Here is a 72,089-nt window from a genome sequence, read left to right on the forward strand (position 1 = left end):
TGAGTGATATCTAGCAGACAGGGAAGCCATGTAGCAAGAATTATTTTACTCAAGGAAGTAGAGCAATGCTCTCAGAATACAGTGAACATCAATTCAGTTTCCTTGAGGAGTGGGAATTTTTGTATAGGACTAAGTAATGAAAAACTAATGCTTTGTTCTTTAAAAGAACAGAAAGGGGGAGAGAAGAAATGGGGAAACAAGTAAGACATCAGCAAATATTTGTAACTCAAGTGCCTACAGATATTTTAATGTATCTTCCAACTTTGCTTTCTGGAAACTCACTTCACAATAATTTTTATGGAGAAATCCCATTTCCCAAGATATCTATAAAATAATTTCACCAACCTATGTTATAATGCATATCTAAAGACTTTAGATCAATAAAGCATTGTATTATATGAATAGCTAAGTATATTTGAATGATAGTCATGTCAATTACTTATTTGCATTTAATTTTAAAGAGAATATAAATGTACTTTAAATTGTTGAGGCCTTAAATAACTATTAAATGACATTTTTCTCTTTTTCATATAGAGTGAATGCATATAAACCTAAAATTTCTTACCATTTTAGTATGAAAAGAAGAAGGAATCATATTTTAATTAGCTCTTATAAGTTTCAGACTGATATTTATAATACCCACTTACAAAATAACACAAGGGTTGCTTGCCAAGAACTAAAAGAATATCATCAACATGCTTTTCTTTCCAACATTGGTTTTTGTTTTACTGAGGATATCTTTAGGTAGTGCATAAGAATTAAATGAAGTAGGCCTGAAATAACCACCCTTATGAAAAGCATTATACTTTACTGTTATTTGTTGGCATGTAATTTGCTTTTAGTCTTCCATGCTTTGCCTTTAACCAAGGTCCTAAATGAAATAAAATCTTAAGTAAATAGATTGAAGTGAGACATGATTAAAACAACACATGTTCTTTCAGCATAAAACCCGAGTACATTATGTTACAGCAGGTATTCACTAAAATTTCTTTACAGGCAGATGCTGTCTCAGCTGCTCAACACAGAAACACACTATCTGAAATCAGAGAAAGAATTCTAGTCTTATTTCAAATTCTGTGGGGCAGTGCTTCCCACTACAGCTTCTACCAACGGTGGTGAAAAGCCCAGAGCCAAAGTCTGGCCTGCCTGAGATTTTAGAAGCACAGGAAACTACCATTACCCACTCCATCCTCAGGTGAAAAATTACTCCTAACCGCTCACAATGCTAAGATAGCAAAAACGAAATGAACCACTTCTTTGGAGTGAAACATCTTTTCTCACGTTTCCTTGAATTCTACCTGTTCAAGGGAAGGATCTTGGATACTATACACATAACAGGTGAGCTATGTGTATAACATACAAAAGTTGTGGAACAAATAGTTAGCAGTGGAGACAGCATAGATAGACAGCAAAAGATCATCAACCCTGGAGTCCTAACATCTGGCAGAGACAACTGGAGTAGTTTTATTCTGAGAGTAAACAGAAGGTAACACTATTAAATCAGGAAGCTTTTGAACATCCCGCAGAAACTGACTATCCAGCAGACACCTAGTGGGAGAAGACCTGTTGAAGTAGCCATCTGGGGTTCCCAACTGAGAGATACTGAGGCACAACAGTGCACCCCTCAGGTGAGGCTTCCAAGTAAAAGAAATGATAAGCAGATAAATGACATCATCCAATCATGGACTCACAACCCACTGCGAATAGTGAGGCTGTAAGCTAGAGGTTCTGATGGAGAGAATCTTAGACAGAGGGTCCTCCCCATCCTCCTATGAATGAGCTTCAACCTTCTTCTTCCCACTGTAGGCATTTCCACAATACAGGATAAACACCAGCAACTTAATTTGAAAATAGTTAGTTTCTATTTTCTAGGAGGTGGCATTTTTATACCCGTAGATATTTGCTTTTTTATCTTTTCTCTGGCTACAGAATTAGGAAGTCAGTCTTTCCTCTGGATCACAGTTTTGAGGGAGCTGGAGATGGGCCTCCTCATTCCCAGAGTCTTTCAACAAACTTAAACAGGACATGACAACTGACCTTCTACTGGCTACTACACGCTGACTTCTCTGCTCTCCATACTCCCACTATCCGTGACCATCCTGTCTTCTGCTCCCTCTTCAGCAAGTTCTACTGTCATTACTTTTGACAGTGAGCAGTTTCCCAGCTGAGTGCAGAGAAAACACGATTAAGGTCCTGCTTTCCCAGAGACAGCAATCACACATAAACACCCTCCCGCGGTTGCTAAGGAATACAATCAAGCCAATGACAGAACTTAAACCACAGAGCACAGCAACTGTCAGAAGATGTATACCTGCATCATCTGTCTGTGCAGCACATAGCAGAAGCGAGTGCTCTGTATTCAGCAGCAAAGCCACGGCTGTCTCTTGGAATACTGCCATATTACCATCAAGTTATGGTCCTGATGCCTTGGAGAAATTTCTTTATTGTCTCCTGCATGATTTTCATGTAGAAACACACATTAAACTAATTTATTTAAAAACCAAGAGAAAATAATATAAGCAAATGGAACTTAAAAAATTAATGAGATCATGGGCATCGGAAGCCAGCATAAAATTTTGCTTATGTTCGGCTTTGGTCCAGGCATTAATAGTACCCCTGCTGTGGTAAGTGCTTTCTCTCCTACGGCTTCTGATAAGGAATGTGGTTTAGAGCATTGTGCATGTTAGCAAGAAATCTATACATTTTGAAATTTATGAAATCCCTATCCTCACCTCATCAGTAGATCTGGAATGAAAGCAACATTTTCTGTATCTCTGAAGCAAACCATGTTTCCCAACACACCTGCTCGAGACTATTGGACAAAACAAAACAACAGCTCGGCTGGGTTGTACCTCGGAGTAACAGTCAGCCCCTTTGTCTTTCTGTACATTGGATCTGTTGTGCAGTCCATACCCATTACACAAAGCTGTTACCTTTTGTCTTCTCTAACATACTAGAATTCAGCAGGAGATGATGGTTTGCTTATTTTTCATTCTATCTTTCCAATGAATATTCTCAAAAGAACATATCTAAAATATTTACAGTTGGAGTAAGGAATCAATTACTGAACAGTGTTGTCAACTCACGCTTTTATGGTGAAAAAAATTCCATATATGTAATGTCCATCTGAAACCTACTAAATGCATACGATATTATTCTTGGACTGTGCCTAGAAACTGAATTTCAATTTCATTTTAATCTTGATTCAGTGTACCTGAGAAAATGAATTTTAAATTTTATTCCATTTTAATTAGTTTCGACAATGTAATTAGTCAGATGTAGCTGGCAGCCACCATTTTATATCAGGGAGTTTTGGGATCTGGGCTTGTAACATAACCAGGCTGTGGTTTCTCCTTTCAAGGAGATCATTGTCTAGAGACACAGTGTTGCAAGCTGAGGGTGGTGGCACACAGCTGCAACCTCCCCACCCAGAAGCAGAGGCAGGGGAATACATGTCATAGAGGCCAGCCTGGGCTACATAGTTAGTAACAATGTTCTTATCAACTGTCTCATTTAACTCACACCAAAGAATTATTTTGCTCACACACAACATTCAGAGACATAACCTGCTTTTGTGATAAGGAAAAGGATAAAAGAAGAGATTAAATCTGGGCACGTGATCAGGAACAACAACATTTAGCAATCCTCAAAAACTGTGAGTTAGAATCCATAAACCAAACACCTTGACAAGTTCCTTTGACTTTATTTCTTCTGGTTTTGGTGTTTAAAAGAAAAGGTTAAATAGCTCCATCTAGAGATACTTGTGATAGATCTTAGAGATACACAGAGAAGAAATCCTCACAGGTCCCGAGACCTGGATAAAATTTCCTGTTGAATGTTACAAACAAGCCCATAAATATATCATGCTGGCATCCATAGAAAATCTACCGGAAACCACTCTAAGTCACTCATTAGGCAGAATAGGAATTTAAAACAATAAAATCTGAGTTTAGATAGTATAATCCTAATAAATGCCACAAACCTAAAAGTCAAGAGAAATGAACTAGCAATCTTCAGAAGTTAATAATTAATGACTTTAGCATTGGGTAGAGAAATGACCAGTAATAACAGGCTCAACTTGATATTAAATCCAAGCCCCTTGTAAGACAAGGTGATCAGTATCATGTTAGACACCATACATGTGTTGGGGATGAAATGATGTGTGAATACAAACATGACTTCTGTGCCCAGGAGGTCTATCGCCGTACGGAGCACAGAAGCAATCATTAAATATTTATAATGTTTTAAAGATCACCCCGAGAAACACATATACACACACAAACCCACAGTGTGATAAAAGATATCCATAATAAATTATTATAGGTAAATAAAAGGGAAGATTTAATAAGACATCTCTAAGAAATGATACTTGAGCAAGACAATAACAGCTGAGTGAACTGAAAAGACAAGGGAATGGTGCCGTCCTCTACAGGAGAAGAGTGTACGAAAAGGGGCCCACCTTCAGGAAAGTGAAGGTAATCACAGGTGATTGGCATGGAAAGTGGAAGACAGAGATGGGTTTACTCGCTAGATGGCTTCTATGCTAGAATATTATATAAAACACAGTATATGATTTCCATCATACACTAAAACGCATTTGCGCAAGAAGATAAACAAGAGGTATATGTGTGTACTGTGGTTTCAGTTTCTATTCTGGAACAGAGACACCTGAGGCAATCTGAAAAGACGATCTATTGAACTCTAAAGAGAGACATTTGTAGTCACGTGCTACATGTTAATGAGTAAAAACTGTAAAGACTTAGTTGCCTGGAAAAGGTCACTTTTTTGACAGCAAGATTACAAAAGGTGGCTCTCAAAAAATTCAGAATGAAATTTATTTTTCTATGAAATATTGATTTCTGAGACATGTAATTCATTCCAAAAAGTTAAATTATACAAACAAGAAGCATACATAAATACCATGAACACCAAATGGTAATCAACTATGTAAAGACTTTAATATCTTATGTAATAATGAAAATCACATATTAAAACCAGACACCATTTTTTCTCTTATTTTTTTGACAAGCTGCATAGATAAGTCGCTTCCATTACATAAATCAAGTTCATTGTTGGAATACATGAAAAATAAAATATTTATATGGCACGGGAATACTGTAGTTCATTATTCTAAGAAGAAAAAATTCAGAATGTATTCTGAATCTAAGTGCAAACTCCAATAAATATCCTAAAGTTCATGCATCAAGGTTAACCTCTGTATAGTTAATTCCACCAAAGAAATCCTCCTTATTCCCCAGAGAAAGGTGAGTACACTATCCACCCATTCTACATCCCCACCACGCAGGACAATCAGATGCAATAGGTGGTAAAGTTAAAGCAGGAACTTAGTTTATTACTGTGAGCATCAGCTTATGTAGGTTAAGTGACATCGTGTGATGTGGGGGTACCTCCAGCCAATGAGAGACAGCCAAGCCCTCCCTCTGGCTGGAGGGCCATTTACCTAGAATTTGCTGTCTCGTTCTCACTCAGTTCACTCAAACTGGAGCCAGGCTTTTCTCTGTCCTATAGGCCTTGAAGAACAGGCCCTGAGATAGATAATTTTGGCCCAACAATGTAAGATTTAAATGTTTATCTGCAATTATGTAATAACTTACCACTTAACCCTCTTTCACATTTGTGTATAGTGTTGAAAGATTCTGATTTTGAAATATGCTTTCTTCCTCATTGTAACAAATACGCGTAATAATGTAAAGAAATAAAGGTGTTCTCAAGAACCATGAGATCTATCCTGAAGCTACAGGAGTGGGATTTTTTTTTTGCCTGAATTCTTTTTAAGCAAATTCATTACTGAAACATGAAAAAACTGCTGAGTTTTAAGTGTTGGTTTTTGTGTATTTCTTTTGTTGCGTATTAAGGTCTTAGAATTTTGGGTAGAATATTTAGTCTTTTAAGTACAGGATGATATCACTGCAAGAAGGAAGAATGTGACATCAATGACTTTCATGTCTATGTCCTGGACTGGTTTATTTATTTATTTTATGCCTTTTTATTTCTTTACTCCTTGTAGATACTAATATTCTTAGAAACAGACCTTTGAATCCTTTCTCAAATATCTCAAGCATAGCAGTATCTTTGTGGTTGATAACTGTGTTACTATGACACTTTTCTTTTTCATGTTTTGTGTGTGTGTGTGTGTGTTTATTCCTTGCAGTTTGTGAATACATTGATTTAATACATCTCTTCCAGTTTTATTTGGGGAACGTCTTAGTGATCAGCCTATTCTTTAGATCTCAGTCCCAGTACCACTCAGAAAGGAGAGAAGGCACTATGGAAACACTACTGCCAAACAGAATATGGTAAAGGAATATATTTAAAAATCAGTTAAAATTAACCAATAGAGTACCCTTGACTATAGAACTGAAAATGCCAAAAATGATGTAGAGTGCTTTCTGAAGTTATAAAATAGGATAAATGTAGAATTAGGAGTGCATGGTGGGGGAGCAAGGAGAAACAAAAGTAAGCATATTGCCTGCTGCTATTCACCATATCGCCTGCTGCTATTCCTCATATAGCCTGCTGCTATTCCCCACAGTTGCCGCCCATAAGCAGAAGTTAAATCCTTATTGATGAAAACACCATCCACACTGGTAGGCCCAACAGGCCCCTAAGCTGGAGCTGACCTGAATGTCTCCAACCTGAAGACTAGCTTTCACAGTATTAAAAGGCACTGTGAAAATATCTAAAGGGGAGCAACCAACAGCCTACCCAGCTATGGTGCCTGTGAACCACAAAAATAATGAACATGGCATGATAACCCTAAGGGTGCAATATTGGCACACAGAATGGGAGTAACCAATGGCTCTCTAAGTGGACTTGAGACATGCTCGGCAAGAGGAAAATCATTCCTGGTACTAGAAAGCTAGACAGCTGCACAGTGCTAGTGAGGTTATGAATATTGGAGGGAAATCTGCAACCACTAATTTACTAAGCCAGTGTCATCCTTAACAATAATATAAATGTGTCTTTAAACCCACAGGTAAGTATAGTCTTTACTCCCCATCAAGAAAACTTCTCTTTGCAAAAGGCAGATACAATTACATAAAACCACACAAAAAAATATCAAAATGCAGAGTTATGGGCCTAGACCCAGTGGATACAATTACAAAAATCTCTCATACCTAAGACTTGGGGGATATTGCAGAAGAGACCCACAGAAAAATTTTAAGATCCAGAGAATCAGGGACTTTGATGTGAGGTTGTGTCAGAGACTATATCCATAAAGTCTCACCAACATAACTTTCTAAATATGAGCTGAACAAGGACACTACCAATAGACATGCTAAACTGGGTGGGAGGAAAGCACAAGAGGCCTCAATCTTACACAAAGAACTACAGACAAGCTAAGAACATTGAGAGTGGAAGAAATGGTCCTCTCTAAGGAAGCACACACCAATGGGTTATCTAATAACAAACTGACAGCCCTGGGGACATACGTGTGAGTAACATTATAAAGACTAAGCAGATTGCGATAATGTATTTATGATCTATATCTATGTGTGTGTACATATTTATATGCACAAACATAATATACATACTAATACATATGTATATGCATTTATAAACATTAATAAAAATAAGGCATAAATTTGAAAGCAAATAAGGTGAGAGATATGGGAGGGTTTGGGGGAAAGTAAGGGAAGTGAGAAATTATGTAATTATAATCTCAAAAACAAAAGAAAAAAGAATTTGAAATTAAGTCCTTAGGTAGAAGAAAATAATCCAAATGGATAACTAAAATTATACAGTAGGATAAAAGGACACTGAAAATTGAAAAACATATATGGATAACACAAAAAAGTAAAATGAATAGTGGGAAATGGAGAGAAAACAGGAAAAGGGTTGTAAAATGTTGATTACCAAATAATGAAAAAATATGTGAAGAACAGTACATAAATTAAGAACTAGAATCAAAAATAAAAAATAAATGCTTTTAAAGGATAAGATGCACTAAAAATAAACCAAAACACTACTAAATACATTTAAAAGTAAAAGGGCTATCAAAAGAGACAACGAAAGGGTGAGAAGTTGGGTGGCTTCTCCCCAGGTCTGCTAAGACTGGGGTTACTCAGAAACACGTGCAGTGATAAACTTTCTGTCTAGGCTTTTCTGGTCATCAGGACAGTATCCATCATGCAATGCACAAATGTCAGATGTCTAAGAGAGCTGTATTTAGTAGCTTCCCTTCTTTGTACACCAGGAACACTCAGTTTTACAACCCATGGGCGGGGAATAAGTTCCTGAGGTTCCATAGTTTGACCTACTAGGGTGGTTAGTGCTCTAGCCACAGGTGTCTCACTTTAAGACAGTCTTCTCATTCATTGAGTACACAGGCACAGTTTCTGAGCTGCCATGTTACCCTGGAGGGTCACCCCATCTCTTGCCTCTCGCCTCATGGCACCTTCAGTAGACATGATTGTTTCTAAACACCAAACTTCACAAAGTTAAAAGAACACCCATTCCTCTTAGGATCAAGACCACAATCCCAACAAACCACAAACCTGATTCTAACTTCTTAAGGTTACAGGCCTCACTCAGTCTCTCCCTCCACTACCACCCGTGGGTACTTCTAACAGTTCGTTCTGGGTGTCCTGTTTTACCTATCTGGCTCAGAAATCTCTCTGCACTGTGAGAAATGCTTGTTCATTCCACATTTACCAAGTTGATGATTATTATGTCTTCTTCTGACTCAACCCCCGTTTGTATTAGCTCCATTCATTCTAACCCAATTTCCCCATTGTGATAACTGACACCTGTCAATCTATGCAGTTCCTCTCCTCTTTCTGAACATTTGGAAACATCTTATAAAATCCCTGCCCATTTGTAGTTAAGTCAGACTCATAATTTCTATGACTAATGATTTGTGTTCAAAGGGGAAAACAGGGCACTTAACAGCCAAAGCACAACTCTCTATTCTTTTTGCTTTGGTGAACACTAAAGTATCATTGTGAGTCAGGGATGTGCTTCACCATCTAAGTCCCTAGGATGACATCTAAGATACCACAGGGAGACGTTATTCTGGTAACAGCTAAACACATGGATGGCTTTCTACAGGCTGATGTCCACTGTGCTTGGTGTAGCATAGCTTTGCCAACATGACGTATGTTCTTCTTGAGCACTCAGCACTGTTGTGTTTGGAGATTATTTCTTTTTGCCTTTGTAAAAATCATTTCATTGATTCCTTGTGAATTTCGTATTATGCACCCCAATCCCACTCATCTCCCCTTCCCTCCAAATCTGTCCTCCACGCTTACAACCTTCCTCACAAAGTAAACAAAAAGATAAAAATGATTAAAAATAAAAATTAAAAAACAAACAATAACAAAAGAATCTCACCTTGGAGCCTGTGGAACATCATGGTCACAGTATGTCACCTGTCTACCCTTTTGCCCAAATAGCTTTACTTGCAAATGCTCATTGCAATGAGTCATTGGTCTGGTCCCAGGCCTATGGCTTCTGCTACACCATCAATACTGGATCTTTGCCAGGATCCTTTCAGATATCCTGCTGCTTCCTTGTATCCTGGCGATCCTTCAGTCTTGGTTCTGTAGAGTTGTCCTCTTCATGTGGTTCAGCAGTTCTAGATGGGGTAGATGTTGAGATGGGTCAACTTGGATCTCAGCCTGGGTTGTAGCTAAGTTGGTCAGGCCACTTTCTCTCGTACACCTGCACTGACAGGAGGGCCAGCTTGTCTGATTTGTCCAGGCGAGGGGCAGCACCATCACGCCCACCATCAGAGCCAGCTCACCTGCACCCGCAACACCAGGGCCACCTCTACTGTGCTGCCCAGGTGAGGTGAGGGTCCTGCTTTCCCCAGTTCCCCAGTCAGCTGTGCACAATCCTCAGACATCAACATGGCCCAGGCAGTATCCCAGACCACGTCCCCATGGCCTTTGGTGGTCACATGGCATGGACGTCAACCCCCAGACCACTGCTACGATAGGGCCACAGATCTAGACATGGTCCTCAACTATAGCATAGACCAGGGTATCTCCATGGCTTCAAGGGGTTGCTCCCATCAGACTGTTCGTTACCACTCTCATCTTCAGTTTTGTGCTATAGGCAGGAGCATCTCAGGTGTCTCCTGTTCCACCCTATTGTTCACCTGGCGTGGCATCAGCAGGCAATCCTGCGGGTGTCTTCCACCTGCCCTGGCCTGGTAGCAATATGCAGGCCTCTATTTTTTCCATTTTTTTATTAAAATATTTTTAATACAATATGTTTTGAGCATGGTTTCCCTCCCCCACTCCTCTCAGGTTCTTCCAACCCCTTTTATACCCAACTTCATGTTCTCTCTCTTCCCCTTTCTTTTCTCAAAACAAACAAGTAAGCAAAACACCCAAAAGTCAAAACAACACAAAAAAATAATAAAACAAAAAAATGAAATTAAATGAAAGAAAACCCTCACAAAACAAGCTTTGTTGCAGTAGGTGTAACCTTGTTGGAGGAAGTGTGTCACAGAGGGGGGGATGGGTTTTGAGGTTTCATATGTTCAAGATATGTCCAGTGTTTCTGATCACTTCCTGTTGCCTGCAGATTACGATGTAGAATTCTCAGCTCCTTCTCCAACACTATATCTGTCCGCACACCACCATATCCCACCATGAGGACAATGAGTTGAATCTCTGAACTGTAAGCCACATGATTACTTGTTTTCCTTTATAAGTTGCCTTGATCATGGTGTCTCTTTACAGCAATAGAAACCCTAACTAAGGCAGAACTGACTTATGGTTTTGTAAGACGTCATTGGTAGTCATTTTATTGCCATATTTCTTTAGAAAAATAATAGTAAGTATTCCCCTAAACCTATAATCTATCTAGTATCAGGTTGTTGACAAGGAAGGGTACATTGCTGAAGATAACACTTACTTATGTCACTGAACATAGAGAAATTTACTTGGGGACCCACCTAGAAGCTTTGCCCCTACTGTCTAGCATTTATAGCACTGGAAGGTACTTTGTATACTACCCAAGGTAATCAATATGACTCAGCTACGAGAGCTACATGTCTGAAAGATGTACCAGTGCAATAGTGGCACAAATGTTATGGTATTATGCTTAATGTCTGACTTTTGCACAACAAGATCAAGAACTGGACTTATTTTTCTCACCATGGAATCTCATGGTATCAGCACCAAGAACAAACAATACCTGGTACTCACTAAATGTTTGTTTAGCAAATCAATTGTGTGTGTGTGTGTGTGTGTGTGTGTGTGTGTGAGAGAGAGAGAGAGAGAGAGAGAGAGAGAGAGAGAGAGAGAGGAGAGAGGAGCGTTTGTTATTCAGACTTATTCAAATGTGCCTTTCCAATATGTATGGCCACATTAAACACTAGTGATCAATATCTGTGCACCCTGAACTACCTTAAGAGGGAGAAGATCCTGATGCCTTGATCTTCATCTTTCATGATTATGCCATTGTGCTCCTCCAAGTACTAACACTTATCCAGAAGCTTTCATATTAGCCACACTTACGTGTTGCTTTGTAATGTTATCACATATGTACATACCAGCTACTTTGCCTAGTTGAACATCTAACACACTGAGAGGTGGTGCTGCTTCTTAAGGACTTTGGGAAAATCTGATTGACAAATGTGGCTGTCATTCAGTACACTGTATTTGTGAACGGCAATATGTTTATACTTTTCCTAAGAATAGATAATGAAGTTATTTTAAAAACTTTAAAATTATTCATTTGTTTGATTAGTATCAAGCCTGAAAATTGTCTTATAATTTCCACCTAATGTAAAAAAATCATCTTGGATAAACTCAAGAAATGTAATTGCTGATATGTATGGTATGCATACATTCAACTGATCTCCAGAGGAAGAATAATTTTTTAAATATTGTATCACCAGCACTTCATGACAGATTTGTAAACTATTATAAATCTAGTGTTGGTTACATAACATATCATATCATTGTGATACTGTTTTCTAATTTTCATGGTACCTAATGAAATAATATAATTTTTAATGTTAAAGGGGGGTGGTGTTTGGAATCAGTCAGCTACATTCAGTGTAAATGCCCCAATTTTATTGGATAAATATAAAATATTTATATATTATAGCATAATCAAGAGCCAGTCTAAGATATGACATCTTCTCTGTCAGGTCTGATCAAATTGCTGGCCTTAGCCACAACACTGTCACAGAGTATCTTCACAGCCCCATTGAGCTGGTGCTTGTTGGGCTTGACATTCAGAAAGAACACAGTTCTCTTCTGTCTTCTTCATGGTAGGCTCAGGGTCTGAACCTCATGGTGGCTCACTGGGTGCATATTTCAGGGGTGTTTGGGTATTTTCACTGCCTCTGGAAGCACAGATTTTCATCCTCCAGAATGTGAGTGACACATGGATCAAGCTCTTCTTGTGTCTTCAATGCCTTTCAGCTGCACCTTTGAGCTTTCAGTCTTTGCCTTGACTCTGGCTGTAGGACAGTCTTGGTGAATAAAAACTAGAATAGGTGCTCATATGTGCATTAGCCAATTGCATTTTTCTGATGTGTCAAAACTATGTTCACATTAACTTTTTCATGAGTTTGTCTTTGTTTACTTAATTTACAATATTTATTTTTATATTCTGTTGTTTATCTCCTTTTATATGAGTGTGTTGCCATTTGTCTCCCTCTCTCCGCCATAATTTTTATTCTCTTCATGGGTACTTTTTAAAATGAAAGAAGTTTTAATATATAATGGTTTCTTAAAGCTGTGATTTACTGAAATAATCACTCAATGTCCTGAATTTCTTACAATGTTGACATTTTTATTTTCTTAAATCCTCAACATTTTGTATTTCTCATTTGTGCTCCTATTCTGAACTATTGTGTGTTGTCAGGCAGTGTGCAGAGACGACCATAAGCATTCCAACACATTAATGGTATTGTTTCACTGATCCACAATGACATCTTTGTCATATATCTAATTCCATTTTGTGCTTGAATGACTTTCTAAAAGATTTGCTTTATTGGTTCTGTATTACTCTTGTTCAATTTAATGTGATTTTTGTTTTCTTATTTGGTAGAAAGATTTGTCTGTCATGTTGATTGAAAAAATAGAAAATTTCTCCATGAATATACCTTAAATATGTGGAAATTTTAAAAATGCGACCAGAAAAAGTGTTCCACATTTTAAAAGGAGACTGCTTATTCATTTCCCAGTCACCCAGACTTGAATAATCTCACAAAACCTATATTAATTACAACACTGTTTGGCCGATAACTTAGGGGTATTCCCAGCTACCTCTTACATCTTAAATTAACCCATTTGTATTAATCTATGTATCATCATGAGGTTGTGGCCTACTGGTAAGTTTCTGGTGAACTTCTTATTCGACAGCTACATGGCATCTCTTTGACTCTGCCTACTTTCTTTACCTAGTTCTATAGGCCAAAGCAGCTTCTTAATTAACAAATGGTAATAAAACAAATCCAAAGCATAGAGGGAAATCCCACATCATCTCCCATCTTCTGTCTAAATAAAAAAGAAAAGTTTAACATTAAAATAGTAAAATTACATATAACTAAACAGGTATCAAGCAAGAATTACAGCTATAATAGTTTTTGTGAGTCTAAAGTTTCATATCTAATTTATCTTTTATCATAACTAAGGAAAACTATATCTGTCTTCAACTCTATCAAGACTCCAGGAGGATTTAATATTACCTAAGTAAACAGAAAGTACACTGTAAGCAACTTCCAAAATTCTAGAATTGAAAGAGACTTCTTGTTGCCTAGTCACTCAAAGTTCTTCTATAACATTGGGGCATCCCATGGGACTGTGGCCTATCGATAAGGTTCTGGTGTTCTTCTTCAGAGATTAAAATGTGTCTCCTTGACTCTGCCTTCTTTCCCACCTAGTTCTATTCTTCCCTGCTACAGACCAAAATAGCTTCTTCATTAACATGATATAATAATAATAAAACATATTCATAGCATACAGAAGGGAATCCCACATCACTGAATCATTCAAGATTTTTATTTATGCCCAAATATCTCAGTAAGTAAAGTACTTTCCCTGGTCTTTCTTCCTCCTTTCAAAAACTTCTCTACATCCCTAGTCATTCTATTGATAACTATCTTTCTAATCTTCAATTTACTCAGTCTCTCAAGTCATATTCAGTATAAAGCGTGGAAAATGAAGGCTATGACTGGTTCTACAGGACTACTGAGAAGATGTAAAATGTTATACTGAAATATCCTGGTTAGAAAGATAAGTAGAATAAGTGTTTAGTTTTGTTTTGTTTTGTTTGTCAAATGTGAGATGAGAAGCAGGAATGCCTAAGTATTATTATGTTCTGGCGGCCAGGAGGATTCAGAAGTCAAGAATTGTTTCTCAACTGAGTTAACTAGACTATTATCCAAGTGAAAACAATTTATTTAAATTGTACACATGCCACTATATGCTTATTAGGGTTACAGAGTTTTCAATTATGATAAAGTTAATATAAGGGAGAAAAAGACAAAGCAAACCCAAACGGGCCATAATAACTTAAAACATGTCTAGCTTTACCTTGGAAGAAAACCAGAAGAAGAGTTTGTAGTCAGTTTATTTGGTAAGGAGAGTGCAGACAATAAAATTTCGAGTATAAAAAATTGTACAGAAACAGTGAGAAAATAGACAAAAAATCTAAACAATACAGAACTACACTACTGTCAATTCTAGAATTGGGTGACTTTGGCTTAAATATGATAGATGTTTCCTTAATCTTTAGTATTTTGTATATTTTGCCTGCTATAACTGCCACAAAGCAAGAAGAACTCCAATACAAGTCAGGTATTGAGTACATTTTACTTGTGTGTGAGAGACAGTTTTTATCATCACCATCATCATCATCATCATCATCATTATCATCATCATCATCTATGTCCCGGCAATGCTTAAGCATGAATGGGTAGCCCACTCATGACAGTTCTCAATTGTTCCTATGGCAAGTAGTCCTAGATGCTTGTGTTATTGTCATACCCAAAGTTCCACAGTCTCCCTTTATGGACTCTATCTGGTGTTTTTTTGGGTCTTCCTCTTTGCCTTATCCCGTGCACTCCTCCAAGAAGTGCTATCTTTGGGTATTTGCCATCACTCATTCCCATAATATTGCCAAAGTATATCAAGCACCATTGCTGTATCCTGTAGTTTACTTCCTTCTGTAGACAGATATGTCATCATTGCACAACCTATCCCTCGGTGTGATGCCTAGAATCCTCCTGAAACATGCCATCTCAAACATAGCCACTATTCTGAGGAGCATTTCATTGTCTAGGCTTCAGAGTTGTAAGGAAAGTAGCTCAGTTGTCTCATACATTTGTAATTTTGTTGTTGTCATTTTGTTTCTTGCTGACCAAACCTTTCCAAGTACCTGGAATGCAGTCTTGCTATTTCTATTCACCTCTTGACGTCTGAAATATTTTCCTCCTTTGGCCTGCGGTTTCCTTCCAAATAGATAAAGTTGCCTGTTTGCTTGAGGTTCTGATTCTTTATGACAATGTAAAAATCCTTATGTGCCCTTCCCATATGTTGTATTTCAATCTTTTCGATGTTTATTTTCATACCAAGGTTTTCATTTACTTCCGTCACTCTATTTACGATGGCCTGCAGCTCATTTGGATTTTCAGCAAGTAGTGCTGTATCATCAGCAAAATGGAAGTTGTTGATTCACACACCACACATCTGCACACCTTTCTCCTCTACCTCCAGGGCTGTTGCTACTATTAATTCCAGTAATATATTAAAGAATATTGGTGAGAGGATGCATCCCTGCAACACTGGCAGCTAAGCACCACAAATCTCTGTGCAGGAAGGTCAAAAAAAAAAAGAGCTTAATTTTGCAGGCAAATGGATAGAGCTAGCAAACATCATTTTTTTTTTTTTTTTTTTTTTTTTTTTTTTTTTTGGTTTTTCGAGACAGGGTTTCTCTGTGGTTTTGGAGCCTGTCCTGAAACTAGCTCTGTAGACCAGGCTGGTCTCGAACTCACAGAGATCCGCCTGCCTCTGCCTCCCAAGTGCTGGGATTAAAGGCGTGCGCCACCACCGCCCGGCTCAGCAAACATCATTTTGAGTGAGGTAACACAGACCCAGAAAGACAATTGTTACATGTATTCACTCATAAGTAGTTTTTAAACATAAAGCAAAGAAAACCAGCCTAAAAATCGTAATCCCAGAGAACCTAGACAACAAATGAGGACCCTAAGAGAGACAACATAAATCTAATCTACATGGGAAGTAGAAAAAGACAAGATCTCCTGAGTAAATTGGGAGCATGGGGACCTTGGGAGAAGGCTGCAAGGGAAGGGAGGGGCAGGGAGGGGAGCAGAGAAAAATGTAGAGCTCAATAAAAATCAATAAAAAAGGAGCAAAGAAGGATAGACAGCTGCATATACAAGGTATATGCAAAGATGTCAAAGAGGCTAGTCTCTCTCTTCAAACTATGACTGACGCAAGGGTATCGTTATAGGCATTATCTAATATTCTTATGATTTTCTCTGGGTACCTTTGTTTCCCAAAGTCCTTTCCTCCAAATGCTATCAAATGCCTTCCAGAAGTCAATGTCACAGACATATAAGTCTTTTCAAAATTCTTTGTATTTTTCTGCCAGTTGCCTCAAAGTGAAGCTCTAATCTATTGTGCTCCTATTAGCTCTCAATCCAAACTTAGTCTCTGCTAGGACACCCTCTGCTCTGTCCTTGATTTTTTGCAGGATAATGAAGGAGAAGATCTTGCTGCTATGGCACAACAAACTAATGCATCTGTAATCTGAGCAGTCCAGCTTGTCCTTCTTCTTGTATATGAGAATTATGACTGAGTGCTTCCATTCCATGGGAATCACTTTGTGTTCCCATATTTTTCTTAAGAGTCTGAAAAGCGCCTCGGCCCCGGAGCCTATTGTAGATGCCTCCAGCTCCTCTACTGTGATGTCATCCACTCATGGGGCCTTTTATGCTTCCCTCTCTTGATATCTTCCTCTATCTCACTCCTGTCAATATTCAATATTTCTTCATAGTCTCTGGTGTATGAGTGACTATCGAAGTGTTTCTTATTGTAGTCTATGTTGACAGCATTAGGGGCATTGCATTGTGTCAAAATATTGTCTCTACCTTTGCTTTACTCGCCCTGGTTCTGTTCATAAATGACCTTGTCCATCTTTAATCATCCAAATCTAAGGAGCATATATGGCAATTATCCATTTGATAGCTTTTTAGACAAAATGTCAGAGTCTTGGGACACCTGCTGAAGAGAGCTGCGAACTGGGAGTGAAACCAGTCTAAGAGAAAGAATTATGTTTCAGTCAAGAGATCTGAACAGAGTTGGATGTCTGAGGAGTGTTTTTATATCGGGCATGATGATGCAGTTTGTAGTTGGCCCAGCTGGTTTTCGGTCTTGCTTTGGTTGAGTATTTTCTTGATATGCTCCTTTCCTTATGTTTTGTAATAGTAATGTATATTATGTGCCATCATATGCTGGAAACATATAACATATGTCTCAAACATTCTCCTGAAGTTATTTTTTAGGTCATTTTCTTCTGCTTCATCTATACTTGGTTGTTCAAGTCTTGCTTTTGTAGGTTCACTTGATTTCACCGGTGTCATGTTGCTCTTTGTAGTGTTGTGTGTGTTCTTACTTTGTCTACTCATCTTTTCCTCTAATTGGTGTAGTTGGGGCTAAACTTTGCTTTTCTGTATCTAGATTTTCTTTCCAAGCTCTCTCAGACTTTAAGTGGGTTTCAGTTGGTCACGTTAATGCCAGTTTGTAGTAAGGGGCTGCTTGTTTGTTTCCTGGCCACTCAGACTCCCTAAATAACCACACAGAAAACTGCATTAATTAAATCACTGCTTGGCCCATGGGCTCTAGCTTCTTATTAGTTATCTCTTGCATCTTAATTTAACCCATTTCTATTAATCTGTGCATCGCCAAGAGGCTGTGGCTTACCGGGTAAAGTTCTGGCATCTGTCTCCAGTGGGGCTACATGGCTTCTCTTGACTCTGCCTTCTTTCTTGCAGCACTTAGTTTAATTTTTGCCACCTACCCTGTTCTGCCCCGTGCAGGCCTAAGACTGTTTCTTTATTAACCAACGATATGCAAAGCATACAGAGGGGAATCCCATATCAGTACCCAAAATATGTAGAATAGTTTCTAGATGTCAGAATCCATGTACTTTAATGAACTAGAGTAGAAATACTATACAGGCCATATACATATATTTATTGTTTAGTACCAACAAGGAAGCAGAACAGCTAATGGAGTATTTGTGAAAAGCAAGAGTTAAGAGACGCAAGTATGAATTGGAATTTTATGTTTTCCACACCCCTCACTTGAGTTCTAGCCAAAATGAGTGTTCCAGTCTAAAAATGCACATAATAATAACACTTTCCTCACACGATTATTATAGGTATTAAAGAGATACTTTCAAAGTTCTTAGCACAATGTGTGAAATATACTTGAGTAAATAGGAATTGTTATCATCACCACATAATTAACTTTAAGGAGGAAGGAAAATCTATAAACAGTGTTTTCTGGAGCAGTATTCACATTGCGCATTAAATCAGAAGGAACGCACTATCACCAAGAACTATATAATGCTACATTTTACAGTAGATGCATAAGTACATGGATTTGTTAACACACTTAAAACATCAGAAAAAAAAACTTGCTTTGTCATGGACTTGGCTTTCATTATTGAATTTTATTTGGTTCATTTCCTTTCTTGAAGGAAACAGTCTTTTAGTTAGGGTTTCTAATGCTGTCAAGAGATACCAGGACCACGGCAACTTTTATAAAGGAAAACATGTAATTGGGACAGAATTAAATGTTTAGAGGTTTACTTCATCATGGCAGGAAACATGGCAGTGAACAAGGCAGACATGGTACTGGAGAAGGAGCCAGAATTCTATATCTAGATTGGCAGGCAGCAAGAAGGGAGAGAAATGCTAGGCCTGACTTGAACATTTGAAACCTCAAAATCTACCTGCAGTAACATACTTCCTCCAACAAGGCCACACCTACCACAACAAAATCACATCTCCCAATAGTGTCATTCCCTATAAACCTATTGGGGACATTTTTATACTAACCACCACCAAAAATTAAGTATGCATCCCAAATGACTAAATTTCATTAGAACACACAGAGGTTACTTTCCTTTTATTTGGTCTTTTACCAAGATATATAAATTATCTGATGTAAATGGTAGATTATGATGACTAACTGAGATACTAAATATAAGGCAGTCATCTTTGTTCTTGACCCATTAAAAGCATTAGAGACATGAAGTTATGCCCACTATCACTATCAACCACTGTATGTTAAGTTCTTCCCTACAGTGTAGAATCAGCGAGGATGCATAAAGGAGGTGTTCCTGAAACAACTTTCTTCTAAAGATAAAATTAGGCTGATGTGGGTTTCCCCTATGTATGCTGTGAATATCACTGGTTAATAAAGAATCTAATTCGACCTATGATAGGGCAGAGAAAAGTAAGGTGGGAATTCCAAGCATATTGATAGAGAAGGAAAGAAGGTGGAATCCTGGAGAAACCACGTAGATACCACAGGAGACAGACGCTGGATGCTGGATGGAACCTTGCTGGTAGATCACAACCATGTGGCAATACAGATTAATAGAAATGAGTTAATAAGAATACGCTAGAGTCAATGGTCAAACAGTGTTGCAATTCATATAATTTCAGTGTGAGTGGGATTATTTTGGGTCTGGGCAGTGGGAAACAAACAAGCAGCCTCTGACAACACTAGGCAAGGAACATCCTCATAGGAAATGCAGATACACTTGATTGTGATAACTTTATTTCCTTTGTCATTATTTAATATCATAAATAAATTAATAGCTGCCTATTTTACTGTGAACCTAATAAAATTGAAAATACAAAAAATAAACCCAAAGTAAAGTTGTTACTAGAAGATACAATGAGGGTACAGGCTAAAAGCAAATCTCAAAATTTCTTCCTCTTGCATTGAGAAGGAAGAATAACTATGAATGAACAGGGAAATTCACAAAGTACCACAGTTGGAACTGGTAATCAAGAAAAGGGCAAACTCATATTTGACTGTCAACTTGCTTCTTTTTCTGTAACTCCACTGCCCTATCAACACTCAGTAAAACCTGTATGCAACAGATTTTCATTTAATGAATAAATAATGAGAGAATGATAATAGATTCATAAAGTTATAAAAAATATGAAACAACATTAACACAGTAAGCACAATCCTAAAAGATAAAAATGTGACAAATTTGCAGATTCTTTTATGAAACATGAACCCTGAAGGACAGTCTCACCTTTAGGCAAGTTCAGCAGTCATTTCTCCATGGGTCCCCATGTCAAGTTCACACAGCATAACATCAAGCAGCCCAGACAAGAGCAGTCTCTTGCCCAAATGGCTAGCAAACTCCATAAGGAGACTCTTTGATGCCCATCTTCCTCTTGAAGTAGATTGATGCTGCCAAGATCAGCTATGTGTCATTTTATAAATGTCCTAAGTTCTCAAAACATTTTAAATGCCATATTCTGAAGGTCTCTGAAAGATATGAGGAATACCTATTTAACTGAAATGTATCTCTATATATCTGTTACAACCTCTAATTAATATATGCGGCATGTTCATAGTCATTTGGAGACATAAGTATGCAAATGATGGTGAGAATGTTGAAGGTCCTGAAGCACACATTTCTAGCAAAGATGGGGGAGAGGGATGCACTGCATTTTCCTTTCAATTCTTAAGATGTAAGACAAAGCTTTGAAAGGTTTATATAGTGCACCATTTTCACATTTTTAGGCTTTTATTTTGGGTGGAGATTTTGCTGTTTAAAATGGCTCCAAAATGTAGTTTTCAAGTGTTGTCTAATGTTCCCAATCACAAGAAAATTGTGACAAACCTTGTGAAGAAAATATGTATTACATATATGCTTTATTCACAAAGAGTTCTAGTACTTGCCTGAGAATGAAGCAATAACTTCTAATATCTATTCTGTATTAAAACAAACCTTTCACAAAGCAGGTTATACATTAATAATTTACCAAAAGTCTTGTAACCAGAGCCTCTGAGGACACTCTGAGAAATCAAGTGCTGTCTTAACTAAGTCAGTATTCACAGTGAGGTTATAAAAATGTTATTGTAAATAATGAAAATTGTACACTGTGTATGCTCTATCTCAAATTTTAATATATGCAATAAAATATGTATATATATATATATATATATATTGTTACAAACACAAATTTGAAAAACAGATCAAGTGGGCTGGGAAAGTGGATCAGTGTTTAAGAGCATGTATTGCTCTTCCAGGGGACCAATGTTAGGTTCGCAGTTGAAACTGGACACTATGTTTTTGACCACCAACCAAGCAAAAGGAGAAAGAGGGGCAAGCATGCTTCCTGTCTGTGCTTGTAGTACCTCAGACCACGCCCTAACGGGCTGGTATCTAAAAGGCTATCTCTAAAAGGCTATTGGCTGAATGAATTCCCACAATACCCAGCATCCACTTTAGGCAGTTCAAAACTGCCTGTAACTCCAGCTCCAGGGTGATCTGAAACCTGTAGTTTCTGTAGGCGCCGGCATTCCCATGCGTATATCTACACACGGATAAACACCCATATACACAACTGAAAAATAAAACAAATCTCAAGAGACAAAACCTTAAAAATGGAGAAAAGAGAAAGAGTAGGAGATAAAATACTCTATTGTAGCAAAACTCTTCATAATTTTGTTCCTTAATTTCTCATTCAAGTTGTGATTTTTTTTTTAATCTGTATGCCCCATGGTCAACGCATAATCATGGCGAAACTGTTTGTTACTGACTTCTGCCCTTATTCCAATCAAACCGATATTGTTATTCCTGTAGTGCCGCCATCATGTTGCCATCCCTTGCTCTTTGATGTCTACCACGGCTGCAATGTTGGAAACTTAATGTCCCCGTGGAACATTGCTAAAGATTGATCTATATAGAAGACGTTTAAGCCATGATGGCTCCACCATTAATGAATAAATCAGGTCATAATTATAGTGGCCTATTATTTGTGTTTTAACAAATAAAGCCTGCCTGAAGATCAGAAGGCAAAGCAGACACAAAAGTCAGTCGTGTAGGCCAGGGAGTGGTGGCACACACCTTTAATCCCAGGAGACAGGAACTCGCAGATGGATCTCTGTGAGTTCAAGGCTACACTAGGCTACACAAACAAGATTGACACAGAAACAGGTCTAGGTTGTAGTGGTTCACATCTTTAATCCCAATGTTTGGAAATCACACCCACTTTAATCCCAGCACTAGGGGAGTGAAGGCAGGCGTGATATGGCTGGATAGAAGAGAATAATATAAAGGAGAAGACACAGGAACTCAGTGGAGTGTGGAGTTTGAGGATGCGTGGAGACAGGGTCTTGCCCCTTCTTTCTGAAGATTTGGTAGAGGTAAATGGTCTCTCTAGTGCTTGACTGCTTTGTTTTTCTGATCTTTAGGTTGAACCCTAATCTCTGTCTCTGAATTTTTATTATCCATGCTATACCTAATCACCCATTGTGGTTTTACAATCATGGGACTGTTTTGTTATTGGTTTGTTTTGTTTTGCTTACTAAAAGGACACTTAATTCTAACTGGTTACCTCTCTTGCTTTCTTTTTTCTACCATGAAATAAGGTCTTCACCTTATGAAGCTTTTATGACCTTGAAGATCACAGCCCCCAATATTAAAATGAACTAACCTTTGCTCTTTGTGAACTCCATTATAACTACACAATTCTTTTTTTTTTACTTTTTTTTTTTTTACTATTACTTTGCTTGAATTTCCTAAGGACAAACACATTTATTTACCTATTAGACTCACTTTGGTCCACTTTTATTTCAATAAAGAAAGCTTGCAACAGAAAAAGTCTGGATGAAGCATATAAAGACTTTTCTTATTTAGATTTGGTCTCATGATTCTTAATAAAACTGAAGCAGGAGAAGCAGGTTGCTGAAGCTAGGGCAAGGGTTCAAGCAAAGAGTTAGGGAAATAATTCTGAGTGACTGCTTCATAGTTTTTAAGCAATGAGACCTTTAATAGTCTACAAATAGAGAGACAAATTATTAAGAATCATGATCACAAGTGGAACATATCTGGACACTAGTATCCTAATATCCATGCCCACTGAATACCTACCTGTATTATTATCCTCTTCTAGTAAAGAGAGATTTGAACACAGTTCTCTATTAATTATCTTTTCTTAATCATATCTTTTTATAAGTCAGGCTTATAGAATGCCCAAGGGAAGTCTTTGGCAAGGACCTGGGAAGCAAGTACATAAGCTGTCAGTGGAGGGTGGATCTATATATGCTTTGGAGTCAGATGGTATTTCAATGAATAGTCTTACGTAAAAAATTGAAAGCACTAACAAATATTCCTCTGTCTGAATTTTAATAGCATTAAGGAATCTTTTCATTTTGATTATTTATTTTTTCTATTTATTACAAAATGAATTTAAAAGCATTGTTGTTTACTATAAAGGAAATGATTATTTTTAAAACTATGAAATAAAATCCACACCTTTTTATACATTTCTTTAAGCAGGAAAGATGCAGTAATTTGTAAACACAATTTAAAGTAACTAATTCTCAAATAAAAATAACAAGGCAAACCTCAGGCACCACTGAGAATTCTACAGGTTATATTGAAATAAAAATCTCCAGCACAATTGTAGTTTAAGGCGAAAACACACTTTCATACTTCAAAAACATATCTTATCAGAGACTTATTGCTATTCGGCACACAGTCATAAGTAGAAATTTCTAGACTACTCATCTACACAAGATCATCTTAACTCAAGAAGTCGACTGCAGTAAATACCAGCAGTTTATATGGCAACTTTTTACTTTTCTCTGGCCACACAGGATCAATAAGCTGAGAGACTCAGATGCAGAAGTGTCTGATCGACTTTCAGAAAAGGTTATGTATCTGTGGTGATACTTAGCCATTTAAGGCTGAAGTACGGCTACTATGACTCAGAAATTACTTTTAAATTTTTAACTATGTTATACTAATTTGACTAATCACTACATCATTTTGTTTAGTGAATTAATAATAATAATAATAACCACCTGTGGCTGCTGACTGCCATATGCTTGTCAGCACAGATCTCAGCTGTGGGACTTAAGCTACAGCAGCACATCTTAAATTCTTCCGAATACCTTGTTATTTCCGGCATCCTGTCTTCCTTACTTTCATGTGCCGGTAGCTGTCCTCTGTCTAAAGGAGTGCAATATTGTGCTGGAGAGTTTTATGCCAACCTGACACAAGCAATATCATCTGAGAGGAGGAACCTTCGATTAACAAAATGCATCCATAAGATAGGCTATAGGCAAGCCTGTAGGACATTTTGGTAGGTAAGGATTTTATTTTTATTTCTGTTTTTTTTTTTTTGTTTGTTTGCTTGCTTGCTTGCTTGCTTGTTTTTTGAAACAGAGTCTTACTATGTAGCTCTCTTGCTATCCTAGAAGTTACTGTGTAGACCAGGCTGACCTTGAAATCACAGAGATCCAATTAACTCTGCCTCTTGGATTAAAGACATTTACCATGACATGTAGAGCATTTTATTAATTAGTGATAGATGTGGGAGAACCCAGACCATCGTGGGTGGTGTTATCCCTGAGCCAATGATAGTCATATAAGAAAGCAGACTGAGCAAGCCATGAGAAAAAACATCAAGAAGCAGCACCCCTCCATGGCCTCTGCTTCAGCTCTTGCCTTAATGTTCTGTAAACGGAGGCTGTGCTTACCTTTTCCTGCTGCCCAAGACCCAAATAATCACACAGAAACTGTAGTACTTACAACACTGTTTGGCCGATGTCTCAGGCATATTTCTAACTAGCTTTTCCATCTTAAGTTATTAATCTGTGTGTCACCATGAGGCTGTAGCCTACTGGTATGGTTTCCAGCATGTCTGCTTCAGCAGCGACATGGCGTCTCTCTCTAACTCTGCCTACTCTCTCTTTATATCTCTATTCAGATTTATGCATGCCTTTACTCTTCTAAGTCATTGGCGCAAGAAGCTTTTTCATTAACCAATGTGAATAATAAAACATATTCACATCATACAGACGGGAATTCCACACCTATGTTCCTGTTCTGTTTGAGTTTCTGTCCTGACCTCCATCGATGAGGAACATTAATGTGCACATGCAAGCTGAATGAACCCTTTCCTCCTCAATTTGTTTGTGGTCATGGTGTTTCATCACAGCACTATAACTCTGATGAAGCCAATTATTAAACACGTAACTGGAAAAAAAAACAAAGAACCAGAATATTTTTCCTATAGTGTTTTATTTCTATTTCCTGTGGTGAGAAGGCACAGACAAATTATTTGTAAATGTTATATAGATACTTCACTGGTTAAAAATTTCAATAATGTTTACAGATGGTTTAAATTTTCATCCTCCACCCAAAACGTGAGTAATGAGGAAGCCCTTAATAACCTTTTTATTAGCTTCACATCCCACAGTCCACAATATTCCCTAAGGAGCACCAACAAGATAGAAATCTTATTATAGGAAATAATTACTTATCTGGGCTCATTATCCAACAGTTATCCTTTCCCATTACATACCAATGAAATATGCATCAAGTCCAGATGAGGACCAACAAAAGCTAAGGGTGAAAATGTGGGAGCCACAAACATCAAGCATCAGTAGAGCATGGAAGCCATACAGCCTCCCATCCTGGTGTCACATCACAGGAAGCCTACAGGCTGCATAAGAATAGGTACAAGCTTGATGCAGAATGAGAATTTTTTTCCTAAGGGTTAGAATAATCATCTTAGAGTTTAGGACTTTAGACCACATAACAGACATGATAAGGCCTCAAACACCATAAGTTTAATTTGGGGGACATGGGACTTTTAAAACTTTTGCAAAGATTGAAAACAAATTGTTAAGTGTTGTTCTTAAGTTTAAACTTTGCTTGTGAAACCATCCATTTCCCACTCTTGGTTGTTTATCAGGATACTGGCCACTCAAGGGAGTAGATAGTTAAAAATATACAGTCCTAAGATCTGCCCCTCTTCTACCAAACCAGAGTCTGCGATTATGAGAACTGGAATTAATGGTGAACTAGAATGTTTACAATGTTTGTGCAAATCAAATTTTGAGAAATTTGGTTGAAAGAGACTTGGGGTATGATAAGAAAGTTTGGGAACTCACCAAGCTGCCCGTCAGTATGCAAGCAAAAGAAAATGGCTTAAAATGCTACTCAATGGGTAGATACCTAATTTTTCAAAATCATCACATATACTGAAAAAGACCATGTACCAACATTTTTAAATTATTAGAAACAATTGTAAACTCTCTATAATATCAGAGTACTGGAGTTGAGGAATCAGCTCAGTAGCACAGCCTTGACTAGCATGTCCAAGATCCTGGGTTCGATCCCCTAACACTGCAATTATAATAAAAATAAGTAACAATGATAATAATAAAATAATAAATTTTAAAATGAAGTAAAACGGGGCTACAAAACATCAGTAAGAAGCGTGTCCCTAAAGCTCATCCTGAAATGAGTTCAAGTAACTGTTGTTTATTCAACTTGATCTTGTCTTTCTGTCAGGCAGTCATCAACACTCCTTAAATAAAACAATTAGGACAGCTCATTACCAACTAAACTGGTTTGATTCTATGGCTGCTTTGGTTTGAACCCATATCAACACTCTGCTCAGATTTGAATTATAGGTCACACTAAGTTAGAAATTTTTAAGAAGCCTGAAGGAAGAGTTTGGGAGGGTTATATTTAGACAGAGAGCATAGGCTTGCCAACCCACTCATGTTTCAGATAGCTGTGAAATTGATTGATTTCTTTCTCATGGGTAGTCTCCCTTCCTAAGTGTACTGACTAACAGAAACTGAAAACAACGAGATAGCACAGCTCCTAAAGAGACCTCTTCATTCTAAACTTCAGCGATCTTTTTGGAGGTGATGGTTTATCAACAACCAAAGATAAATGTAATAGAGTGTCAACAAATCATAGCCATAAATTTCAGTGTTCACGACAAGCTGATGAGCCCACTGTATTCTGTACCAATCAAAGCATCCTCCATGACTGTGATGGCCATGATTTAAGTAAATAAAACATGTACATAGTAGCATCTGGGCCAATAAGATGGGCCACCCTGTGAAAACGTTAGCCACACACTCTTGACAAACTGAGTTTTCTCCTCAGAATCTACAAAGAGAGTGAGAAGCAGTGATCCGTATCTAAAATCCCAGCACTCTTATGTTGAGATGAGGGGCTGGGAGAGGAGACTATTAGATGCATGCAGGTCAGATAGTTTGGACTACACAGCACAGCAGTAGAAAGAAGAGAGAGCCTGCCTCATCAATGTGCAAGGAGGAAACCATCTCACAAAAGTTGCCTTCTGACTTCCATTCTTGACCCTTGAACACATACAATTCATCTCAAAAATACTTTTAAATAAATAACAATCTAGAAAAAGACATGGTGGCAGAAGCCATAACGTAACAAAGCAAATTTTCTTTTGTTCTGTGACTGACAGGGGATATGGTGTGTGTGCTGGGAAGCCCCTGTCAATAATTCATATGGTTGCCTTCTTTTAGCAGTGAGCCACTGCTCTGTTAACTATCTGTGTGGAAAAACTGTACAAATTCACCTTCAACCATGAAGATCTCTGGTCAGTCCAGAGGTAGCCACCTGTGCCTGAGTCCTTCTCTGGCCCAGGACCTTGAGAAGAACCTCTAGAAAGAAGAAATCATGAGGCTAGTAGTCACAGAGCAAGACAGTCCCTGTCCTTGACAGTCAGATGGCAGACTGAATGCCTGAAACACCAGGGCCAATGGGAACCCAGGAGCTTGTTAGGGAATAGACCAGCTTGTATTGAAAAGTAGGTAGGGGACTGGAGAGATGGCTCAGCGGTTAAGAGCATTGCCTGCTCTTCCAAAGGTCCTGAGTTCAATTCCTGGCAACCACATGGTGGCTCACATCCACCTGTAATGAGGTCTGGTGCTCTCTTCTGGCCTGCAGACATACACAGACAGAATATTGTGTACATAATAAATAAATAATTTTTTTAAAAAAAAGTAAAGTAGGTAGGGGCCAGGCAGTGGTGGTACACACCTTTAATCCCAGCACTCCAGAGACGGAGGCAGGCATATCTCTGTGAGTTCGAGGACAGCCTGATCTACAGAGCAAATTCCAGGACAACCAGAACTACACACAAAGGAACCCTGTCTTGACAAATACAAAAGAAAGGAAGGGAGGGAGGGAGGAAAGAAGGAAGGAATGTAGGAAGGAAGGAAGGAAGGAAGGAAGGAAGGAAGGAAGGAAGGAAGGAAGGAAGGAAGGAAGGGAATAAAGAAACAAAGAAAAGTGGGTGGGTATTGCTTACAAATGGAGCTCAGGTTGATGGACACAGCACCCCAGACATGCCCAGCATCCAGGTACTTCTCATGCAGTTGGTGTCTGTGGGTGGAGGTTCCTCCTCAGATGATCATTGTTCTGCAGGTGACTAAGCCCGAGACAATACTTCTCAGGGTTGTCCCTCATTGCTAGCAGGTGTGAGCTTCCACGTGGACACAGAATTATACCCAGGTCAGCAAACAGCTGTGAAAAACTGCAATGATGTAGAAATGGCAGATGAACTTGATGAACTACCATTCTCTTCTCACGCCTGTCTCTAAGCTAGTGGATTACGCACATACACCATCAGTTGTATGAGAAGAGCGCTTGTACCACTCAGGAGCCACAGTCCTGACCAGAGGAAGTGTGCATCAGCATCACTGTGTGCATGGTCTAGAAAGACCAACCATCTGCTTTAGACTCCCTTAAAGAAACTCTGCGGGGGATCGATTTTTGTTTGTTTGTTTGATTGCTTGTTTGTTGGTTTTGTGTGACCTGGATGGGACCAGTCAGTGTGCTCCTAGTTGAATGAACATACAGGACAAGACGCTTCAGAAGCCGGTCAGCTTTAGGATGCTGCTGAAGAAACACATACAAGGAGTTAGATGATTCTCTGGAGCCATTTGTCCGAGCAGGCTCTGTGGGGGAAGTACATCACCTATGCTTGAGACATCCAGTTGGAAGAGGTGGGTGTCTCAGGACTTCCTGCAGACCTGGTTTAAAATCCAGCAGCTTCTAGAGCATCAGTAATACATGGCATACTGGTGGGAAAATGTCAGGTTACTCCCCACCAGGCATTTAGTGGTTCTTAAATGTACTCATTGAATACTGCAGCAAAAAGCCAGCAGATTCTCAGTCTGTCCAAGACCCACACTATAGATAAGATCCTTGTAAGCAGTGCAGGAAAAAAAGTATGCACCCAGAGACCTATGGTGAGGCATTGCCTTATGGGCATTGGGAGCTGATGTGCTACTGCTGGTCTCAGGGTCTCAGAAGGATTTTCCTTGCTGTAAGATGGACTTTTGTGACAATCACTGATTACCTGTCTGTCTGTCACAGCTTTAATGGGGCAATCCACAAAAAATAAAGAGGAACCAAGAATGAATAGTACTGAAGTCCACGAGAAAGGCAACAAAAGGACTGGGGAACACCTAGGGGAAACTTCAGGCATGTGAACTCATCCCCACCCTTGCAGAATCTCTGCCCAGATTAGGATCCATTTCTTGAGCATATTTTAATTATTTTGTTTGGTTGGTTGTTTTGTTTTTTCAAGAAAGGGTTTCTCTGTAGCTTTGGGACCTGTCCTAGAACTAGCTCTTGCAGACCAGGCTGGCCTCGAACTCATAGAGATCTGACTAGCTCTGCCTCCCCCAGATTAAAAGGGTGCGCCACCACCACTTGGACCTACATTTTATAAATTCTTAATTAGCCTTCTGTACAAGAGATTAATCCCGGGGTTTTATATAGCAGTGCCTCACATGGAACCCAGAGTGGTGTTCCATGGCTTCAGCCATTCATCTATGAGGAACTGTGCCTGTTGTCCCTGGTCAGGGGCATTCAGAAGTCACCAGGCCATCTCCACACAAGAGATCCCGAATTCTTCCGGCACTGGTCCCATGTCTGAAGTGAGTGGAAAGGAAAATAAAACCTCTGGATGAGAACTGTGCCTGAGAAAGAAAAGGTGAGCACCTGACCTTAGACCTTGATCCTGTGAAAATGATGTTTGGGCTTAGAAATAGATTTTATACCCTGTGCTGTTCACAGTGTGTACAATGGCTGTGTTTTCAGAGGGCTGTGAAAGTGCACATTACCCTTGAGCATCTTTATTCACTTAATTAAATTAATTAAATTTAATCAGCACAATGCAGCTATGTAGGTTGTGTTGTCTCCCCAAAATTTATATAGTCTGAATAAAATATAAATGTTCTCCAAGTAAACTTTGAATGCCTCATATAAAAAAGAACTAGACATAAAGGAAATAGAAGGATGTGACATATTAAACCTCTAAAATTATGTTTCAGAAGCAACCAATCAAAATAATTCTGGAAATTGAAATAGACAATATTTTAAAGGCATTAGAAATAGAATATTAAAATCTGTCTTGTTTATTTCAGATGCCATCCTCAGATTCAGGGGACTCCCTAAAACCCAAACATGATAGATAGATAGATGATAGATAGATAGATAGATAGATAGATAGATAGATAGATAGATAGATAGATAGATACAATCCTTCTAATTTTCACCTGAACTGCTGCAAGCCGCTTGTCTAAACTATAGCAAAAGACTGCAGTAGGTGAATTACTGGCCCCAGATCTTCCATTCTTTAGTCATGCCTTTTGCTGTTATTAAACTTGAACAATCCGAATAACTTTTTAAATGGTCTAATAGAAAGCCAGAGTATTGCCCCATGTCTTAATGGGAGGCACTGCCTTATTACTTCCCTTGGGTAATGCAAACTTAGAACATGGAAGAGACTTGTGCTTGAGGTACTCCCCAGAAAATATATCTGACTCGTTTCCTTTCCCCAAAAGGATGAGAATTTGTGAAGTTTATCCAGATCAATCCAACTCAACTTGGAAGGTGCATGAGCCAAAAACTACAGATGATTGGACAAGCAGACAGGATCCCAAACAGAGACATCACTCCTCTCATTGCTGATCTAGAATCTCCCATTAGTATGGGCTAAAGGAAAGGTATAGTCATCACTACAGAAACTGTAGAGAACTACATCCACTAGAAAGCTCTCTCCCATCTTCTAAAATGTCTATGTACACCAGAAAAGTCGCTTTTAACTCATTGTATCGAATTTGTGTGTGTTTTTTTTAATCTCTATTGCAGAAATTTCTTTGGCATGGCTAACCACAACAAAAAAAGAATGTCTTTGTTTCAACATTGTGTTCAGTTAGTGGATTTTAGATGATTTTTGACAATAGGAAAAAACTCAAGCATGATAAATTAGAGATAAGACAAGTAATTCTGTTCCCAACTCCCAATGTTAAAGAAGTGTCCATCCAGGAAACCCTCATAAGCTGAGAACCAGTCTGCATGGTGCATATTTCTTTACAAATAATAACCATTAGTTTCTGTCTTACAGAATGAAAACAAAACCATTTTTATACACGGCAACATGACATCTGTGTTTTAGTTTTAGAGACTGTCACTCAAAGATTCATAAACACGTTTCAGCCTTTAAAAATAAACTTTAAGTTATATATTAATAATCAAGGACATTGTTAAATAAGATTTCATTTAAACTATATTCAAAGACAATTTGTCTTTCAACTTTTTGAAATGCCCTCCTTAGCTAATGGAATTTCAGATGTCTGTATTTCTTCCTTGAACTTAAGGTATTTAACAAAAGGCTGAGATTGATAGTAATCAAAACATTATAAGGAAATATAATTAGAAAGAAATACATATTTAATGATTAAGAATTTATAAAAGTCTATGAATAGGCAATATATTCCCTTTCATATTTGATCTTTTTCTAAATAAATTATTTATGCTTCACATACATTCCTTAGAATGCTAAACTTGTCAACACAAATATCAGACAAAATCTTCATGTTAATTGACCCAAAACCACTTAAGTGATCAGAGATTGTGTCTTTTAAATCATCCATCATGATCCAATTCATTTCCCCATCCCTTCGTATCTACCCTTTGCCCTTGAAACCAACCCCACAAAATAAAATAAAATAAAATTTAATAGAAAATAAAAAAGAAAAGAAAAAATAAACAAAACAAAAACTTTGTCATAAATCTCATTATGAAAGCTGTATATATGTTAAATATATTTATTCTTTGCAAAGAGTCATTGCTCTGGTTCAAGGCCTCTGATTTTTGCTACCCTATCAATGCTGGTCCTCACTGGAACTCCTCTTTGGTACCCTGCTGTGGTCCTGTGTATTGGAGATCCTGCAGCTTTGGTCCTGCCAATTCATGTGTTCCAACAGATCGCAGATGGGGTAAATGTTAGGATGGGACAACTCATAACCCTAGTTCTGGATGTGGGTAGTTGCACGGTTGGTCAGCCCACCAGTTGTAGTGACTTTCGAATGCTATTAAATATCACCATCCTAACCAGAAAATCCTACTTGGAATGCTTGGAATTTGATTATTTGTGTATTTATGTTTTTATTTTTCTTGCCACCTTTTTTTTCTGCTGTTGTTTACCTTCTTCAGACAAAATTAACCACTGAGCATAAATACAGCCTCCTCCCTTTTTTCTGACAATACTTTACAAGATCCCTGATTTCTGCTTAACAGAGAAATATCCTTTTCACTCCAGACACCTACAGTTCAGATTTCACTGGTATTCAGGAGGGGTCTTGCCACAAAGCCATGCTGTAGGACAGATGCCCAGGTAAAATAATCACATCCAGGTTCCATCCCTTCTGAAGCTCAGGAGACACGCAGATTAGGGTGTATAAACTATGTAAGAACCAAAAGAGTGGGTGAAGAGCTAAGAAATGCCATTCCCTGGATTCAGTACAACTATTATAATAATCAATATACATCAACTCTACTTATCTTCACTGAGCCAACACACAAGACCAACCTTATCAACAATCAGTCAAGGAACGTGGGAAGAGGCTCATGTCTATCAATAAATTGTGGGAATGGGGAATCCCTGTGTTCAGTTGTGTGCTCCTAACTGACCCCCTTATGCTCCAGTAGGTAGTTCCAAATCCATGGTTATGTAGAAAGATAGACCTGGTTAATCTTGGTGGGTTACAAAACTGTAATAGACCCATGTGTGTGAAAGAGATTTGTGGGGATTACAGGCGTGGACTAGGGTGAGTGGAAAATAGGAGGGAAGAATGGTCAGTATGCAAAGTACACATATGTCAAATTGTAAAGAATTTTAGGAATGGTTTATAATGTATAAAATGAATAAAGAGTAACCATACCCTATGACAGTTCTTTTCTGAATTCTTCCGAGGAGAGACCCAAAGTAGATATGTCTGGGCTGAAACCTTCTGCATTTGCATTCATTGCTGAGGATGGATGTTATCCTTAGCCTTATCTTACTTGCACAATTATAGTTTTGGTAATTTTCAAGCCACCTACTTTCGAATCTGGCCTCATTTAAAAGTTGCTACAAGAGGGAAAACTATCTAATAAGGAGGCCCAGCAGAGATAGTCATGGTCCATGTAAGCTCTGTAACTCCACAAAAGAGGCCCTGAAGAATTCTCTGAGCTTCCCAATTAAACACAATGGAAGCTGATGCCATTTGCTGTGAAGTGTGAAAGAAAAACAGGATTTTGATCAGAAATTCTCCAGTTCTAGCTCATCCTTGGCCAAATGCCTCCAGAACTGCATTTACATTCTTGATAGTGTTCCAGTGAAAATACAATTTATTTTATATGACTTGTTATTTCCTATAGCCCTGGCTGGCTTGCTCAGGCTAAACTTTTTAATTGAATAATTCAAGCATCTGACGGAAATTATAAGTTTGCATTGGTAACAAGCAAAAATCAGACTTCACACAAAAGCTTTAATCATGAAAGCAATTATAGGTCATGGATTCACGTTCTTAACCAGCCGCCATGGCCAAGGCAGCTAGCATATATAGATTTTTTCTCATTGGACACATAAATAAACATTAAGAATTTCATCCAGATGCTAAACAGGACTGTGAATCCTTGAAGAAAAAATTTGTTGCCTTTTTGTGCTAATCTGCTTTTACCGCTAAAATGGGCAGTGAGAGTTCTTTGCTAGCAAGCTGTGCCAAGGCAGAGAGTTGTCACTCGAGAATTCATTTGAATATTGTTAAATTTAATATGTGCAGTGGGTAATGTGTATTTATTTTTGTGTATATCATATAACACAAGTGCACATGTACATGGCGTGAGTGTGTTTGGAGAGTAGAAGTCATTTTAGGATGGTTTCCTCTATAGCTGTTCATCTTGCTATTTAAATCAAGGTCTCACTGAACTTGAAACTCATTGATTGAACTAGACTGTCTGATTTCACCGATTGGCCTGTGTCTATCCTCCCTACTACATAGTTCTTGGTTTAGGTGGATTTTTCTGCCCCACCAGCCAGTTATAACCGCAGGGAGATTTATTAATTATGAAATCTCAGCTCATATAACTTTAATTAACCCATTCCCATTAACCTATGAATTGTCATGCCACTCATGGCTTTACCTGTCATCCAGCATGCTGCCACTGAGTCTTTTGGTAATCCCACCTTACTTTTTCCCATCATCCTCTGTGTCTGGCTGTCCCACCTATACCTCCTGCCTTGCTAATGACCACTTAACTTTTTATTAAACCAACAAGAAGGCACCTTGGCAAAGACACATTTTCACCGTGTAGAAAAAAAGGTTATTCCATAACATTTCCCCCTTTGTCTAAACGAAAGGAAAGGATTTAACTCTAACACTGTAAACTATACATAATAAGAACCATTATTAGGTAAGTATTACATTCATGATATCCAGTCCATTTTTGTTTTGCAATTTCAGAGAAAATACTCCATTATTTATCCTATCTTGGTGAGTCTAACGTGTTGTACATAATTTACCATCTATCATAACTAAGGGAAACTGTATCTGGTATTTAACTCAAAGACCCAAGGAGGATAAAATATAAGTTGAGTAAACAGCAAGTGCAGAGCAAACAACCTCCGAAACTATAGAATATTTTCTTATAGCAATATACACACAATGAGCACATATACACACAATTAAAAGATAATCAAACAATTACAGAAAATGTTTGGCTTAGCCAATAAGAGAATAGTAGTGAGTTTCAATAGCAAACACGGTCTTTAAATATTTAATGTGCCCAAAGGAGGAAGAAGCAGCATTGCAGAATGCCAGATGCATAACAGGGAAAGCAAAGACAGAAGATAATATAGACTCAGTCCAGTGGAGGTTTCTTTCACTGTGGTAAGCAACGAAAGCTTTAGTGTATGAGCCAGTAGTTTAGCACAGTTTCTGTATTTTTAAATATTCAACTCTTCAATATGTGGAGTAGAAAACTGAGCAAAAAGTTGTAAGAATGAGGGCACTATGAGGAAACGGAGGAAAGAACAAAGGTCCTCTTCCTAATTAACTCAACCTTCTCTGCAAATAGAGGGAAATACATAAATTCCTAGATAGACTTTGAAATTATCCTCCCTTCAGACTCTCAACCACCCAGTGGACTCTCCTTTACTGCTGAGACATCTTGCTAAATGAAATTAAGAAGTTTTTGATAAACACAGGTCAAATAAGTCTAGTAATGTGGAGTTTTATATAGAAGAAAAAATCTGTCTAAGAACCTAGCTACCTCAAAGTCTCAGGATGTTTCTAAATGGAGTGATGGATGTAGACTATCCTTATGGACAGCTTCATGGAAGAGTAAGGGAAATCTTCCAGGTGAAAATAACTGAGTATGAAGAACCTCTGGAGTCTTAGAGTAAATAGGTAACTTGCTGAATTTGAGAACTGGGCTGAGTCTCAACGGTCATGTGAAGTCCACATGGTCTGTGCATTGCAAGGAGCCACATGGCCCTGCTTCCTTCCATTCTAAAACACTTTCCCTCAGAAAAGACATACATATATTTTGTGAGAAAAATAATTATAGACAACTGAGTCCCTACTAATATTCATCCTAGTTGAACCATGAGTTCAAAAGGGGAAGAAAGTGAATGCCCACCTTAATATTCCAGCAGACAAACTAAATCTGTAACCGTGTAGGAGATTTTGGGAATCTCAGCAGTCAAGTGCAAATGAATTTCCTTATTGGATCTAAAATAAATAACAAAAAGTAGAGTGGGGAATACGTATACAGTATTTGTACTTCCATAGTGACTGTGTTTTAAGTAGATTCTGTCTAAGCTATATAAAATGATTAGTACAAAGATTGTGCTAAACACAATTGGGCATGGGGGTAAAAATACCAAGAAATATGTTAATCTCATGACTAATGTATCTATAGAAATACATGTATGGATTTACAAGAGCAAAATAATAGAAATTAATGTTCATTAGCTTGTCATTTAGTTATTTCTTTAGTAGGATTATGAACTGCATCCTTTGTCAGTAGGAGCAGCGGAACTTGATTTCCACATGTCTTATAAACAGAACCTCATCCAATACATGCCTGATGTAAAACGTAATTTAACAGAATGCGTAGCCTCAAAGCAATACTTCTAGTTGAGTACATGGAAAGAAATGACCGTCTCTTCTCTTGGTATTTCCAACTGCCTGGCTACAACAAGATGATGTGACATGACAGCTTCTGTCTGGGGGTTGCACTCCACTTAAAGTGGAAGGGAAGATCATTTTATAAAACAGAAGGACATGAAAGTTACCTCCAGACAGTCTCTAATGGAGAGCAGCCATCTTTTCATTCCAATGTTACTTACTTGTATCATTACTCTCAGTAATTACTCTCATGTTTCATTACTATGAGAAACTTTTCACTAAGAAACATGCAACTCTAAGATCTGTAAATGATACACTGCTTGCAATGCCTTGGAATGTTTTTGCAATATTAATAGCGATTCTTTCAGAGTCGAAAAGTTTTAAAAATGGAACCACTCCTGGTCACTCTTTTGTATCTCACAGTTTAGGGGGTTTTAAAGCAAACTGCTTCTCTCACTATTGCTAATTAGTGTAACAATTTCAAATATTCAGATTTAAGTACAATTTGAAATAGTCTGTAAAATAAACAGATGAACTCTACACAAAATGAAATGTGTGGTAGAGCAGAACGACTTTAAATGGCCATAGACACGGCAGGTCATCGACGCGAGCTTTCTTATTATGAACTATCTGGGAGGAAATGGTTAGATAATATTCATAAGCACCTATGACACCCAGTGCATTCCAGAATGAAAATAGTGGGAAGGCTCTACTGTGATCAAAGCAGCCTCTAGAAAAGACTCAAAACTTCACAAAATTACTAAAGGATTAAAATGAGTGGAGCTGTATTTAGAATTATATATTGCATTGGTTTGACACTTTTAAATTGATTAAAGGCAGAAAAGAGAAAGAAAACAAATTTAAATATTCAAAACCCAATCAAATAAAATATTCTTCAACCTGTTATTTATGCTGTACATCTTTAGAAATACCATATAAGTTTTAGTTAAATTAGCGCCTTTATGGTTATGAAAAACTGTCACAAACACAAATATAATTAAACATAATAATGTACATCTTTTAAAAAATACACATTATTGACAAATGCATGAAAATGTTCAATGCACTAGCCATTGTAGAAATAAAAATCAAAGCTACAAAATGGCTACTATAAAGAAAATGTTGATGAGAATGGAGGAAATGCGGCTGGGATGGAAAGTACACCTGATTTTAAATTCTAATACGGAGTCATAGTGATGAAAACAGCATGATGCTGCCACAAATAGACACATTAATCAATGTAATAAACTCTAGAACTCAGATACTAGTCCACCCACCTACAGCCACCTGATTTTTGATAAAGTTGCCAAAAAAGATGCATTGGAATGGAGATAGCATCATAACAACTGGTGTTGGGAAAAATGGTTATCTGGACAGAGAAGAATGAAGAATTTCTTTTCCATTCCAAACTGATCAAAGACTTCAGTGTCAGACCCGAAACTCTGGAATTTCTAGACGTGCTGGGATTATGCTTCAAGACATAGCTCAAGGAGGAACGTTGTGAAAAGGATTCTGGTGGCCCAGGAAATAAGGCCAAAAATAGTTAAGTGGGACTTCATGAAATTAAAAAGCCTCTGCGCTCTTCGTTAACTAATTTCTCTTGGTCTGCGGGTAGTAGCATGTTCTCCTTTACAACTGACCTAGGCCCTCTGCATATATGTTACAGCTGTGCAGCTTGCTCTTCGTGAGAGACTCCTAACGGTGGGAGCAGGAGCTGTCTCTGACTGTGTTGCCTGCTTTGGGGACGCATTCCCCCATCTAGCCCTAAGACAAGAGGAGAAGCTAGTGTCCCTGCAACTTGATATACCATGGCCATGGGAGGCCTGTCTGTATTTGAGGAGAAACAGTGGAGGAGGGATAAAGGAGATAGACTGGGAAAAGAGTACTGAGGAAAAACTTTGATTGGGATGCAAAAACATAAACAAACAAGCAAACAAATGAACAGCAGCAGAAAGCTTCTCTTCTGCAAAGGGCACTGTTGTTAATCAGCTGGAGAATCCACAGAATGGGGGGGGATCTTTACCTGCTGTACATCTGACAGAGAATGGGTGCCTAAATTACACAAGGAACACAAACAGTAAACACCCAGAAAACACTGTCAATGTGATGTGAGAATTATCATGCTACTGCACTGTTTAGGGAATTGTTACAGTTCTTCGGCTGTGAACTGTGGATCTCAGGAGGATCAAACACCCACAAGAAGGTCCCATCACAGTGGAAATGGAAAAGATATCATGTCTGTTTGAACTCCAGAATGACAAAAAGTGATTTGATCACAAAATGTCCATTTATTCTCAGTTACGTTTTTTTTTCCTTCAAAATTTGTTATAATCAAGTTATGAAGAAAGGTGTGGTAACTAATTCAAAGTGCTTATGCAGTTTCTTGCATCCTATACATGTGTAACCAATATTACAATAATATTATAATAACAATAAAAACTACCACAAGTTGCAGCTGACCCAAGGCCCAACTGTAGACCTTGCACTGCAGTTTCATTTTGTTTGGTTGGTCCATAGAAAAGAATAGTTTTTTTTATATTTTGTGAGATATAATTTGATTGAAGGACATAATGTTTGTGCATATTTGAATGCATGATAGTAATTCAACAAGTACATGCAGAGTAAGAATTAAACCAGCATATTAAGTATCATCTTTTAAGACATTAATATTTTCATGTACTAGGAATTTCATACCCCGCTGGTCATTTTGAAAGATATTGTAGATTATTTGACCCAATAAATACTCAACTATGTTAAAGAAATACCAGAAGTAATTCCTCCACTCTAACTGTGCTTTCGTATGGCTATTCAGCTTCTTGTCTTTGCCCTTACCTTCTCTCCTTGCTAGTTTCCAGAGACAACTCTTCCATTTCATTTTCCTACCAATCCTGGTCTATTAGCTTACACAAAGGAGCAAGAACTTGTGATGATTCATCTGATTGTAATTCGTGCTGATAAAAAACATGAGATTTCATGTCTTCTGGCCAAACAGTACTCTGCTGTGCAACTGCATGACAGTTCTATACCCCGTCTAGTACTGATGGACACTTTTGCAGATTTGATCCCTTAACCGCTGTGAAAAACATTTAATGGAAGGTATCTTCGAGGTATAGCGATTTCAGTTTCTTTAGACATATACCCCATACTGGAATTGTTAAATCATGTGATAATCCTAGTTTGTGAGGGATCGCCACATTGTTCTTCATAATGGATGCACTAATTTACATCCCCACTAACAGTGTATGAGTTTCCTTGAAAGGAGTATTTTTGAACCAGTAATATATGTTGAATTTTCTGCATAATCCTCATATAAACCCTACCATGTAGTAACCATCAGTCTCTTCACCATCTAATAAGGGAAGTAATACTTTAAAGTAGATACAAATAGATTTATGTATTAACTCTTTGTGCTTGTTGCATAACAAATCACCACTGGAGGCTGGTGATCTAGGGAAAGGGGATAAACTAGTGAGTATATGAACACATTTCTACATAGAGTCTGAGAGCTTCATGATAGTGCACTTGGCACAAACTTTTATTGGATTGTTAGTATGTTATTGGATTGTTACTGTTCAGTAAAACCTTAACAACCCAATAAAAGGTTATGTGAGGATGTCAAATGCTGGAGCTTTGATTTGAGACTTGCCAATCTTGGGCACTGAAAAAATGAGTTGCTATTCTTTACAAATTACCAGTCCATGATACTCACTTATAAGAGGACAGATGGATGGGAACGATCTTTAAGTTTGAGTATGTTCATGTTGTAAAATATGTCTTGGATCTCTTGAACTTTCGGTGCCTTGCTAAAAAGACGAAAAGAGGGAAGAAGCGGAAAGGGAGAGAAAAGAGGAGAGCACCGAAATTTATTTCTGCACTACCATTTACTATTTTTTCAGGAATCCTTCAGTTTTTCGCCTACAGATTTATCCAAGGATATTTCAATAGTCCTCAGTCTCTGTTACAATTTTCATTGTTCATCCCCAAATACAGCTTGCTCTCTATAGGTTGGAAGTTGAGAAGACTTGAGATTATGTTAACTTTCAATTCACTTGTTAGGTGTGCCCTGCTGAATTGTAATAATTCTTGAATAGAGGCTAATAATGCTGGCTTTAGGATCAGTGTTTTGATTCAGTAATGTTTTGGAAAGGAAAAGCAGCTCTATTATTAGTCTATGATTTGAGAGATTCGTGACTAAGTTTCGGGCGTTTTTATTTACTTGGAAATCTTAATGTACTAAATTCAAGACAGTTCCTATAACCAGATAAGAAAAAATTTTGTAAAATTAAAAATTATTATCAAGACTCTACAATAAAATATTTTTAAAGAGGCATAAATATATTGGCTAACAACCAAACAAAACAGTACAACCAGAAAAAAACACTTAACTAATATAGCAATTATTCAGTCATTTTAACAAAAATAATCAAATATTATATGCAAGGTACCATGATGGGAAATATAGGATAGAAGGGTACATAGTGGCCTGAGAATCTAAGCAGTTTAAAGTCAAATTAGAGATATTTTCATTAATTCCTATAAGACAAGATGTGTCACTGCCTTATGAATTTTATCAAACTAACTGTTTTGAGAGCTGAGTAAAGAAGGACCATTATTGGTTATGGAAACACAAAGTACAGGAAGCATATGGCATTGGTTTTGGATGAGCCAAGATGAAATATGGAGATTTATAATAAAATCAAGGCAAAAGGTACACGCACTGCTATTTTAGGAAAATGTAATGTTACAGAAACAGAAGGTAAACTTTGAATCACAGACAGTGTGAGGGAAAAGTTGTACTCAGATGGCAAAGGTCATTCATTCATTTGTTCACCTGAGACAAATGTAATAAATTTTATGTCCTGATCATCATACTTGGTGATACAATAGAAAGGAATATCAGACATGTTCCACCATCAGACAATGGGTAGACCTAAAGAATCATGCACACACATATGCATGTATGTATATATACATGTATGTATGTATGCATGTGTGTGTGTATTATGTAGTGAACAGGAATCTAGCTCATAAGGAGGGGTGTAAGTTTGTGAGAGAAAACAACTCTTGGGAAGAGCTATTTAATCTTGATCTGAAGGATATGTGTGGCAAAGTCAGGATGTGAGGATCCAGGGCAGAGACGTCTCACTGAGAAACATTCTGTGCAAGGAACCGGAGGACAATTTAGGATCTAAAATAAGACTAAAGATTACAGAGCCTCAGTATTAATGGAGGCTGAAGCAAAGCAGCCAACACGCAGGATTTCTTTGAAGCATCATTCTTCATTAAGCTACTTGAGGCAGAATAGTTTGAATGCCAGCAGATACCTTCATCTGTCTTTTGTCAGCCTTCCCTTCCCACTTCCAGTTATTTATCTGACAGTGATCCTATTTTTGTTGCTTGCAACATTTGGAGGAACAAAAGTAGGAAACTCCTGTCATATGAATACTTGCAAACATGAAAGCAAACAAATAAAAAGCCCTTGGTTACGTCATCAATACAGCATCACATGTAATATGCACTGCAGGAGAAATAATAAGCTTAGGCATAAGCCATGATTTTGAACCTTCACTAAAATTCATTCTAAAAATATTTACTTAGCATATCTATTTTTGAATAAAGACTTTTATATTCTAGATATAAATGATAAAGATTGCAAAAATAATAAACAAATGTGGTCCCTTTTCTAGTGAAACACAGAGTACTTCTTTCTAGTGAAACACAAGTGAGGAGACTCGTTTGACCAGTCAGAATAATTATAGCTGAGCTATTATAAAAATGTATCATGAAGAAGGATTATATACAGCTAAAGAATGTCTAAAAATGCTTGATGTGTCCAAAGGATGAGGAAGGCTTTCTTGAGGAGGTCACAAATGACTAGAGGTATAAAGAATAAGGCTGATGTAACCAGCATAAAGGAGCAGCATTCTGACAGGAGAGGATGAGGAAGAGAATGAGAAGGAGGAGGAGGAGGAAGAGGAGGAGGAAGAGGAGGAGGAGGAGAAGGAGAAGGAGAAGGAGAAGGAGAAGGAGGAAGAGAGAAATCTTGATGACAGGATCAAACACAAGTGAAGGAAACAAGAGATGAGGCAGTTGTGGGTGTGTGCAGCCCAGTCAGGAAGGCTGTAGTCAAAATAAGAGGCATTCTCTCATGATCTATGGTAGGGAGTTAATGAAGTCCTCAGTGACTGTGTGCTATTAACATTATAGCCATATCAGTGACCCCGCTGCTTCAAATCCATGGTAGTGGCAAAACTGTCACCACATGAGGCATGGCTAGCTGGCAAAATGTAAATGATGACAATGAATGCAGGAAAATGTTCACTGTATCTTTCCCACAAACATTTATAGGCTAAAGATCATTCCCCTACAGAGTGCTCCTACAGAAATTAAGTAAGCCTGTGGCCTTGTTCAGCTGTATGAAATAACCCTACTTTCCTATTCAACTTATATAATATATAAAAACAATTTATATAATAAACACACTGAACATCCAAGGTGCTACATCTTCTCCATCATAGAGCCCACTCCAGACAATCCCAGCTTTCTCTGTCTGTGTGTTTGTCCTCTCTTCATTGCCTTGCTATCCCAGTGAGATCTATATATTAGATCAACCACTTTTTGAGCCATTTAGATTCCATTCTGAAGGCACTGGGGAACCAACAGAAGTTTTTAAATGGGAAAATCAAATTTCATGTTTCCGGAAACATACGTCTCCATTTATTAACATCACTAAAGATGTTGTCAGCATGCAGGTAACTAATTAGTGTTTTAGGAAATATCCAATGGTGCTTTGGAGTGACACATATGAACAAATCTGAAAACAAGGTATTCCACTTTTAACAGTCTAGGAATTAGATGTTAACTGGTAAGAAGTGCACTATGGTAATCTCAAAAAATGCAAAGAACAAAAGATACAGATTTGGGAACCATGATTTAAGTGTATCTCTGTGTGTTTATGTGTTTCTCATGCTTCTTCTTTTTCATATTATTTTTCTGGTTTTTATTGTTGTTGTTTGTCTGTTTGTTTTCTAAAGAAAGAGAATGAAACAAGAAGGCATGGAGTTGAATTGGTAGGAAAGTGGGGGAAGATCTGGAAGGACCTGGGGGTGGAAACCAAGATCAAAATATATTGTATGAAAAAATACATTTTTCAGTAAAGAAAAATAGATTCAAGAAGCAGATATTAAGTTCTCCTCTGGTAGCTTATAGTCATGTTGGACATAACATCTTATAACTAACATGCTCAAATATGATTCTGGTAACTGGGAAAGATAAATGCAAGTCCACAATGCAGGATTTGGGAGAATTATTAAGTACAGTTTAATGAAGGGAAAGCCAGGTCCAAGGACAGTGTCTCTGAGCCTGCACAAACAAGACTGGCCTTTTCATCTCTCACAACCACACTTGCCCCTGCCTGAGCCAAGGGGAACAACTAAAACTCTCAAGGGAGAGGGAACTCTTTTCAAGTTCAGTCTTTGAAAAGGAGCTTCTTTGGGCCATCAGGTCTATGGGAGGATCCAGCACTCTTAGCCCAATCTATGGTGTTTTTGTTTTAATTCTGTCTCAGTTCTGGGCCAGAAGGCACAATCCTACCATGCTAACTGGGCCCCACAGACCTTCTCTCTCATAGTCAAGGGTCTCTTCAGAGCCACAAGGCAGTTCTGTGATAATCTTGGAGTAGAATAATTAGCCTTTGACAGAGGTTCTTTGAGGAGAAGTTCAATCCTGGGCAGGACTTCACAGCAGGGTTATACAGCACACTCGTCTTTTCTTATCTTCTATTGTACATCAAACAAGAATTTGCCTAAGAAGATTACCTTGGCAGGATTTCTCTTTGTTCGGTATTTTTGAAAAGTTCTTTAGAGAAACATAAAATTATATTTGTGTGGAGAAAAATTGCTACTCCGTGGGTTCAGTAATTGCTATGCATTTCCAGTACTTTAATGCCACAGGAACCTGCCATCTAGGTGATGGGGCGTTCATTTCCACCAGTGGTGTGTGGGGGGGGGAGGGTTTCTTTGCACTCCCTCAGTAAATAATCAAATACAGAAGAAAGCAACCTTTTAGGTGTATGTGGGGATGCTTCTATTCTGAAAGCAGAAAGACATTTCAAACATCAAGAAAGGAGACAAATTATTATCAGGGATTACATCTGTAAAAGAAATGTAGCTTCCCATAGTAAAGAAACATTAAGTAAGTTCTGTATTTAAACACACTTATTTTAGTTTAATTATATTGCACTGAAATGATATATATATATAATTAAATAACAAATGTACAGCCTTTTTTATTCAGTATGCTACTTAAAATATGTTGTTAGTATATTTTATATGTAATTAAAAATGAGTTAAAGGTGGGTGTTGCTAGCCCTCCAGGCACAGTCCTGTTTGATTAAGACATTGATGTGCTTATTAGACCTCAGAATTTCTTATTTCTAGATATTTTATTATCCATTCACTGTGTTAAAAAATGGTTTAATTGCTTTGGGGATGATTTTTCTCAAATAGAAACTAAACTGTTTCCCATTTTTTTAAAAATATAAGCACATGCAAAATGAAATTCAATCTATGTAGTGCTGCAATATAAATTTGCCTCTTCTAAATACAAAAAGAAATTCAGTCTATGTAATTCTGCGATTTAAATTTACCTCCTTTAAAATATATTGATCCAAAGTAACTGACAAGTTCATGTGATAAGAATGATTGCAATATTATAGTCTCTGTGAGAGAGACAAAGCTAAAAGTAACTTCTGAAGCTCATTCACAATAGACTTGCCCTTAATAAGACTGAATTAAATCAGCTTTGCCTTCTTCGCGCAGGGAATTGCTTTTGCTTTTCTTATGCAACAATTCCAATTAGAATAACCATCCTAGGGTACCATTTATTCAACAGTTTCCCTTTCATCTCAGTCACTCAAATATTTACCCCCTGATTAAATGGCTATAACATCTTCCAGCTTTTATGATCCTAATTTAAAAAAGAAACATATCAAAACTATCCCAAAACATTAAACATTTTGAATTTTCATTCTTTTAACAAAGGTGAGATTGGAAAGAATTTACTATCCTTTTGAAAGTGCCAAGTTAAAAAAAAATATGGAAAGAAAGAACTGAAATTATGATAGAAAACTAAGCATGTTTTTTTTCTCCAAAGGAAGGAAGAAATTATATTTTTGGATGACTTCAGCTTCTCCTTTTGTCAGGTAATGATTAAAAACTTGACAGGAATAATGAGCTTTTTGTTAGGCTTCGTGGTAATTTTAATAGGATGATCAAATAAGAATTGTTATTTCAGTATTAAGAGGAAAATAATGCTGCTCCATGGCTGTTCTAATATATAGCATAGGCTCAACCAGATTGTCCCACAATTCTATATGATGCAAACAACCCACAAAAGTGCCAAATGTTGAGAAAAATTCCATCCACATCATCTCTATCCCTCTTCGCTAAGAAACTTGTATCCTCCTGAATAGTCCGATGGACCATCTGTCCTACATTTATTCAAGAATTCGTTCATTCATAAAACAGCTCCCCAAGGACCAACATTCAGTGAAGGCACAATGACATTTAGATTGCAATTTGGACCCAGAAAGTCCACAAGACAAAGCAGATTGGGAGAAAGAAAACTAACTTGTAAAAATGTGGCTCCATTAAGGAGTGCATAGCATTGTTAGAGCATGGATTCACTTACTCAATGCGAATGCATACCTTAAATAAAAGGTAATGAATTGAGTTAGACTATAGAATTCTGTTTTCTATACTCCATAAAGGATATTCTGGCTTTTCCAGAGTATATCCAATCTAAGGCTGTATGGGGGTAAGATAATGGTATCATTAAGTAAAGCCATATTCTGTCCACAGGGATTATAGCCCTCTGAACTATGAATTATTATTGTGTAAAAGCTCCATATTAACAGTACACAGTCTTCAAGGTTTTCTAACAAAACTTTAAATCTAGATTGTAAAATGTTATCAATATCATCAACACCCCATATGTCTTCTCTGCTTCAGGCTGTTGTAACAATAGGCCATGACTGATGGGCCTATAGATAATAGAAATTTACTTTTGCCATACTGAAAGCCACTCATCAGGTCAAGGTGACAGTGTGGGCATGTTCTCATGAGCATGGTTCTCATCCTTTTCTCCAAAACCCCAACTTCCTGTCCTAAATTCCTTCACAAGGGCTTCATCTTTTACTGTCACATTGAAGGTTTAGAATTCCAGCAGATAATCTGGGGGATTGGGAGATACAAACATTTAGTCTATGACTCCCCCTGCAGACAAATGAAACACCTCATGGCCATGTGAGCCTGCTGGCTACTGCGTCCCAGTCCCTAGATTTTCCATTCAGATTAAGAGGACCTAAGATTTTCAGAAGACAAGAACTCATGTGCTGCACTTCATACACTGCTTTTGTTATAAAAGATTCAACATGAAACTCACTCTTCTCCATATCTGTTCAAACTTCCTAGAGATGGTCAAGATGGCCCAGAAATGTAACTTTGCGAAATGCATAGTCTAAGAATAAAGAATTATTACTCTCTACCAAAAGTTAAACTCTATAATAAAGTAAGTTTTTATTTATTGAAAGTCATTTTTTGATCACATAAATAGGCTATGATGAGTACAGAGGGTTAAAGTAATACAAAAGCCGAGCACTTGTCTTCTTTGGGCTCTCAATAAGATTCACTGAGGCCCTTTATGGAGGCAGAAGGCCAGATCTTTGTTGTCCTACACAGCCACCAGTTTCTACTCAAACACACACTCCTTGAGAATGTACACATAGTTGTTATTCAGTTATAAATAAGAAAAATGGTCTTTACAGACTACACAGCCTAACAAGCAAAGGTGGCTTCCACAAAAAAAAAAAAAAAAAGATACTCTGAAGGACTCAACAACATGAGGGACAACCTCTCATTTTTTCATTCTAACCTGATTATTATTATCAAAATTTCATCTTTAGAGAAGCAATATAGAAAAAAGAAAATGGGCAAATTGGGATAGTATCAAGTGAAGCATAAACCTAACAATTCCATGGAGCATCAGCCTGCAGTTATTACAGTCTGCTCCCTACCCACTCACACAGATGTCTCTGGAAATAACCAGTCAACAGTGGAGGTGGGTTCTGCAGGGATCCATATGATCAGTCAGAAGTGACATTGTATTCATGGACAAAACAATTTCTGATCCAGCTATTACATTTTGGAAAGCTTCACATATATTCAATACTGGTAGTACTTTCAAATTATTTTATTTGCTTTCTCATTAATTCTCAGGATATAAATTTGAATAGCTGTGTGCAAAGAAGAGAGAGGTAGAAAATAAGGAAACACATCATGCCATTCTAAACTGTGGAACTATGATGCAATTTCATTTCTAATTACTTTAAGAAGGCAACTATGGTCATGTATGTCTTTTCACTCTAAATATGAGTTCATTTTTAACAATTTATCTCAAAATAATTAATACATCATTAATTACTAAAAGTCGGAAATGTTATCATCAGGCATAAATTAGTTTAGTAAACCGTGGTCCATCCAAAGGTATGTCCTTATCATGAGGTATATTTTATGATAGATTATAGATGTCTACTATATATTTTAAGGTTATAAATGAAGTATCATTTCGAAAAGGATTGTGTGTTCACATACCCATCATAGATACAATTAATGTTTTTCCAGGAGACATGGGTTCTAAGCCTGTTGTTGATACTGACAGCAAACAATGCTCAAGTCACTTACAAGACATGTCAGATGGGTTACATTTAACCTCTTCCTGTGGGCTCTAAATAACTAAGTATCTAACATAATGTAAATGTTAAAATGTAACTGTAAAGCGGGTGAATGAATATGATATATTATTCTTGGTATAGTAGTCAGAAAATTTATGTTTAACACACATCAAGGTTTTTCTTTATTTTTTTCAAATATTATCTATCTATGAGTGATTCAATCCATAGATGAAAAACCTATGAACAGAAAGAATCAATATGGACGTATACATGTGTGCAAAAATGTATATTTTTTAAGCCAAAAGTTGTGGGCTTAGGCAGTTCCTTCCCTCTTACAATGTATTTAATAAAGTGTTTTTCCTAAAAACATAAAAAGTAGAACTTTAAAAATAATAAAATATTTTTAATTTTTGTAGTATGGTATATGTGTGGCATATACTCATGTGTGTAGCGGGGTATGCAGAGGCTAGAGGGCATCAGAGGTTCCCACTTTAACTATCCCTATCTTAGTGTTTTTAGGGGCTCCCACTGAGCCTAGAAATAGGCTGGTGGCCTACACACCCCCGTAGTTTTTCAATTTTCGCTCCCCAAAGCACTGGGGTTATGGTGAGCACTTTGACTCTTCCAATGGGTCTGGGGTCCTCTACAGCAAGTGTTCTTTCCCTGTAGCCACAGATTTTCAGAGCACTAAGAAAGAGAAGAGAACTTGGGCTGTGTTAAAGTTCAGTTGTTTTCCTACTGAAGACTCTGGGCTTGATAAGTAGTGGAAGAAAAGGATGTCATTTCCCTCCTATTAACGCCTTTCGATGGGACCTGTGGGGTTTTCTTCCCAGGCCTTTCATACTATTTGGGGCATAGTTTATCATTTTTCCCACCTCCCTAAAGTATTTGAATGATTTTGCTTTTCAATTTTCTGGATGTTTTCTCCAATATAATTCCAACTTTAAATCTCCCCTCTTAATAAAGCTTTTAGCTTCTCTTGCAGAATTTCACATTCTTCCTGAAGGAACATAAAGAGAGGAAAGTAGCCCAAACTTTTTAAACCACCTTCTCTCCATTCCTTAAGATACCTCCCTTGGTCCAGAGGCAAAGAGAGCTGAGATACAAGACACAAAACTTCTGTTTGTTTAGCCAGCAGAATCTCTAGTTTTGTGGTTTCCTTTATTTGCAAGGTATTTTGTTTTCTTCTGAGACTGGACTGACTTAATTGGAAAGAATCAGGAAAGAGCGGTTAGATGTGCCGAATAGTCAGTGCCACCGTGCTCTCTGCTCCTCCCAATTCCTCTAAGAGACCGAACCACAAATCCTCTATCAGTATTCGGGGAAACAGCACGCTGACAGAACAATTTGGCTCATTAGCAAAGCCTGCACAGACACTTTAACTTCTTCCTCTGAGCTTCACTGAAAAATCAACATCTAGAGAATGCATCACACGCCATTTCTATTACACATACACTTTATCTGCACAGAGCATTTATGACGCTTTGTAGGTGCACATTTGTTTTCTGTGTCATTGAAAAAAGATCATTAAGAAAAGCTGTGTGTGTGGGGGTGTATGACAGAGTGGGATGTCTGCATGTCTATATGTGCATTCTTGCAAATGGAGGTAAAAAGTCACACTGAGTGTTTTTTTTTTTTTCATTCACTCCCCACCAAGGCTTTGGAGAAGGGATCCCTCACTGAACCTGGAACTCACCAACTCAGCAGCACTAATTGGCCAGTGAGATCCAGGGATTCTCTCTGTTCATCTTCAGATGGCAACTGAACTGCTTTATCAAATCCTCCAAATATAGCATGCACTTTATGCTTTAAGAACATAATAACCGTAACCTAATACAGGCATGCAATCCTAGGTGCTTAGGAGGCTGAAGTATGAAGATCTCAACCTAAGCTGCATAGTGAGCTCAAGGACAGCCTGGGTACCTTAGTGAGACTTTGTCTCAAAATAGAAAAGTAAAAAGAGGTATGGGAAATAGCTCACTGGTAGAACTATGTTATATGTGAGGTCCATGAGGTTAATCTTTAGTACTGCAGAATTTAAAAAGAAAACCAAACACCATGCAGTGTGCTGGCACATGCCTATCATGCCTATAACCCCCCAGTACTTGAAAGAATGAGACAGAAGCTTTGCAAGATAAAGTCCAGCCTTGAATTCATACCAAGAATGTGTCTGGAAAGAAAACGATAGATGATTGATAGATAGATAGATAGATAGATAGATAGATAGATAGATAGATAGACAGACAGACAGATGGTAGACAGATAGATAGATGGGGGAGAGGGAGAGAGAGAGAAAGAGAAAAAAGAGGAAGAGAGAGAGGGGGAGGGAAGAAGGGAAGAAGGGATGAGAAGGAGTGAAAATAGTAGAAAGAGAAAGTGTTAAGTAACTTTTTTAATTTCATTGATTTTTTATTATGCTCTACATTTTTATCTCCTCCCCTCCCTGCTTCTCCCCTCCCCTTCAACCTTCTCCCAAGGTCCCCATGCTCCCAATTTACTTAGGAGATCTTGTCTTTTTCTACTTCCCATGTAGATTATATCTATGTAACTCCCTCTTAGGGTCCTCATTGTTGTCTAGGCTCTCTGGGATTGTGATTTGTAAGCTGGTTTTCTTTGCTTTATGTTTAAAAACCACTTATGAGTGAGTACATGTGATAATTGTTTTTCTGTGTCTGGGTTACCTCACTCAAAATGATGTTTGCTAGCTCCATTCATTTGCCTGCAAAATTCAAGATGTCATTATTTTTTCTGCTGTATAGTACTCCATTTTGTAAATCTACAACATTTGCTTTATCCATTCTTCAGGTGAGGGGCATTTAGGTTGTTTCCAGGTTCTGGTTATGGCAAACAATGCTGCTATGAACATAGTTGAGCACATGTCCTTGTGGCACGATTGAGCATTCTTTGTAAAAGTGGTATTACTAGGTCTTGAGGAAGGTTGTTTCCTAATTTTCTGAGAAATCGCCACACTGACATCCAAAAGGGCTGTACCAGGTTGCATTCCCACCAGCAATGCAGGAGTGTTCCCTTTACTCCACAACCTCTCCAGCATAAGTTGTCATCAGTGTTTTTGATCTCGGCCATTTGAAGAAATATAGATGTCTTAGGGTCCTAAGATCAGAGAAAACTTGTGTCAAATGCAGTGTTAATCTTTAGAGAAGTGTCCAGACCAGAACAGGAAGGCTGTTGGAGGCATATAAAGAGATCAGCTTCCAGAGACCAGAGATTTCAGTGCCATTTATGAAGACTTAATATTCCAATTTTTGCATCAAATTATCAGATTCCTCTTGTCGGTAATTAGATGAGTTTGTGGAATAACAGCAACAGTAAACTTAGAGAACAAGAGACTGGAGACATTAGTTCTGATCACCAAATAAACTGTTGGGAAGGTGCCATCCACAGGATTATGTTAAGATTAAAGTATCCAACTAGCCTGCCAAGATTAGATTCCAAAGTTACAACACATTCTAAATAAAGAAAAACTGTGAATTCTTATATACCAAAGCTTAAGAGATCATTCAAACTAGTATATAAAAATGGCATTTTAGTGACTGTTCTACAGTCAGTAGTGTATCTCCGTGGTAGTGTTCTTGTCCAGAATGTGCGAGTCCTGTATTTAGTCCCAATTGCTGCACACCATTTTTTATTGTATATATTATTATAATTACAAAACAAAACATATTTTATGGTAACAAATTATTTGCTGATGCTTAATTAAATCAAAAGAGCATTTTGAAACACTTCCTGTTGATATAACTTTTCTAAATTTGATTATTAGAAAGTAATTTACAAATATATGGGGTAATATAGGATACCAGTATTTGTGTGTGCATTGTGGAGTGACAAAATCCAGATAATTAATGTATCAACTCAAATATTTATCATTTTTGTAATGACAATATTTACGTTCTCCTATTCAATTATAGCATCACGTGATGTTATTGTGCAATCACCACGACAATAGTTCACAATTCTCTGCTCGGAGTTAGGAATCAGATAACTATAATTCTCTACATATATCGTTAAACTGTTTCATTCTGCAATGAGGATGTGCCTAGGCAGAGAAGATAAACGCCTTTGACATTTTTAGTAGCCTTTATCCTCTAAGTAATTTGGGTTTAAAGTCTGAGCTAGAGTATACACTCCAAGATGCAGATTTTAAAGCAGTTGAATCAGAAGCAGTGGCTTTAGCTGCCTAGGGGAACTTACCCTTGATCTGGATATGAGTATGCACTAGTAGGGAGTGGTAATCAGACCACACAGGCCTCACCAGTGCTTAAATGGTTCAACAAACCTGGGAGGGCTCTTAAAAAAACAAGGGCAAGGCAGGAGGAGCCGGAGAATGCTGAATAGTAAAGCATGTGGGTACCAGAGAGAAATAAAGAGCCTTCACTGCAGACACAGCAGGTACCTCAGCAGATGAAAGGGAGTTCTTTAAGCCACGCTTGCAAGTCCAATAATAATATGACCACAGTGCAGACAAAAGAGACTAAAAAATGCTAAGTAAAGCGGATTCCCTACCTCCATTTTTTGGTCCTTCAGCATTGAATCTAGGTATATACTTTGCTGTGGCTATGTGGGATTCAGAGGCATCATTTGACTTCAGTCATAGAAGTTTGCAGAAGTTTGTAGTCAAGGATAAAAGAACGGTCAAAAACTTATTGTCCTAAGGGACTCTGAAAAACAGAAGGGGAAAGGAAAGGAATCCATGGACTCACTGATCTATCAATACTACCAGTAAGTGTCCAAGTCACAGAAACCTTATTCCTATTAACCTCAACTTTTTCAGAAACAGAGATAATAGTGATCCTGCTAAATCAAAGTTCCTGTGGAGCTCACAAACAGCAATGAATTTGAGATAAAATGATGAATGCACATGCATCCATATACACACATATATGTTGTTTTACCAAGGACATGGCATGTACCCAAATAGAAGGTCTGCTACTCAGCTTGAAGAAACAACACTCTAGGAAGAGATATTCCCATACAGTAGGATAGAATGAAACCCCAAAGCCTAGAAATCCAGTCTGTTATTCCTCATGTGGAATGGTGGCATGGGGTAAGGCAGTCTGACATATTCTAGCCAGGAACAGGTGTATGGCTATTTCTCCAGGTCAATTCATATTTGAAAAAAAAAAACTCTATATGACGCTAATGGAAGAATGGAAATCTTGGAAATGATTTATTGGTATTTAAGATAAGTGTAATAATTCAGTTGAAGCTCCAGAGAACTGCTTCCTAAATGCTTGTCAACATTTAAAATGTTAAGCAATAAACAGGTATTTTCTCAAAAGATCAGAGACCTTTCCTATTTCCTCCAAACTTGTACACACCCATCTCTCCACTATAGACACTTAAGAGCTTGAACTTCCTAAACATAGCATCTTTTGCCAGTATTGAGGTGGGAAATGCAACTGAATCTCTTTGGTCTCTGCTTCCACCAGCCCATTATTGATAACAGGGGAAAGAAACTCAATAAGAAACTTGAAATGCTCTCCTAGGATAGCAGGAGGGTAGATGCGCTGTCTTTAATATTGTTTATCCAGGAGCTGATCATATTGCAGGAAGAAGGCGCCATGAGCTCCCCTCCTCAGCAATCTGTCACTGTCAGTAGGCATTTGGTCACCAGCAATAAGGAGCTTTCTTCCTAATTTTCTCTGTTACTTTCTCAATTTCAGTTAGCTGGGAGCTTCAACTCATTGTACTACAGGCGAACACAGCAATCCTATTGGTAACTTCCAAGATATCTACTCCATATTCCATTTTCTGATCTAGATCCCTAAAATAAAACTGTGTTATTTTAGTTACACAAAATATGTAACTTAGATTTTTAAAACATATATCCATAGTTCCTTTTTCGTTTTACATTTGTCTTTATTTGTTTGGTTGGTTTTTGAGAGTTTTGCTATACAGTGTCTGACTTCGACGTTCATAGTTTTAAGCAGTCAGAACTTAGCAGTTTTTAGGCCCTGGTTTGCTTGTCCCCTTGACTGTTGCCACAAACACTGTATCTTAAGACTTGGGCCATGGCTAGTTCAGGGCATTAAATTTCACTGTTAGCATCCATAGGCAGCTGTCTTAGTCAGTGTTCTATTGCTGTGAAGTGATACCCTGATGAGAGAAACTCTTATCAATGAAGTATTTAATTGGGGTTGATTTACAGTTCAGAGGTTTAGTCCATTGTCATCGTGGTAAGAAACATGGCAGCATGCAGGCAGACACAGTGCTGAAGGGGGCGCTAAGAGTTCTACATCTGGATCTGTAGGCAGTAAGCAAAGAGAAAAAAATACGGGGCCTGGAGGGAGCATTTGAAACTCCAAAGCCCCCCCCCCCCCCCCCCCCCCCGTGACACACTTCCTTCAACAAGACCACACCTCCCCCAACAAGGCCACACCTCCTAATTCCTGTCAAGTATCACCACTCCCTAATGACTAAGCACTTCAACCTAGGAGCCTATGGAAGTCATTCCTACTGAAACTACCACAACAACCAAAATAGATTCATGAGCTCTACTTTTATTTAAATTTTGTCATTTTTATTCATTTATTTGTGTGTGGTGGTGTGCATGTGTGTGTGTAAACATGTTCCTGCACACACATGAAGCTTAGAGCACATGTAGCGATGCACAGCATACATGCAGCATGGCATGAATGGAGATCAGAAGGCAATTTGTGGGAGTCAGTTCTCTTTTTCCAATATGTGGTTCCTGGTGGCTGGACTCAAGTCATTGGGCTTGCTGGCAAGTAACTTCTTTGCCCACTGATCCTTCTTGCTGCCCTATGATGATGAACTTTTATTAAAACTTAATGGCCTGGGCTGAGGAAATGAGTCAATGAAGAAAGTGTTTGCTGTGCAAGCATGAGGACATGACTTTGACTCTCTGGGTCCCAAATAACAGCCTGACACAAAAGGGACGCTGGTTCAAACAAGGTGGAAGGTGAGAACTGGTGTCAAAGTTATTTAGTAGCCTCCATTTGCACACTGTCACACACACACACACACGCGCGCGCGCAGCCACATACCTACATGCACAGATGCAAACACTAATCACATATATACATAGATTTAAAACAACGAATGGCTTCCATTGCTGCTCTTACCTTTGAAGTACATGCTATCTATGAGAAATAGCACAATTCGTGGATATGAGAGTGGCCTCCAGGGTTCAGAATGCCTTCTTGTTATTACAGTTAGTCATTGTTTTCTGATTATTTATTCCTATTGTAAATCTTCCTTATCAAAGAATTCACTTAAAGAATCTCACTCAGGCCAGGAGGTGGTGGCGCACGCCTTTAATCGCAGCACTGGGGAGGCTGAGGCAGGCGGATCTCTGTGAGTTCGAGGCCAGCCTGGTCTACAAGAGCTAGTTCCAGGACAGGCTCCAAAACCACAGAGAAACCCAGTCTCGAAAACCAAAAAAAAAAAAAGAATCTCACTCAGTACTTGCCACCTAGTACTTGCCACCTAGTACAACAAAAATGGGTGGAAATTATTACCATCATCGTTATTAACTACAGAGGTAGGCTTATTTTATTTACTTGATTGACAATTATTGATTTTTTTCAATATTATAATTACCAAGGATATATTTCTTAAGAACTCACTATAAACTTGTAGGCCCATTTTGTACAGAAAAATTCACTACAGAATGTTTTAGTAATGTTCAAAACATAAGGTGTTTGTTGATATAGCCACAGGTATAATCTCGTATATAGGGACAAATGCAAATTTAAAATGTAGAATTCAACTCTCCTTGTTGAAAATGAGGGAATACAATTTTTGCCCTCTACCCAAAATATTTACTTTAAATGACTATTAAATTCTTCTCTGCTTATGTTAACATTAGTATATCTTTTCAAAGCAATGAAACCTTTTATTATCCCAAGGACTCAAGAATATCTTTCAAAGGGACCTAAGAACTACATCTTTGAAATGTAACTGTGATGTTGATTTATAATAAATAGTATATATTTGAGCCTTCATCCCTGTTTCCTGGCACACAGCTCTTAAAACTCTTGGAGCCTCCATAATGAAGTCTTATTGCCCATCAACGAGCTGTCTGATGCCTGAGTGCTTCTGAATTTGGACTGGTTGCCAGGACAACCAACCCAGTGATTAGAGGTTGGAGCTTTCAGTCCCATTTGGTGACCTCCAGAAATGAAAGGGGGATGAAAGTGAGGTTGGTCACTAATGACCAGTGAATTAATCAACCATACAATGTAATGAGGTTTCCACAAAAACTGAAACAGATGGGCTTCAGGGAATTCTGAATTTGTGAACAAACCAATATGCTTGGAGGAGGCTCACTCCAAGTCCACAGCAGCAGGTCCCCTGATTTGGGGACCATCCCAGAACTTAATCTATATACCTCTTCTGGAAATTCACATCTATTCTTTATCAGATACTTTATTATATAATGAAATTGCTTATTAATAAAATAAATCAAAAATGTTTCTCAGCTAGTCTTGATGGTACAAGCCTATAATCTTAGGTACTAGGGAGACTGAAGGAGGGGAATCATAAAGTGAACTCAAGATCCACCTAGATAACTTAGGAAAATTCTGTCACAAAGTAAATTGTCAAAAATGGCTGAGGTTATAACTCAATTATTCAAACCATCAAGAAAGAAGGAGGAAGAGGGAGAGGAAAAAGAGGAGAAAGATATGCTTCCCTGAGATCTCTGAGCTTTTCTAACAAGTTGTCAGACCTAAAGGTGGGGAAGGAGTCATGGTAACTTCTGAGTAGCCAAGTCTAAAAAAATGTTATAGGTAGCCTGATGGCTGCTCATTTACAAATGCCATCTACAGTAGAATCGCAAACTTACAAGGTATACTTTAGCTCCAAGCAGATAGTGTCCCTACCTATGCGTCCTGTGCTAATTCCAAAAGATTCTAATCACAATTGAATACATCTGGTTCTACAGAATACAGCATTTTCTGGTGTGGGGAAAAACCCCATGTATGTAGTCTCAAAAGTGAAATATTGAGAAATAGTGAGAATGCAAAAGAAATAGTGAGAATGCAAAAGAAAATAGTTTTAATTTTTCCTGTATATAACAATCATGAAAAATGGCAGTGTTCTTGTCTCCTGGTTCTGCAGGAGAGTATGGTCTTAGCTCTGCAGGGGAATCATTTCCAACTTGCAAAATGATTGCCTGTTATAGACATGAGAAGTTTCTCTTTCTTTCAGTAAGGCTATTTAGCAAGCAAAGATGACCTTCCTAACTACCAATCTAGAGTACACCGCTTGTGAGCAATGGCTCTGTTGAGTCTTTTCACCATGGGGGTGAGTTATTAAGAACATTTATGTAGCGGGCTGCACTTGTTTTGACTATATAAAAGGCTTAGTTTGCTTTGGATTTGCAATCTCTTAGTGCAGTATTTTGTAAGACTTAATCACATTGAGTAACTTAATGACTATTCAATATGAAATGGCTTTACTTCTCTTTAACCTTTGTAGTCATGCTTTCCGAACTGATGGATGTGTTTTAAACTGAATTTCTCCAGTGTATGTAAGTTTACATGTCCTGTCACTTCTGTTTTGATAAATAGTTTTACAAAACTCAAGTTGATAGTATCAGATGGGAAGATACTTCAAAATTATCTTTCTGATAAAGCACAGCTGTATAATAATTGCTCATTCCAGAAGCTCTAAAACTCTATCATATTTGACTATTAAATTAGAAATGTTAGATTTTGAAGGAATTTTTGGGATCTAGAAAAGGGCAATAATTAATAAATCCCTAGATTCTCTGGTGTCCCAAAAAATAGATTATAGCAAGCAACGACTTTCCTCCATAAAATTTAAGTCCCTTTGGTTTGCTTGCAAAAGGGCCCTCCAGGTTTCTGTGCCTTTCCCATAAATGATTCACTGGTCTTTTGTTCCTACTGATCAGTCAGAATAAAATACTTTTTAAGCAATTTTACTTCTTTACTCTTTCGATTCCTGAAAATCTGATCCCTTCAGAGTGGGGTGTCCTCATAGAACATTCTCTGACTTCCTGTCTTATCATGTTGTTGCTACCTCTCATCAACGGCATCCCAATCCCTCAACCTTTTCTGTCTATCTTTCTTTATTTCTTCTTATTAGGGAAAATCCCTTCTGCCTAAACCTTAGGATGCTGTAGCTCTCATAGTCAGAGTGCACACACATGCACGTGCGTGTGCACACACCTACACCTGCAACAATGCTCTTTCTCTCCATTGTAATAATTTTTTGTAAAATTAAGTCTTTGCTTATCTAAATATGGGTCTCTTTGGCAACTTATTGTTCAATGATTTATGTTCTATCTAAAAATCCAAATGGCAAGGAAAGTACTGCTGAGTAGATCTAAATTAAAATAAAATAACATAGCATCCTATTTGTGAAATAACATAGAAATTTAAGATGTCACTCAAAAATTTTAAATTCATTTTCATTTTATTATAATGATTCCTTTTCTTTTAAAACTATTTAGTTGAGAAAAGATAAATTTGTGAAATGTCTTTTCTGGACATGTTTATCCAAACTGAAAGCTTTCTAATAATAACAGCTATCTTCCCTCTACCTAGTATTTAATCTGTTCTGTTTCTAGTTGTATTGCTTTTATTGAGTTGGCAAAACAGTAAATACTGGTTAGACTTTAAATTACATATCAAACTAAATACTGATTTGTTATGCAAGAAACAAACCTTGACAAAATTTCAAACACAGTTGACAGGATGGCTTAGCAAATGAGGGGACTTGTGGCCAAACATGAGACTTAAGTTCAAATTCCAAGTCAGGTACGGCTACACATGCACCAGTAACCTCATCACTGGTGGACATGGGATGGGGACAGGGGGATAACTGAGGCTCTATGGCCACCAGCCTATTTCAAGATTAAATGAGAGATACTGTGTCAAGGGAATAAGGTGAAGAGTGATAGGGCAGGATACCCAGAATCCTCTCTGGCCTCCATGCACACACAGAAGCAGACACACAAACACATAAACACATGTACATGTAACACACACACACACACACCATTTATATACTCTCACACAGAAATAAAAGCATTTTAAAAGGCAGATAAATCTTTAGGTGTAGAAAAGCTATCAGCTTCAGTTCATATAGAAAAGGAACAGTGTGCAATTAGCACAAGGGAAGTGTAGACAAGGCAGAAGCTTAGAGCAGTGGCTCTTAGTACTGAATATACAATCAAGTGACCTGAAGGACATGCTAAGTCACAGATTTACTCGGTGCCACCCTATGGTTTCTAATTCAGTAAGAGAACATGAAAGCTAACAATTTCCATGTCTAACCAGTTTCCAGGTGTTGTCACTGTGGTAGGTTTGGCTGCTACACCATAGGTGGAAGCACTTTTAGTTCATTTATTCATTCGTCAAACATGCACTGATATCCAGTATGCATTATGCCTCCTTCCAGGTACTCAGAAAACAGTATTGGACTAAAAAGAGACAAATTATACTTTCAAATGGTTTGTACTGCAAAAGACAAACAATAGACAAAATAGACAATGAATTAATATCGGTAATAAATGCTGAGGAGAAAACAAGTCTAGAGAGGAGATGGAAATACTGCATTGGGAATGATGCTGAAATTTCAGTGGGCGGCAGCTCCAGGTAGTTCTCCCTGATGAGATGCTTTTGATTAAACCTAAAAGAGAGGTTTGTTCATTCCAGGTAGGAGAGAAGCACCTCAGGAAAATGAAAAGGAAAGAATATACTTAACCCAGAGCCTAGACAGAGCTCAAAGAATTCTATTGATTAAAGTAAAGAGATGAAGCAAAGAATAAGAAATAAGTTTCCCAAGGAGGCTCCAATAGGGGACACATGGGACTCCCTGGGACGGGGAAATAGAAAAGATCTCCTGAGTGGATTGGGGGCAGGTGGAGATGGGAATATGAGTGATTGCATTGGGGGTAGGTGGAGGGGGTGAGTAATGAAAGAGAGGATGGGAAAGGGGGATCATTTCAAAGTCAGATAGAAACCTGGTCAAGGGAAACTTTCAGAACTCTACAAGGATGACCCCAGCTAAGACTTCTAGCAATAATGGATATGTAACCTGAATTGGCCATCTCCTATGATCAGATTGGTGGCTACCCCAGTTGCCATCAGAGGGCCTTCATCTGGTGACTAATGGAAACAGATGCAGAGACCCACATCCAAACATTAGGCTGAGCTCGGAGAATACTGCTAAAGAGAGGGAGAAAGAATCCTAGGAACCGAAATGATCAAGGACATCACAAGAAAACCCACAGAAACAACTAACTTAGGCTCATCAGAACTCACAGAGTCTGAAGCAACAATCAGGAGCCTACGCAAGACTGACCTAGACCCTCCTCATATATGTGACAGTTGTGTAGCTTGATCTACTTGTGAAACTCCTAATGGGAGCAGGAGCAAAACAGAAAAACAGTGTATTGAGGGAGGGGTGGGACAGGATTGGTAAAAGAGGAGAAAGGGGAAACTGTGGTCAAGATAAGAAAGAAGGAGAGAGAGAGAGAGAGAGAGAGAGAGAGAGAGAGAGAGAGAGAGAGAGAGAGAAAGTTTCCAAACATAGCATGAGTGATAAAAGAAAATCTTGCAGGAGTTTACAATAGAAGAGTGAGAAAAGATATTTTGGGGCTGGAGAGATGGTTCAGCAGTTAAGAGCCCTTATTACCCTTGCAGATAACCCTGATTCAGTTCCCAGCACCCACATGCCTGCTAGCAGCTGCCTGTAATTCCAGTTCTAGTATATCCAATGACCTCTTCTAGCTTCAGAGGGCACTGCATGCACATGGCACAGAAAAAATAGATGTAGGCAAAACACACATACACATAAATTAAAAAATATAAAACATTATTAAAGATAAGAGATTTTGTATGCTTTGGAAAAGTAAAAAGCTAATTTGCATTTCAATAAGATTTCTCTGGCTTAGAGTAGAGACTCAGGCACAGAGGTAGGTGGACCAGGGAGGAGGTTACTAAGGCTTGCTGCACTTATCTGAGGATACTCATTTATTTTTCATCTACATACAGTATGTATTTCAATTCTGAAGTCTAGTCTTTGTGTCATGTGCTTGATGGTGGAGTTAAACCCTGACCTACGTCTCAAAATGAGGTCCAAAATACTAGGAGCATAAAACATGTGATCCTATTACTTCGGAGTTAATAATAAAATATAAAAACACAGAAGCTTATATAAAGCTTGATATTGACTGCACTAGGATTGAAAATCATAAGGCAATTATTATATGAGCCCCCTCTGGCTTCTATAGAAGATAAGAACTTCATCGCTTTTTCCAACTCTAGACCCTACCATCTCCTGCTGACCTACTAAGCTGAACAGAAACCACCAGCTAAACTCCCAATCTTTATGGCCAAGTGCAGATTTTATGGAGTTATTATCATGGAATGTAATTGTTTTTTATTATTACATGAGAAACAAATTCAACTTTTTGCATAACCAGTAACACTCATTATAAATTGATGTCTGTATACACAACATCATCCTGTGTTCCCAAAACAATGCTTCCTACAAATATGATAGTATTGATTTCTCTTGTAATTTTCAATGAAGTCAGAATGAGTGTTATTCTATAATCTCTTTATCCTCTATATACAAATTCCTGAGTACAAAAGGAGCTCATCAAAGAAACTGCCTTTCTAGCTGAATTTTAAACTCATTAATCTCATTATACTTGTTAAAATGGCAGTGGAGTCATTATTCAGACCTACTGGCATAGTGGAAAGAGATTGAATTCTAAGACAGAAAAGCGCAAAGGTGCTGACAGGGCAGGAGAAAAACACTAAACAAGAGGCGGGTGGCTAATCAAGGTGATCAGGCCATCTGTGTGAGCTAATTGGCGCCGATCTAAGTTAGCTTTCTATCCTCCACAAAGGCTAGAAGATAGGCATTCTGAGTTCATCGGTGAGTACATTTCAAAGGCATAAATGCCAGATTCTTGAGAAAAAATATTTCTGTGTTGGAAAACTAGCAGAATGTTGGGATAATATTGAGCTCTCAAAGGTTCCAAGAAAGAATTTACAATTGCAAATTTTGTAAAATAGATGATGTGTGGCTCTAAGAAAGTGGGGAGAGAGACCTACATGTGTAAGAGAAGAGCTTGTTGTGGGATATTTGTAGACTGTGAAAAGATGTATTTGCTGTGATTTGGTGTAATTAAAAGCTGAATGATGAACAGCTAGGCAGGATGTGGGATTTCTGGGAAGAGAAAGGAAGAGGATGAGGAATGTAGGCATGCCAGAGATATCAGCCAGACACAGAGGAAACAGGATGGGAAGTACAGAGTAAAGGTAACCAAGCCATTACACGAATATAGATTAATAAATAGGGGTTAATTTGTTATGAGCTAGTTAGGAACAAGCCTCTGCTAAGGACTAGCTTTCATAATTAATAATAAGCCTCTGCATCATTATTTGTGAGCTGGCAGACCTCCAAAAATTTGACTACAAGAGCCCTGTGTCTTTCAGATAACATAATTAATCATGTTAGTGAAACACAAAAGTTATCTTTTACTTGATAACAAAAATGAGTACTATGTTCTTCAGGATTTGAGATCTAATGCTGTATTTTCTGATCAAGAAATATAAGTAAACAATAAAAAAAAAAACAAGAACCAGAGAAAAAAACCAAGCCATTTTCTCCTCCAAGTGGTACTTATTAGTTGGCGATTTGTTGTTGATTATGGCATAGTGATGTTGGAAAAATTGTCTGTATTTTATGTTTTTGCTTTCCTCTGCTTTTTTGTTGCTATAAGAGATTTTCTGAAATTTATATTTTAAACTTTTCATTGTTTTTGTTTCTAGTATCAAAATACAATATTTTTAATAAATAAACTTTCCATTATCTGAATGAAGAAAATGACAACCAAGAAATGCCAGAAAAAAACATGAAAGCAGACACATCCCTTAAACAACCTGAATAAAAGTGATAACTAAAGTAGAACATAAATTATCCAGGAAATAAAAAGGAACTTTCTAAACAAGGACAGAGACACCAAGAAAAATGTTTTCTATCATTTAATAAAGATTTTAAAATAAGTACTTGAGAAATTAGGAAAGAAAGCACAAAAATTAAGCAAAAGCAAGTAAGAATATAAGACTGTGCATGTGCATGTGTGTGTGAGTGTGTGTGTGTGGTGTGAGAGAGACGTAGATAGAGATATAGACAGATGGAGATAGATGATAGACAGATAAAGATGAAATTTAAAATTAGTAAAAATATGAGACACTTGAATTAAACCAAATATTATTCTCATGAAAGACCAATACTGTAGATGATTAGTAGAAAGAGAATTAAGAAAGAAGAGGATAGCAAAATTCCATCCTTACAAAACACTCTACAGTAAATGAGTTAGAGTATTATTAGTAAATGATGAGATTCAGATCTATAAGAGTTGTATTCAATAACTATGCTAACATTTTATACTTAATGTGTTTATTGTTCCAAGCCCTTAGCCTATATTCCTAATTTAACATCAATGTAAATGTACTTTGACATATACTTAACCATTTTACATATAAAAAAACTGAAATAAATTATACAATCTATATAATAAATTTCAAATCATGAAGGGTAATATCTAATACAATAGTAATTTTTCAATAATAATTCATGAAGAATAAAAATATTAATAAGCCAAAACCACAGAAGACATTAGAAAGACTATAAAAATATTTAATAGAGGTAATTTAGAAAAGTATCAGACACTGGCAGTTTACAAAAGAACTGTCTAGTTTTTAAAGAAAGGACTGGTTCTTCATTGCTATGTTGCAAGTATAAAGTTTCTTCCCTTATTTAGGAAGTAATAAAACTGTTATAATCACAATGAATTCATGAGAAGAGGAGACTGAAACCAGAGGGGAAGTTTAGGGATGGGGACCTTGAGAACAAGCAGTTCTACTTTGTGTGTGTGCTGTGCCTGGCAGCCAGTTCTGTCTGCGCCAGAGGGTGAAATGTTGTTGGTTCTGTCATCAGCTGTATCCTGGCCAGAAGCCAGAAAAATAGTGAGGAGCTCTGGGTTATTAAATGAGGAGAGCATCCAGGAAGCTGTGAGTGATCTGCCACTTTATTGACTCTGCAGTGGAGAGGCACCTGAACATCACTTGTGTGGACCAACTTAACAGACTGACTCACCCCCATGCCAAGCCAGCTGTATTAACCCCTAGAACAGAATCCTTGCTGGTGTCCTTTGGCTGGGATCCACTTTTGCTCTAAAGGGGCTCTGCTTTCTTCATTCATCTTAAATGATCTCTTAGGACAGACTTCCTCTCTTGAACCCACCCTTCCACCCATTGCTCATGAAATTTATTCTTCGAATTTACAAAACAGAGAACACAGCATCACTTTTTGTAGCCACTGACTTTCAGGGATTAAACCTACTGAGCTATACTCATCTGAGCCATAGAAAGACTCCATAATAAATACCCAGTGATGCCCCTCTCTCCCTCCTCCCACATCAATTTTTTTAGCACGGAAAGACTACAACAATTTTGAAGGCAATTTTGAAAAAAAAAACAAAAACCCTTTCCCATCTCACTATCAAAGCTTACTATAGTGTTTGTAATAGAGCCCAGCTCCATATTTGAGGGTTTACTACTACTATTTCTCCAAGACTTGTGTCTAATCTTTCTCTGATGCTTCATATGGGGCCAAGCTAATGAGAAAACCTGAATTCCTTCATGTAAAGGGTATCAATAGGAGACTATTAACTCTATACCACAGTAAAAGCTTAAGCTTGTCCCCTTCCTTTGCTCACGCAAGTCATTTACAGACCGACTTAAGAAGCCCGACTGACTCCCTCAAATTTGATTATATCAAATTTGATTATATCACTGCAAAAAGAAATCAATATGTATTCATGTTTAAGCAAACATTTGGGGTAGATGTTTGTTTTATGAGGTTGCTTGCAACCTACTTGATGTTTAAACCATTGATTACCACAGCATATATACATACATGTATATTACTCCTAGGTCAGGGCCATGGAAAAATAAAGAATGTAAGATGATAGCTATGTATCTCTTTAGGTTGTAATAATACATGGGAAATCCAAAGCAAGTAAGGAAGGTTATTACATTTTTCTCTTAAATGCAAGTTAAACAAACTAGATCTGTGCACAGTAGGACAGCAATTTAAATCTTGAGTGACCCTAAAATGCATTACTAACTTTGACTGTAAGGTACAGCAAAAGCTCCTGTCCCTTAGGATGCAATAGATATGTTTTCATAGTAACTACAGGTCCTATGGAACAGAGAGGATTATCTGTAATTTGGAGCTCCGAGCTACAAGACTGATGCAGTAAAGGTCAAGAAACTCTGCTCCTTTAGAGTAGAGAATGAGTGACTTAATGTACGTGCAGATATTTACTAAAACACATTATAGGATGGCCTTAAAAACCAAACATCGGGTAGACAATTAACAATGTCTGCTCTATATGTAGAGTGCTGGGCCAATTTAAGAAGGATGTGAAAAGACACAACTCCATATTGACCACTTCTAAAGCTTGAGAATAGGGGCAAAGGTGGAAAAGTCGCTCACTGCACACCTTACCGTAAGGCCCGGCTCTGGATTTGAATTCTTATCCGTGTTAACAGAAAATAACATAATAGAGAGAAAGATGGAAAATCAAATTCATTTCAGTTTTGGCAAAAACTGGCGAAACAAAAAATATCAATCTGTTCATAACTAGTTTCATAGCACTGTCATAAGATGTGTTTGCGTGTCTGTGTGTTTGTGTGTTTAAACTCAAGAAACATGCACATATGAGCAGTCATCCGTCTAGGAGAGAAGCCTTTCCCCTTGCAGGAAGACGCTTGTAGGCAGTCCATCTTCATCCCTAGGATAAAATTTCCTAGATGAATCTCAATTTCCAAGTCCTCATTATAAAGTTACTTATTTTTCTTTTATATACTTTTGTACTATTTGTATTTTTGCTATATGCATATGATACATTTGTAATTTAAAATAATAAAATAAAATAGCTACATGTGTTGAATTAGAGAAAGTTATAACAAAATGACACTTGAGCTTCAACTATTCATTTAGACCCATGCCACTGACAATAAGTGTTGGCGTGAAGGTTTTAAGCTCTCTTTTTATCCTAAAAGCACATGCACCATTTTAAAGGGTAAAAACAAGACCACAGCAAGCATAATGGACACCTTCAACAAAGCTAGAATGAGCCTGCTACCTACTGATTGCAATTAGAAACCAAAACTGTCAAGAGAGAACTGATATGGGAGTGATTTCTTTCTAATCTGTTGCTTTCATTGGTTAATTAATAAAGAAACTGCCTAGGCCCATTTGATAGGCCAACCCTCAGGTGAGTGAAGTAAACAGAACAGAATGCTGGGAGAAAGAAGCTGAGTCAGAGAGTCGCCATGATTCTCCCACCCACCACAGACGCAATGAAGCAAGCCGCCAGGTCAGACATGCTGAATCTTTCCTGGTAAGACTGGTGCTACACAGATTATTAAAGATGGGTTGATAAATATGGGTCTATTTTCATTCTTCTACAGGTTGACATCCAGTTTTACCAGCACAATTTGTTGAAGATGCTCTCTTTTTTCAATTGTATACTTTTAGCTCCTTTATCGAAAATCAGGTGTTCATAGGTTCATAGGTGGAAGGTCCAAATCAGGAGCAGAAGGAGAGAGAGCACAAGCAAGGAACTCAGGACCGTGAGGGGTGCACCCACACACTGAGACAATGGGGATGTTCTATCAGGAACTCACCAAGGCCAGCTGGCCTGGATCTGAAAAAGCCTGGGATAAAACCGGACTCGCTGAACATAGCAGACAATGAGGACTACTGAGAACTCAAGAACAATGGCAATGGATTTTTGATCCTACTGTACGAACTGGCTTTGTGAGAGCCTAGGCATTTTGGATGCTCACCTTACTAGACCTGGGTGGAGGTGGGTGGTCCTTGGACTTCCCACAGGGCAGGGAAACTTGATTGCTCTTTGGGCTAACGAGGGAAGGGGACTTGATTGGGGGACGGGGAGGGAAATGGGAGGCAGTGGCGGGGATGAGTCAGAAATCTTTAATAAAGAAATAAAAATTTAAAAAAAAGATGGGTTGATTGGGATATGAGAATTAGCCAGTAAGGGCTAGAGCTAATGGGCCAAGCAGTGTTTAAAAGAATACAGTTTGTTTGTTGTTATTTTGGGGCATAAGCTAGCCAGGCGGCCCGGAGCTGGGTGGCAGGAACGCAGCCCACAGCTCCCACAACAGAGAACATTGCTCAACTGTGTTCACAGCAGTATTTTTTGACATAGCCAGTACCTGGAAACAACCTAAATTCCCCTCAACCGAAGAATAGACAAGGAAAATGTGGTACATTTACATAATGGATTTACACAATTTACATAGCAGAATAAAATAATGGCATCTTGAAATTTGCTGGCAAAAGGATGGAACTAGAAAACATCACACTGAGTGAGGTAACCCAGACACAAAAAGACAATTATCATATGTATTTATTCATAAGTGGTTTTTAAACATAAAGCAAAGAAAACCAGCCTACAAATCACAATCTCAGAGAACCTAAACAACAATGAGGACCCTAAGAGAGATATACATGGATCTAATCTATATGGGAAGTAGAAAAAGACAAGATCTCCTGAGTGAATTGGGAGCATGGGGACCTTGGGTGAGGGTTGAAGGGGAGGGGAGAGGAAGAGAGGGAAGCAAAGAAAAATAAATAGCTCAATAAAATCATAAAAAGAGAGTGACTTCAAACTATGTCTCAAGATATTCCTTCTCTTTGATTTCAAATTGTGTTCTCATTGCTGTATTCATCTAGATACTTCCTTTCTGGAAAAACATTAAATACCCAATGACACTCTGACCTTCCATCCTTAAGCCTAGCAAAACAATCTCAGATAAAATCTAGGTTGGTACAATGGAAGTTCTCTGTTCTCGGCGATCTTATTATCCTCTTTCAAAGTCAGGAACAACTAAGCTATCCTTTCAACAAAAGTAAAACCCCAGAAGTATATATCTCATATGAACCAGACAATCTCTATCATCACCTTCCTAAGGACAGGACAAGTCAGGTTTATCATAAACTTCAGTTCTGATGCCTAAAGTTTGTTTGGTATTGAATATTACTATAACATGAAAACAAATTAAAGGCCAAAGAAATCCATTTGTAGATGATGACTGCTCCAGCCAAGCAACTGTTTGGTTATGTTATTAAAAAGCCAGCTTTGAAATACTGGCTTCTCCTTTCCAAGTGCCAAAGTGCCTCTCTCAAAAAGCAATTTTGTTTTGCAAATGGGAAGCATTTCAAGATACCTGGGAAGTGCTTCATCTGTGCAAAGGAGCACTCCCTACATAAATGTGCCCTGTTCTAGTCATTGGCAAGAAGTGACCAAATTATCAGAACAAAAATGGCCAGAAACAAAAGAAAATACATATCTGCAATCAGTCAGCAATTTTTCCTTATTAGCAGGGGAACAGATGAAAACTGAGTTCCTCTTTGTTTGCATTCTTGGAATACAAACCAATGTGGCCAAACTAATCTAAATGAATAAATAAAATCCTTGCTATGCCATTCCTTTGCCAAAGGTCAGCTGTTTGGTGATATGATCATTATAAAATACTTTTAAAGCTTATTTTTTCATTGTATTGTAGATCAAAACTTAGAGCTGTATTTTGTTCTGTTGGTATCATTTAAGTTTGTGAAATTTATTCCTTTAGATAGAACTTGTTTTGTTTGTTTTCTTTTGAATTATGATGAGTTCATTGTTGGGAGCAGTGAGACCCTAGATCCTGAATTTCTTGTAATCCCCTGATCTGAGTGCCTACAGCTGCTCTGAGCATGAGCCCTTCAGGAGTTCCTGAAGGCAGGGGAGTGGTTTCTGGTGGGCTTGGCTGGGGCGTGGCTATCTCTATATAATCTGCCCCTGAACACAATAAAGGGGGCATTCTTGGGGAATTCAAAGATGACCCGTGTCGCTGTCTCTCTGTCTGTGTGTGTCTGTGTATTTTATTTTTAACCTCCAGCCCCTTGCCCGAAGCTCGCGAACTGGGTGCCAGTGCACAGAGCGCAGACACGGGGGCGCGGTGCGCGGCAGTTCATCACGGGAAAACCATCTGAATTTATCTTAAGGCTTTGGAAAGCAAGAACCAGGGTATAGCAGCTTACTTGCAAGTATATATTCTCAACTAAGGTAAAATTAGATGTCTGAGAGTAAAGCTACCATCTTGGTTTCCTGAATCAAGAGTCAAGGGTTTCTTTTCTACATCTTCAATCTAACCCAGCCAGCCAGACACCAACAGACAGATATCTATCTAATGAGGCAGGTTTTCTTAAAACCAAATAATGCATTCTTTGTTTCCTGTCCAGTCGTTTTTCATAAACAATGGTAAAAATTAACACAAAGTCAAAGCCTATATTCCATTTTGATGAAAGCAAAGCCTGGTCTCGAACTCACAGAGATCCACCTGCCTCTGCTTCCCGAGTGCTGGGATTAAAGGTGTGAACCACCACCACCAGGCAAGCAGACTCATACTCAAGAATAAAACAAATGCAATTCTCAAAAAAAAAAAAAAACCTCCATTTCCAAGGCAATGATGGTTAGAATGTGTTTCCCAGCCCACCCTGAAATCATGCTGGATCTCTTTCAAAAGTCAGCTGCCATGAAAGTCTATTCAGGCTCCAAAGTCAGGATGCACGGTGTAGGTGACAACAGTATGGTGATTCCTGACAAGCATCTGGCTTGTCTATAAATAACCTGCCATTCTAAAAGTTCTAGAATATTCCCCCTACATAGTAGAAAGCATGGGTTTAATTAGTATGTACTCATGAGAAATACTTAAGAATTATAGTTGAATCAATTTGAAATTGAACATTAAATGAATATATATACTTATTAGATATGAGATAGCATTATGAGAAAAATAATACAGCATAAATATGACGTGATGTTCGGGTGGATGAGTGAATCATGACTAAAGGCTCATGCACTCCTCTCTGAAATATCAAACAGCTACGCTCTCCCATGGTCTCCAGATGCATCTTCCTCAACATCCCAGAAAACCCTCTTCAATATCTTGATACTGGTACTGCCTTCAGACAGACAGAACATGTTTCATATCTGATTCTGTGACTTGCCCCCTCTGCGACACATTTGGATCAAGTTTTTCTGAGGGTCAATTACTTTATTGGGAAATCAAAAATAAATCCAACACAGTCAGTGCGTTAAGGAGTCAATGGAACTGTCTGGGTTACATGGAAGTAGAATCCCTATTAATCATGGAAAACATAACAACCAGGCAGTAAGTATATCAAGAATTCTGAGAATGTTGTATAGTCTTTCATTCCATTCTGTATGCCAAATAATACAGTCTTTGTTTCCTGTCCATTCTGCTTCAGTTTTTCAGAAATAATGATAAAAATTACCACAAAGTCAAAGCCTACATTCCATTTTAAAGAAAGCAAAGTAGATCCATGCTGTGCTTATAATGTTTCCTCCCTCAAAGATAATGTGGCAATCACTGAATCTGTATGTTAATGAAATCTGGAAGTGAAGTCTGTGGGAGGTAATTAAGATTGCATAAGGTCATGAGGTTGGGGCATTGTGATGCCAATTATTGGTTGTCAACTTGATTACACCTGGAACTAACTAATACCCAAATAGCCAGACACACCTGCTAGGGACTTTTTTCTGGATTCAAATATTTGAAGTCGGAAGATCCATTCTAATTTGAATCCTTGCGGTGGAAAGTTTTGGTTTGGCCCTTCCGCTGGAAGCCCATATAAGAACATAAAAGAAGGAAGCCTTTGCTCTTTGCCTGTTTGCTTTCATGCTCACTAGCAAGCCCATTCCTTCTCTGGCATCATGACTTCAGGAGTCCAGTGGGTACTGAAGAGCAGATGGGACATCTAGCCGCATGGACTGAACCATTACTAAATTTAGGGGCCTTCTGTTGGTAGACAGTCATTGTTAGACAACTAAACCACAGTCTGTAAGTTTTATATGTATGTGTGTGTGTGTGAGAGAGAGAGAGATAACACACACACACACACACACACACACACACACACACACACACACACATATATATATATATATATATATATATATGGTTTATTTCTCTAAAGAGCCCTGATTAATTATGAAATTCCTAGGGTTGCACCACGAGCAGGAGCAGAAACTGAAGTTGCTTTGTCTTCTTGTCTTGCGATGTGATGTCTTCCACCACATTACCATGTGGCAAGATTGCCCTTGCCAGGTGATGGTACTATGCCCTTAGATTCTCTAATTTTCTTGAACTATAAATTAAATATATCTCTATTCTTTATAAATTACCATTCTATTCATTCATTTTTAGCAAGAGAACAAGGCAAAAGAAAGTGAGTTAAGAAGGTGTACTTTCTCTAAGCCTCCATAAAGCCATTGAAAAGAATTCTTTACAAATTCCAACACTATGGCTGTACCTCAGATGACTCAAGACTTGAATCAAGACCTTCCCAAATAGTAATTTTCTTCAAGTTCTCTAAGAGTGATTCCAGTAACCATCCAGAAACTCTGACACAAAGAATGGCTCCAGGGAATAATAAAGAAAACAATTAACTGTGTACCATGTTCTAGAAGATGCAAATACTATGAAAAAGAAAGATCCACATGATGCAGCAAGGAAGTAGTTAACACTGACCTTAGAAAGAAGGCATGATTTAAAAGTAATTGAGCCATCATCTGATCTATAATATTTACTACCAAGGTTCTAATCTTATCTAGTGAAGACACTAATCCTTAGTTCTGAGATTCACAGCATAAAGCTTGCAGGGAGACTTTACAAGGGAGGATTCTATTTCTCTTC

The 72,089-nt window shown here is 37.9% G+C and overlaps 1 pseudogene; it reads left to right on the forward strand.

Moving 5' to 3' along the window:
• Positions 1–9,872: 9,872 nt before the first annotated feature.
• Positions 9,873–29,494, forward strand: LOC126512554 (F-box only protein 34-like; annotated as a pseudogene).
• Positions 29,495–72,089: the final 42,595 nt, after the last annotated feature.

The sequence above is a fragment of the Alexandromys fortis genome, unplaced genomic scaffold (genome assembly GCF_014885135.2).
Source record: "Alexandromys fortis isolate MF-2015 unplaced genomic scaffold, M_Fortis_MF-2015_v1.1 scaffold_76, whole genome shotgun sequence".
NCBI classification, from domain to species: domain Eukaryota; kingdom Metazoa; phylum Chordata; class Mammalia; order Rodentia; family Cricetidae; genus Alexandromys; species Alexandromys fortis.